The sequence below is a fragment of the Equus quagga genome, chromosome 13, assembly GCF_021613505.1.
Source record: "Equus quagga isolate Etosha38 chromosome 13, UCLA_HA_Equagga_1.0, whole genome shotgun sequence".
Classification (NCBI taxonomy): Eukaryota; Metazoa; Chordata; class Mammalia; order Perissodactyla; family Equidae; genus Equus; species Equus quagga.
The window spans coordinates 48,107,024-48,178,130 of record NC_060279.1 but is presented as its reverse complement, the minus strand read 5'-3'; the positions used below and the strand labels follow the sequence as shown (position 1 = coordinate 48,178,130).

The 71,107-nt window shown below is 48.6% G+C and overlaps 1 protein-coding gene across 5 annotated transcripts; it reads left to right on the top strand.

Annotated features, from left to right (window-relative positions):
* The first annotated feature begins 29,709 nt into the window (after positions 1 to 29,709).
* On the top strand, positions 29,710 to 46,489 carry SALL1 (spalt like transcription factor 1). Of its 5 annotated transcripts, none has more exons than XM_046681716.1 (4): positions 29,710 to 29,729; positions 31,363 to 31,455; positions 40,389 to 43,816; positions 44,940 to 46,489. In XM_046681716.1, the coding sequence occupies exons 2-4, from the start codon at positions 31,380 to 31,382 to the stop codon at positions 45,378 to 45,380; spliced, it is 3,945 nt and encodes a 1,314-aa protein (XP_046537672.1). In that variant the 5' UTR covers positions 29,710 to 29,729; positions 31,363 to 31,379; the 3' UTR covers positions 45,381 to 46,489. The 5 variants fall into 5 exon arrangements, with proteins under 5 accessions (XP_046537672.1, XP_046537673.1, XP_046537674.1 ...); XM_046681717.1 differs by lacking the exon at positions 29,710 to 29,729 and adding an exon at positions 29,768 to 30,083; XM_046681718.1 differs by lacking the exon at positions 29,710 to 29,729 and adding an exon at positions 30,325 to 30,349.
* Positions 46,490 to 71,107: the final 24,618 nt, after the last annotated feature.

Sequence of the window (71,107 nt, the reverse complement as noted above, 5' to 3'; positions counted from 1 at the left end):
TACTGTAAGTGGACATTAGAAAATTTATCTTTGCATCAAACAGTTAATAAAATGTTCTTTATAGATACTACATTTAGGATCTCATATTCTTCTTAGGAATTCAAAGGAGTGATGTGGGCGACTTAAAGAGCTGACTGCCGTGGATAGACACGGATGCCGCTGCTGCGTGAGGCAGTGAGCAGCTCCCACTCCTGTTCCTTCGGTCCCGCCCACGGAGGCAGGCCCGCCCGCAAGCACAGGAGGCCTCGTGCAGGTCACACACGTCCGGTTCTCTCTTCTAGCATGTGCTTCCCCGGTGCATACTTTCGCTGTGTCTATCAGAATGTGCGTCCCTTCTCTCTGGCCTCTTCCCACCCCCTCCTCTGGCGCTCTCTGTCCACAGGACTCCCCACCTCCCACAGACGCCATTCTTGGTAATGATAGTTTATTGATTCTCCTGCTGTTTGCTGCCCCTGGCGCCATGTTCTCCATCTTAGTTGGGGCACCTTCTCGTCCATCACAGCCTGCATTTCTCAGGAGGCAAAGTGCTTGGTGTTCCAATCCAGAGAGAGAGAGCTGCTACCTGGACCAAGGCCAGGGAATCTCTCAGAGGCTCCTCCTCCACCCCCTGCTAGGGCCCTGGGGGCTTAGTCAAGAGGGCAGTTGAAATAGTGATCATAGCACTCAACATGTATTGACGCTTACCACATGCCAGAAAACTTGTAAGAGCTGCTCACAGGCACAGTCTCCACATCCTCCCAAATCCTTCCTACTCATACTACTCATCACTACAAATGAAGCTCAGAGAGGTGCACGGCTCACCCCAAGTCACACAGCTGCTAAGTGTCGCAGGTGGGATCCGCACCCCAAGCTTGCACACACAGATCCCCAGCTGTCCCCTGAAAGGAGTGGGACTAGTGATGTGGGTGAAAAGATGGTGAGAGGTGAAGGAAAAATGCCCCAAGCTGCTGATAAAGAAAAAAAAAGTTCCCTGAGACTAGGGTGACTGGTAGATTCCCCGCCCATTGCCCCCCAGAAAGAGAGGTCCTCCACCAGCTTGAGCTGTGCCCCAGCTGCTGCCGGAGACAACCTGGCTCCCGAGCTGTTTACGTCTCAGCCATAAACAGGAAGGCCATAAAAGGGGCCCCTTTGGGTCAACCACTCAGGGGCTGTCTCTCCTCCTCCTCTTCCTTTTCCTCCTCCTCCGCAGCACTTGTCCCCAGGCAGAGGGAGGGTTTCCTTTAGAATGCAGCTACCTCCAAGTACCTTGGTCCCTTGGCCTTCAAGCGCCTCCCCTGGGCTGGAATTCCAGCTGTGACAGTCACTCCTGAGTTGCAGAATGGGGGTAGACACCCGTGCTTGCCCCAGAGAGACAAGGACATGTGCTACAGTGACAGATACGCAGTGACCTCCGCCAGGCTCCACTGGACCACGGGATTTTTAAAACTAATGAGTAAGTAGAATGAACTATTTTTTGAAAGGAGGAACCTGCAATTCTAAAAGAAAGCAGGAAAGAAAGAGGCTAGGATGTTGAGAGGTGACAAAAAAGTCACAAATGAGACATGAGACCGTGTATCTCAAAGAATGTTTTCTATCCCATATCACAGTCTTTCCCAAGAGATTCTGAAACAAACAAACAAACAAACAAACCTCCACGGCCAAGTAGGGAGCCATGTGGCCCTCCTGGAGATGCACAGTGTTCATGGCCTATTAAAGGATCTGAGAAGTCCCGCAGCAAAGGGCCTTGTTTCATTGTGTAACTCGATTTTCCAAACATCTTTGCCTACAGAAGTCTGTTTGCACAGATGGCCGATTTATTCTCATGGCATTTCATTTCTTCTCTATGCTTTGGGAACCTCTGTGTTAACGCATGAGGTCGGATGTTCTGGATGCTCACTAGTCTCATCTGACCATGACTTTCCTTGTCAGAGCCTTAATGTCAAATTACATATACATAACGTTAACTGCTCATTGTCCCACCCCGCAAGAATGAGCTGAGCCCCACAAACAGCTGCGGAAGAGATGAGGCAGATGGAAATCCCTTGGCTTCATCAGGGATTTATCAGGGAACGTCCTCCTTGGGGTCCAAGCGGATCTCCAGTTTGCAGGGAGCTTTGCTCTATGACAGCCCCTTCTGCAGCCCTTCTCTTTGCTCAGTGGCATTCAGCCAGATCCCACTCAATCCCACACACTCACGGCGGCGGTCAAGCTCCCAGCTTCCATCACACGGAACAAGGAGTGTTTCCTCCAGGATTTGTGTGTGAGGCTGACGGCCCCATATAAAAATCTCAATAGTCCCAGCAAGACATTTTCTGTGTGACTGAGTCCTTGAAAATGTCTGTGACTCTCTCTACCCTCAGGAACACTCTAGCCCCTGTCATCTTACCGCATGAGACCTCTCCTCTCTGGGCTCTGGACATCTGAGTGCCACCTTCATGCCAAGTCTGACCGCCCCCTCAAAGCCTTCTCAGACCGCAGCGTCTGCTCCTGTCCTTCTCTGTCCACCCAGTAACCCTGACCACCTCACTTAGCACGCATCTGTTAATGGCCCAAATTTTCAGTTGTTTTTTAAATGAGAAGTTGCATGTTGTAAGGTCTCAAGCTGGTGTCAAATCTAGCTCACCCATATCTTGGCCTTGAGGTGTTCAAAAAGACAAAAAGCCTTCCATCAGCTGCCTATGTATAGTAATTGAGACTTCACATTGAAACTCTGGATTTATGGCCTCTCTTTCAAAAAATCAGGAGATCTGGCAACAATTGGCCACATTCTTCTTTTACAACCACCAGCTGGAGCTGAGTAGCAGCCTTTAGATGGGCCACATATCTTCAGTTTCTGAAAAACCCCACCATTCTGTATTGTCCCTGGGAAACTAGGACCCAGAGTTGTTTATCCCAGGTCCACCACTAACTAGCTGTGTGATCTTGGGCAAGTTTCTATACGTTTCTGTGCCTCAATTTTTCATCTGGAAAATGGAGACAATAATAGTCCCCTATTTATGTCAGTTAGGTTAAGCTAGGTTTGCTGTGGTTAAACAAAAAAAATCTTGTGAATTAATATAACGAAAGCTGACTTCTCACTCACGCTGTTTACTGCGTGTTGACACAGGACATGGTGAGGGGAAGGGACACTCTCGTCATTGTAATGACCCGGAGTCCCAGGGCAAAGGAGGCTTCTCTTAGCACAGGCGTCCATCCCCAGTCCAGGGACCGTGAACAGCAGGGTAGGGGAGGAAAGCGTGGAATCACACACTGACTCTTAAAACTTCCACTCGGAAGTGACACACACGAAGTCTATTCACATCCGATTGAGCAATGCAGGTCACGTGACGTTGCCTAACTTCCCAGAGATCAGGAACCTGCAACCCTAACATACGCCAAGGGGAAAGAGGGAAACTGAGGCAGACTTACCGTACAGCTTCAGAGCCCTTCTCTTCTTTGGGCGCCTTCCAAGGACCTGGATGTAATTTTATATTTGTAACTTTGTATTCCTTTCCTTCACAAGGGCTCCCCAAATTGTACGAGCTCCAGGCCCTGCAAAACCTGGATCCGCCTCTGGCCAGAACCCTTTGTCAGGAAGCCTGATGGTTTCCCCACGATGGGCTTGCTGACAGGCTTGAGCGAGTGAACCTGTGGCAGTTTCAAGACAGTGCCCAGCACTGCGTCTGCATTCTAACAGTACTGGCTTCTGTTACCATTAGGACAATAGTAAACGCTTACACAGTTCTGACTCACGCCGGATGCAAAACACACACACACCAAATTTGCTTGGGAAGGACTCTGGTTCATCAGGAAATGATCACTAACCAGCATGGAGAATTGCCATGATGATGCACCTAACTAAAGTGTGTGTGTGTGTGTGTGTGTGTGTGTTGTTTGGGGCATCCTTGAGGAGTCCATCCCTTTGCCAGACCTCAGTGTGCACGAGGGTGGTCCCAGATGACTCGTGTGCTCCACGATGCTAAATTAAGGGCCCCTTTAAGGAGCTCAGGCAGTATAGGTAGGAATGCTAGTTGTGGCAAAGAAAATGGATTAATGTCGCAGCAGTCCCCCCCCTGCAAACCACCCCCTGGGAGGTCGGTCTGCAGACACTGTTCCTCCTGACATTACAGGCCTGTGCGACTTTGCCCGTAGTCATCCAAATAAAGCTTCCCAGCAGTCCACGTCCAGCCCCCCACCCTGCCCCACACTCTGTTGCTGCGTCACAGCTACGGTCCTTTCTCTAACGAGCTTCTCTGGTCAGAGACAAGGGATGAAAGAAAAGACCTCTCTGATGGAGCAGTCGAACTCTGCTGGATGTGTCCTTCTCTGAAGTTTTTTCATGCTCCTTTGCAAGCTCCCAATTGCTATGTCTCCAGATGCTCACGTCTTTCCTATTTGAAAGCAAGAGACAGTAAAGGAAACCGTCCCCCCGAGCCACAGAAAGAGCCCCATTCAAGTGGCCCCATCTTCATTTACTGGCTAAGTGTCTTGGGCAAGTCCCTCAACCTCTCTGAGTCTATTTCCTCACCTGTAAAGATGGAGACACCTGTCCTGCCCTTACCTGAGCATCGCTGGCAGGATTCAGTAGATGTATTTTGTTATAAGTGAAACACCTCATAAAAGCAATGGCATAGGGAAGAGGGTACCACAATTAATTCTGCTTTGATTTTTCTAAAGCAGCATGTATTTCTTTTTTATCGCTGTATAACGAGTCACCGCAAGTTTAGCGGCTTAAAACAAACCCATTGACTATTTCACAGTTCCGTAGCTCAGAAATCCAGGCAGGCCCACCTGGGTCCTCTGCACAGAATCTCACAAGGCCAAAATCAAGGCATTGGCCAAGCTGGGTTCTTATCCGGGGCCTCTGGAAAGAATCCACTTCCAGGTTGAGTCCGGTGGTCTGTTGGCACAATCCCATTCCTCGTGGCTGTGGGTCTGACGTCCCCATCTCTTTGCTGGCCGTCAGCTGGGGGCTGCTGTCTGCTTCTCCAGGCTGCTCACATCCTTTGTCCTGTGGTCCCTTCCACCTTCAAAGCCAGTGAGGGAACTTCAAATTCTCCTCACTCTTACAATCAAAGGCTCAACTGATTAGGTCAGGCCCACCCAGAGGATCTCCATATAGTAGTGTCCATTTACTTAGGACTTTAATTATGTCTAAAATCCCTTCACAGCAGTACCTGCACTAGGGTTTGATGGAATAACCAGAGGAAGAGAATCTTGGAAAGGGGAGAACATTTTTAGAATTCTGCCTACCACACGGCGATTCTTAAACTGCATTTCACACAGATAAGATGATGATAGACATTCTGTGAAAAAAGGAATTCATAGCCCAGTAATTGTGGGAAACACTGGGTTAAAAGGAGAGAAAGCAGTTTTGCTTGCTAGTGTTTCCCTTCAAGACATATCAGAGCCATTGAAATGCGATTGTGACTCTTCAAGATACATATTTTTTCCCACATACATTGAGTACCCTTTTCTGCCAGAATACCTGTTATTCCTTATAACCCAGTATGGGATACAGTTAGCAAAATTTTAAAAGGAATTTTAGCTATTTGTGTAGCCAAGGACCCAGGATGATATATAGGGAATTCCCTACATCTTTATACATCAACTTTTAGAGAATTGTGACCTGAGTGCCCAGCTGCCTCATGGTCTCTAGACATCCTCCAAGGTGCAGTTCTGGATGACCAGTTACCAGAAGGAGTTAAATAGTTGCGGTCATTCAAGGGGCCTCATCACCCCTTCCCCTAGGGCGAGGTCCCTGTTATTGTGCCAATGAGGGCAGCCCAAGACAGCTGTAGTTTCCCTAGTCTAATGGTGCTCGCTGCCCTGGAGGTATTCGCCTGCCCCAGAACTCAGTCTGCCTTTGGTTAAGGAAGAAAAGCCAGAGTGAGGGCCACACCTACGAGGGCTGGAGCAAAGGGGCGTCGAGTGTAGCTGAAACCAGGCATCTGTGCATTGCCCTTCCAGGCTGGGCTTCTCTGACCACAGCCTGAGGCAGAGAGCAATGCCCCTTCTTGGAAAGACTATGTCGCTGGCAAGCAGCGCAGTCCCCTGCTGCCTCTTCTCCCCTCCCTGGTACGGGCCTGGCAGCCCTCTCAGCAACTGCCCCAGGGCCATAGCTCAGGCCAGGCCTGTGGCCACTCTATGACTTAACCCTGTGCATTTGGAATAAGAAATTGGTGCAAGTTTTACATTATTTCTCCTGATATCATCTCCAAAATAATTTTTGTTTTCACTCTATTTATCTGTGACTCTATACTTGATTTCAAATTTCAAATTGTGGTTTTTTCCCCCGTAAGAATCCCCTGGCCATCTTTTGGGTAAACACCAAGCATGTTCTGGCCACTGTGATAAATTGCAAGTTCAGATGGAAGGTTGTTCTTGCTGGAGGCGAGTGATTAAACAGCCTAATAGCACAACAAACTTATCAACAGACCTTACCAAAAACAAAAGGAAGTGATTTTATTCTCCCAGCTTGTGATTCAGAGTATTTTACTGCTGGGGTCAGATGTCTGTCAAAGATTTTTGAAACCCAGATTTGCCTTCGAAACCTCAAAAGGCTTCTGAAATGCACGCTGCATCATGCCCTATAAACAGCCAAGGACCTGCCTGCATATGGCTAACTATCCCGTCCACATCACCATGGTGCCTGGCAGGGTTCTAGCATAGATATCAAATATACCCATAGCATCACTTCAGTGAGAGCGCGAGCTGTGCTTTTTTCTCTGGGGTCTTCCAAGCTATTTGCTGCTGACATACACTATTAAAAATAAACCTACCCTGAGGAACTAGTCATTTTACACGGCATTAGGCCTAATGTTATCATTTAAGTAGCTGTGGAGATTTGCCAGCTATAGAGGCCCCGATAACGATGGAAACATGATCACGTGAGATGATCTTCTGCAAGGAAATGACTTTCATCATCTGTAATATGTCGTTTAGATGCTTATTTAAGACTTATCCTATTGAGCAAATATTGATGCCTTCAACGGAATAAAAAACATCAATGCTACGATTAGATAAAGGATCAGATTCCCCTCTGGAGCTTGGGACTGGACAGCGTATAAAACATCCCTGGAATGTGGGTAGTGAGCAGGGGAAGGAGGCTATGGCAGAAGGAAGAAGGAGTTCCTCTTCAATTCCACCACCTTCCTTTTACCAACATGCCAGGTACTGGTATATACAAGCTTAAGGAATCTGCACAACCACCTTATGAAAGAGCTAATAATTTTACCCCCATTTTACAGATGAGGCAAACTGAAGTTCAGCAAGTTTTCTTAAACTGAAGTTCAAACAAGGTCAGGATACAACAGACCTGAGATCTGAATGTGGTTCTGACTCCAAAGTCCACTTGCACTATACAAGGATTGTCCTCACCATTTGTAAAGGGACCGGGACTTTGATAGCTTTCTCTACTCTGCCCATAGGGCAGAGAAATAAGTTTATGATGTAATTCAGCATCTATTCATCCATTGATTCAGGCAATCAATAAATATTTCTTGAGCACGTACAATGCACTAGGCACAGTGTTAGCACAGAAGACACAGAAATGGAAAAGGCCTAACCTAACCCCCACTGCAAAGTCAGATGTCCGCATGCAGACTTAGTAGCAGTGGGATGCCCACAGTGAATGCCTGCACAGCTTGCTATAAGTCAGTGCCATGTGGGAGGCCTGCACAGTTCTGTATTCCTTTGATAGACTGGAAGAGAGCCAGGACCTCTCCAACCCTTCTCAGACCCAGAGCTTCACCAATGGGATTCCCCATCACGTCAGGCTTGGAGCTCCCAAAAGATGCAGACACATCCTTCCACATACAGAGCACACTTCTGCTGTTTACTGCCATACAACACCATGCCGTCCACCCACTGTCTGTGTGATCCTTCTAACAGCCCAGGAAGGGAGGTAATATTAGCCCATTTTTCAGATGAGCAAACAGGCTCAGAGAGGTGATATGATTTATCCAAGGGCATGAAGACGGAGTGATACGGTGGGGTGAGGACCCTGGGCTTGATCCCTGACGCTCTTCACCCCTCCACGAACCCATTACCAAGGATAACATGATCTGCGAGCTTACAGCTTGCCAGGCCCTTTTGAGGGAGGTGCTGTCGTCATGCCCATTTTAGGGTGAGGATCCCGAGGCGCAGAGAGGAAAGTGGCTTGCCCAAGCTCACACCAGGGAAGAGGCAGACACACAACTTCCACCTGAGCCTTCTGACTCCTGACCCCAGACTTCCAGGCCCTCCTAATGGGGGGTTCTCTTTGAAAAAGGCAACTTGGCCTTAGTAATGGTTTGCCAGGTCCTCTCTGGTCATGATGCTACCATTCTGGGGACAGAACCCTTATTAAAGTCAAAACACTGAAGAGGTGCTCTCTTTCTTGTCCCTCTTTCCCTCACTTGCCTCTCAGATGCCGGGATCCCTCAGCCTCATAAGATCTGGGGTTATTGAAAGAGACTTTTCAGAAAATTATGGGGATCTGTTTTTGTAATAGAAAGAAAATTAATTTGCATGAGGGGTCCAGTGTAGGGGAGAGAAGGGGATGAGAAGAGGGCACCAGAGCTGGTTCTGGGGAAGGCGTGGCTGGGATGGTTTCGGTCTCTGGTTCAGCTGTGCAGCTGGTCTGATGGAATTTGGCAAATTCAAGCCCTGTCTCATTCCTAGTCATTTTTACCTGCTGCATTTGCATATACATATGATATCCGTTATCCTAATTATATCTATTTTCCCAGGTACAGACAGACATACCCCAGAGTTGGGGTGCCCATTAGCAGATCACACGGGCCTCTGCAGCTGTGTTTTGATTAGCAGAAAAGGTTCTTTGGCATCAGAGAACTGAAATCACCTTTTAGGGTATGACAAGCGCAGCCAAGCATCTCGCAAGTGAAAATCAGAGGTTTCTCTAAGGAAGGAGTGAGAACGACCACAAAGAATTAAAAGGAGAATAAGCTTTAATGGTTTCAACTGTGAAAGCTCAGTCACGCTTAAGCCCTGCCATCCATCAGACAGCATGACACCAGAGCTGCCTCAGGCCTGGAGTCACCCCCAGACATGCTTCTGGAAGGAGGGGATGGCAGTAGAAGCCCCCAGGGGGTCCCAAACCACCATTTTTCCAGGCTGGGCTCCAGCAGGGAGTACGTGAAGGTGAAGAGGCCAAGGATGGTTGGAGGAGGGAATCCAAGAGTATTATGGGTCCAATGCATTCCCACTGGCCTCAAACAACTTGCAAAGGATATGCAAATCATTATGCAAATCACCAAAGCCCTCTTTGAGACCCTGAGGCTCAGGGACTTCTTTTAGAAGACAAGGAGGCATTTTCTTGTTTGCAGCTCCCACCATGGACTTGCACGCCCACACTCTCACGGACCTCCTTGGGAGGGTTGTACCCCATGTTATGAATGTGGCTTACGGGTCAATACCTTAGATGTTAGGTATGTGAATCCTTTATAATACACGGCATGTTCCTAAGTTCCTTCCTATTTGACACTTGACAACTCTGTAAGGGAGCTGGAGCAGGTTTTCTGACCCCTATTGCACTGAGCCTAAAGGCACTGAGCAACTCCCCTAAAGTCCGACAGCCAGGCTGTGGGTGGACCCTGTCTTGAACCCAGCTGCCCTAACTCTGAATCTGGAGCTATTTCCTCTACATTTCTCTGATTAAAATATTACCCACGCAGACTGGTGGAGGACTGGAGAGGCAAGGGCCATCAGGAGAGGGAATTCCCAATCTTCCCTTCCCTCCTTCCCAAATAGCAGCAGAGCTTCTCACTGGGGAGGGCCAGGCGGGACAGTGGGGGGTGGGGGGAGCAGAGCTTTGTTGATTGAAAACACTCCTCAGGTGACTAGGATGTGTTCCCTGCATGTCTGGTTGAGGTTTACTCATTAATTCATTCTTTCCTCCAACAAATACTTATTGAGGACCTACTATATGTCAGGCATTGTTCTACACAGCTCGCATTCAAATGGAGGCAGACAAGTATCAATTGTGCTAAGGGCTGTGATGAAAAGAAACAGACCTGCTGAGACTGGTTTAGACAGGGCAGTCTCTGAGGAGGGGCATCTGAGCCAAGACCCCTCATGCAGCGTGAGCCGGCCCTGCAGAGAGCTGAGGGGAGAGCCTTCTGGTAGGGGTGCCACTTGGCAGAGGTTTGGGAGCAGAAAGGGCTGAGTTTGAGAACCAGAAAGGAGGTGGGCCTGGCTGGAGTAAGGTCGCCAAGGGCAGATGGTAGGAGGTGAGTCTGGGAAGGGAGGCAGGCGGGAATCAGGGTGGGGCCACAGGGGATTTTTAGGGATGTCTTAGTGGCTTACAAACAACAGTTTTTTTTTTTTTTTTTACATATAGATTAGAATAGCACAGCAGATATTATGCAGTAGTTCTCAAGCTTTAGCATGTGTCAGAAGCACTTGGAAGGCCTGAGAAAGCAACCAGAACTTCTGCTCCAGCACCACGTCTGGGGCCGGCCCCACAAGTGCATCTCTAACAAGATCCCAGGAAAGGTGGCGGCCGGTTCAGGACGACACTTTGAGAACGCATCGCATATGTTAAAGGCCAGTTTTGTTCTTTCGAAACTCCTTTCAGTAATATCTGCATTCGCGTGTACTAGATCCTGAGGTAAAATGTATTTTTTAAGAGTGGGTCATATTCAAAAACAGTGTGACAGGCCCTGAATTAAAGACTTAGGACCTTTCTGGAGAAGAGAAACCATCATCACTCTTCAATGATCTAAGTGACTCTGCTGGAACTCTCGAGACGTCCCTAAAAATAAATAAACCAGCAAATACACGAATGAAAAAGAAAAACAGATTAAAGAAAACCTAGACAGAATAGGAAATAAGATTCTCCTGTTCATAGCCCCACCTTGGCCTTAATTTATCCCACTGCACCTTCTAAAACACTGTGTCACACTTTGGCACAGAGCCCAGGACCACACGTCCCGAGGCTCCCTGCCTCCTGACTTCCTTGCGCAGGAGCAGTCCGGCTGCTGGGACCGTCCTTTCCCGCCCTGGTACCGGCCCCATGGCGCTGGCAGGCCCAGCAGCATTCAGTCCCTAAGACGCAAACCCACTGGCCTGTGGGGCGCCATGGCCTGGATGGTTCTCCACACACGTGCGTTGAATAACTTCCTCTGCAGTTAGCCCTGCTTCTCCTGTGAGCTGCACTGGTTCCAGATCCCCATAGGAAATTGGGGGTAAGTCCCAGCTTCTCCCTCTCCGGCCAGTTCTGACATCAATTATAAAACAGTATCTAATCCTCATTCCAGTCCTGGTGGGGAGGTTGAGGGCTTCTCTCTGGAAGCCCAGTAGAAAGGCCGCAGCCTCTGGAATCTACCCGTAGTCAGGTCAGCCTACTATAACACGGTACCATAGACTGGATGGCTTATAAACCACAGAAACGTCTCCTCACAGTTCTGGAGGCTGGAAGTCTGCGATCAGAGCACCAGTGTGGCTGGGTTCTGGTGAGGGCCTCTTCCATGTTGCAGATTGCTGACTTCTTTTTGTATCCTCACATAGTGGAAACAGGGCCAGAGAGCTCTCAGGGGTCCTTATTATAAGGGCACTAATCCCATTTATGAGGCCTCTGCCCTCATGACCTAATCACCTCCTGAAGGCCAACCTCTAATATCATCGTATTAGGAATTAGGATTCCAACATGAATTTGGAGGGAACATTCAGCCCAGTGCATACACTAACTCAGGAAACTCGCATGATTCATTCCACAAGTCTGTACTGAGCACCTAGTGTGTGCAAGGCGCTATGGCCATCACAGTGGGGAACGTGAGAACACAGGTCACGTACTCCTGCCACTCACAATGGGTTCACTTTCCAGTGACATCCCCAACTTGCTGGGTGACTTGGGCCAACCACTGCCCTTCTCAGAAACTTGGCACTTCCCGTAGGGCATAGTAGGGAACATGAAATGTTAGAGCTGGACGGTACCACGAGGGTAACTGAATCCCATCTCCTCTTTTTATACGTGTGAACTCGAGTCACAGGGAAGAAAAGGGACTTCTCCAGGGTCATCTGGTGTGTTGCTGGCAGAACTGGCTGGGAACCCGGCTGAAACCTCAGAGGAGGGGATCCTGCACACAGCCCCTTGCAAGCGCATCCTTACCTCCTGATCTCCTAGGACCATCAGGAAGATGCCTACGACTGTCTGGTTGGAAGTACATGGAGTGCCTAGAAGATGTGGTGGATACTAGGCAATTGCTGCCTTCTTGGGACAACTCAAGTTTCATGCCTAGATTTAGATGGTGTTCTAGGGAGGGGTCCGGGTTGCAGAGCCCAGGCCAGGGGCAGAAGCACCAAGCAGCCTCCAAAGTCATCCAGGGGAAGCTGACGCCCCCCCTCTCCCCTTCTCGTCTGCTGGGTTTCTTCCCATCTCCTGACCCCTCACAGCACAGTGCAGTGGGAACAACATCTAAGATGCCTTCTCCAGGCCACCAGTTTGAAAGAGCCAACCTCTCCCCTCTCGGAGCAACCAGCTCGTGCCTCTGTCTAGGACTTCTTTCATTCTGCCTCGAACGTGGGAGAGTTTTCTCATTCCAGCATGTATCTGACTCGTCTGTGCAGGACCAGAAGAAGAACGAGGGTCTCGATCATGGCAGAGATTCAGACACAGCCTAGAAAACTCAAGAACCCACACATAGATAACTGCCATGATGAACCAAGGTCCTCGGGAGCCCCTGCAAATGCTCCTGAGTTGTGTGCCTCTCTGGCTCCCTGACCAGTCTGTAGTCTTCTTGAGGGCAGGGACTGTGGTACAGCCACTTATCCAGCTCTGTGAACCGCCACCTCCTGAAAGACCCAGCAGCTTCCAGCGAAGCCTCAGGAGGAAGAGGTGAGATCACAGAAACCTCTGGTCTCCCCGGAAAACTCTAGGCAGAGCCAAGGCCATAGAATCACAAGGGAAATACCTTCCCTCTCTCCTGCCAGCCCCTCCCTCCGATGGCTCTAGATGACTAAGATGGAGTCTACTGGGCGGTCCTCCCAGAACTCCCTTTCTAGCAACTGCCTTGCTTACCATCTCCTACCTTTTACATGGTCATCAAGGGAGTCACTCTGCAAGTCCAATGTGACTCCTGACCACAGGCGACTGGCTTGGGGATTAGCACCTGAGCCACACTGAGCCAATCAGAGGCTTTTCAGGGACCCTTGAAATTAAAACTGACAAAGAGCATCCAGTATCTTGGAGTGAGGCATGGACTGTTCTAGGCAGCCCCATTTTCCTTCCATGAGGGTGTCTCAGAAGTGGAAGAAGCCAGTCTGCAAGGGAATAGGATGGAGCAGATGCTCAGCTGAAGCAGAACAAGAGATGAATTGTTCTGATGCCATTGGAGCTCTGCATTTCACTGACTCCTAAGGTCCTGTTGCATCTTTTCTGAGATTCTCCAGTAGCTATTTAGTCCCTTTCATCCTTAAACTTGTTCAACTTGAGTTTCTGCTGCTTGCAACCTGCAGCATCCTGACTAATGGTACAACACTGCTCTGGGAGTCTTTCCACTTGGAAAATGTCCCAGATGTCACACCTTTGGTGGAGTGTCTTCTCTGCCTTACCCTCACCCCTACCCCAAACCAAGAGTCACCCATGGGTGGTGCCAGTAACCATATTAAAAGGAGACTAAGTCACAAGCTACATTTAAAAACAATATTAAAAAAGACAAGGAGCCTCTAATGGCAATGGCAGGTGATCATCAAAGCTCCAGGGCAGAGTGTCTGTAACAGATGTGTTTGGGCCATAGATTGGTTAGTCCAGGCTTAAAAAACAATGAACAAATAATGTATTTTCATTCTGTTGATGCTTTGGCTACGTCATAAAGGCATTTATTAGCTAGAGAAAGAGCTAAGCTTGATCACAGCTATCAGTATGGTGAATACTTGACTAGCCTGGGACTTCGTTATTAGTAAAAGGTGAGTTAAGCTTCTGCACATTTATAGATACTTAAATGTATTATTATTCCCTGTAGTGGACACTGGTGACCTGCCCAATATCTGTATCTCCCCTCTGATCTTGCAAAGGCCATGCCGTCTGGGCTTGGCCTCCAGCTCCAGCGACAGGTCCGAGGTTCATCACGGCCAGCAAATGTTTTAGTGGCGGTCATGTGACTTGATTGTGGCGAATGAGACTCAAGGAGAGGTTTGCGAAGGCTTCTGAGAAAGTTCTTCCACGCGCCTTAGAGAGAGAGGGAGCAGGAGAGTCTACTCTCCCTTTCCCCAGTGAGACAGGAGCAAGGACGCAAGGAGCCCTGACGCCTGTGATTGCCACCCTGCAGCCACGAGGGGACCCCGCCTTAGGATGAGGCTGGCACAGGTCCCTGATGTCATGGCTGAGGTCCTGCATTCACCAACTCTGGGCACGGGAGCTCAGAACTTTCCTCACTGTTGGATCAGTCTGAGTAGGGCATCATGTTACCATGAGCTCAGCTCATGCTAACCAAGGAGTCCCCAGTGAAAGGAAGAGCGATTTAGCCATTAGAGCTCAGTGTCTGGAGCACAAGAAAGATTCTGAGTGCAGATCCCAGCTCTGCCACTTGATGCTTGATGAGAAACTGGGCAATTTACCCAACCCTCATGAACATCAGTTTATTCATCTGCAAAATGGGAGCATTAATGTTACTGTGGTGCTTATTTGCTGGTTTGGGCTATCTGAAATCCAGTCTCCCATACATTCAAAACTTCTTTGGGGGATCCCCCAATGGTAAGTACCCTTAGTGGAGGACAGACCTATCTGGGATTGTCAATGCTTCACAGACAAGATGTTTTATTCCTGCTCTGGCCCGGCCATGTGGCAGGTCTTGATGTAAACTCAGCAAGTCCAGATTGACTCTGGGGCATGGAGAGGCTTGGAAGCCATATTGACTGGAGCAGCCGAGGTGGCACACGGAGCAGCCCTCCCCTGCTGCCTGGCCCTTGGAGGTTCACGGGGTCCCCGGCCCTTTTCACAACCTTGTGTTCTAGGCTTCTGACAATTACCATGAGGCCAAATATCCTGCTGAGGTGCAACAGTTCTTGGCTGTATTGGAAGACCCCAATATCCTTCCAATAAACTCCCTCCTTCTGGATAGCAAGTCGGCTTTGGTTGCTCGCAGCCAAGAAGGATGCCAGATAAAAGGGCCTCCTTTGTAAGGTTGCTGTGAGCCTTCACTGAAATGGCACTTGTAAAGCAGTGCTCTGAACGCCTGCCTCAGTCCATGTCAGCTATTGAGATTATTACGGACTCAGATGGCCCCCATGAAGGGATGGTCTGAGCTAAACACAAGGTTTTAATTGACCAAAAAGGGTACACAGGATCCCAGTTTCCAAATTGGCAACCTTCCCCTCCATACCCAGCCTCTGGCTGCTTGGGGTCTCCTGCTTGCCAAATTCACCATGAATTGGCAACACTTGGTGGACACAACAGAATGAAGGCACGGACCATCCAAAAGCCACACCAAACAAACAAGAATGTTGAGTGACGATTTTGGCAACAAATTCTCCTTCTTAACCATGGCTTATTAGCCCTAATGTGAAAATCACTTTATAGGCTCAGGACACACGGCCACTGGGCAGCATGAGGAAGACAGAGCGGTGAAGGGACCAGGGCACAAGGGCAGAGACTCAAACCAGCTCTGGAGTTAAACAACTATCCCCGAGACGTGTTCTGTAACGGCTCTGCCTGGCCTCTTTGCCACCAAACATGCTTTGAAGTGGCTGAACCTGATTCTCGCCTGACAGGTATGAGTCAGATGAGGAAAGCATGTGGCTATACTTTGTCATTCGGTACATTCCAGACACCAAGTGACCATTGCCATCAACAGCATCATCATCAACAGCATCTTTTTCTTCTTAACATTTACTAAACTATTATTAAATCCCACGATGGAGTACCCATTTTATGCACATTACTTCATTTAATCCTTAAAACAACCTTAGGGGGCCAGGTACTATCATTGCCGTTAATAAACTCATGCTTAAAGAATTGAGTGACTTGCCCAAGGTCATATAGCTAACAAGTGATGGATCCACAATTCACCGCCAGGTTTGGCCAGACCCTTGAAGACTTTGCCAGCCCTCAGCCAGACTGCCCCAGGGGCACCCCTCTCCTGGCACACACTCACACGTTCTGACTCTAATTTCAGCCTGCCTTATTCTCAACAGACCTTTCTCTGTAGCCTTAACAGCCACAGAACAGAACTTTGGCTAAAGTGCCTTTGTATTTTTATTTGGAAGATGGGTTTTATGCCCTGGTTGGGGCTGACGGTGGATCCCATCTCTTCTACAGTATAAACTCTTACGTACGTGCCATAAAAATGTCCCCTTGGTGCTTATGGCAATATATTGATCTTGGCCATTTAATCTCATGCGCGAAGTCAGAGGGTTGGGTACACTCTTTTCCACATGTTGGGCCTGCAGGCTTTAGGCTTGTAAATCTCGCCCCCCACACCAGTGCTGGGGGGCTAGGAAAAAGAGTTATTTATGAATGGGATTCTCAGGCATTCTGCCCCAGATTAATTGCTTTCAGTCCTATTTAACAGAGGTCCAATGTGTCAGTGATGGAAAAATGAATCACACAGCCACACCAGTTCGATGAGGAAAAAAATCAGAAGACGCACACATCTTTCTGAAAGGTCATTGTGCAAGCAGGGCCGGGCTGTCTCTGAGGGGACATAGAATGGTGATCTGGAGGGGAGCAGCCGTGAAGACTATCACGTACACGGTCACCCCAGGGGCGGCCGCAGCCCCGAATAACACACGACTGGGGCTGTGCTGCAGCCCTGACTTTACTCCTCTTTCTTTGCTCCAGAGAGGCAGGAGCACAGCCGATCAATAAGATGCGTTGACGGTGGTGCCTGCAGCACAGCCATTTCTCAGGCCGGACACTGATGGCACCTATCACCAGCAGTAAAAGGCTGCTCGAGACAGAATCGAGGCTTGTCCCATTGCAGGCCTGTCTACGCCTCTCTGATAAACATCCCCTGCACGAGCTTGCAGCAAAGAAACCATTTCCAGGAGGCAAGGTGCCGCCCGCCCGCCACCTGCCCTCCCACTTCCCGATCCACATTTCCTCGTACTGTTCCACAATTCTCCCAGGCTCGCTGGCGCTGGCCAGGCCTCTCCAAGGATGCCCCCATTTTACTCCCGCATGCCCTGTTGAGAGAGCAGACCTCATGGGAATGCTGCTGGAGGGACTGTGTGGCTCCCGGCTCCTGAGGACGTGGTGCAGAGAAGGGCACGACGTGCTGTTGAGAGGCATTCCAGATTAAGGTACTCCTGGGTGGCCACACTTCGACAGGCCTTCCTCATTTTTTGGAGAGGAAAAGGCATTCTTCTGCCAAACTAGGGGCCTAACATACTTTTTTTCCTCCTTCTTCTGTCTTTGGGGGAAAAAAGAAAATGAGTCTGGATGTTGCAGCCAAGGTGGGTCTGAGCACTCTGCCTCCTCCTCCTGGCCAGGCGCCCCTCACTGATCTCCATCAGGGCAAGGCCGGCAGTGGCCAAAGAGCTCTAGGATGTGCTTTTTGTTCCTTTGAAGGCATGACGTCAGACTGGGGACGTTTCTGGACAGAGGATGACATTTCTAGGATCTAGTTCTGAAATAGAAGACAGAGGCACATACCCACCGGGGCCCTTTTCTCCCTTCCTCCCTGCATATATTATATGGGAAAACAAAATCTCCCCAACCCACACATCCTTACTACAAAGGCAGAGGGCTCGGGGGTGGGGACGGCAGGGACGTTCTCACTGGCCTTTGTTTGAACCCACAGCACTAAGAGGCAATATGCCTTAAAAGTTAAGAAAATAATATCATGAGACTTTTCTACTCCAAAGTCAGTTTAGAGACCTGGAGAATATTCACAGGTGGAACTGAGGAGAGCATTCTCTAGAAGAGGCATCATCTGAGCCAGCGTTTCCCAACCTCAACACTATCGACATTTTGGGCCCTGTAACTATTTGTTTGTTGTGGCCGGCTGTCCTACACATCGGAGGATGCTTAGCAGCATCATGGTCTCCACGCATAAGGTGCCAGTGGCACCCCTCAGTCATGACAACCAAAAATGTCTCCAGACACTGCCAAAGGTCCCAGGGGTGGAAATCGCCCCCAGGAGAAACCGCTGCTTCAAGCCAAGGTGCAGAAGTGGGAATGAGCCTGGCAGGTCCAGGATCTGGAGATGAACATACCAGAACATGCACAAGTAATACCCATGTCATCAAGTTGCCAAGAAGAGATGTGAAAAGATTTCATAAAGCAATCAGCAGCAGCAGCAGCAGCAGCAGCTACCTTTCCTGGAGTGCCTATCCCATGGCAAGCATGTGCTGGGTGCTCAACACGCACCGTGTCTGACAAGTATTAGTGGTTACTAATGTTAGTGCCACGCGCTGGTGATTCAGAGTAATGGGCAGCCAGAGCCATCATTTTCACCAAATATGGCAAACATGAGATGCCACGGCCAGGCCACGCGCTCTGCTGCATGGGGGGAAAAAAGCATGTGCTTTTTGTTCCTTTGCAGGCATGATGTCAGACTGGGGACGTTTCTGGACAGAGGATGAGCTGGAGAACTGAGACATGCTCCTGTTGGAAGATCACTGGCCTAAGTAACCCCCTACCTGGCCCCACTCCCGTCTTGTACAGGAGTTTTTTTGCTGGCCACTTATTTACACCCTCACTACACAGAGTGGTCCATGACCAGCAGCAATAGCATCACCCGGGAACTTGTTAGGAATTCAGAATCTCAGACCCCACCCTGAGCTTCCAATTCAGAATCTTCATTCTACGAGATCCCCAGGTTATTACTGAGTGCACGAAAGTCTGAGACACTGCTCTATCAAACAGCACGAGGCTGCGAGCACCCGTCAGCATTTGAGATGGCACAGATGCACTGAAACAGCCGTCCTTGCACTAGATTCATTCATTTAACAGATAATGTATTGAATGGTTACCATGTGTCCTGTCCTTGTGGAGCTGACAGCCCGGTGGCCCATCACCACCCCCCAGACAGGTGACTACACAGATGAAGTCACTTGGTTTACAAACTAGGAAAATGAAACTCCAGCAGCTTCAGAGACTGGGGAGAAATCCTGCTACTAATAACCATAGCAAGAGTTTTAACTCAGACATCCTTTCCCCAAATCCTGACTCTTTCTACCACACCCACAGTACTTTTCAACTACGATCATCAGGGCAAAAAGAAGAAACAGAAGTTTCTGCCCATTTGAACTACTGAGTCAGCTGAAGGCAGGATTGGGGGCTGGGAGTCACTCAGACTGACCGCTGGCTTCAGGCATGAACTCCTCTAGGACCAGAGACAGTTTAATTCACTGCAGTGGGTCAGCTTTGCTCAAAATTCTCCATCAGGTCCATCAGTTCCAAGTCAAAGGCATTTGAAGACAACCCGTATAAAAAGGTACAGAGCAACCACAGCTCCTGAGATTAACAAACCTGCTCCCTCCAACTCTATCTTCCTATCACCTTAAATCAAATGAAGGTCCAGGGTACATCATCCTGTGGACTCCACAGTTATCCCCCAAGACCCTGCCTCAGCTGGGCTCCCTAAAACGTGGAATCCTTTTTGTTGCCATTTAGTTCCATTTAGTTTAGCTTAGTTTTCCCATAAAGATGTCACGAGACCTGCATAGGCATGCAGCAGCTCCAAAGCTCTGATCCCAGCGAAATGACTCAAGAGCCTCAGTTTTCTCATCTGTAAAATGGGAAAATTAGAAACTGCTTCACAGAGTTCCTGGGGGATTCGTGGAGCTGATGGTGCATCCTGTGCTCAGCCTGAAGACGGAGGCCTGGCAAGTGTGCCACAAAGACCAGCTACCTTCTCCCTCCCTTTGTACTGAGACCCTTCCAGGGGGCTGCTGAGGGTAGATGGCACCTGATGAGTCTCCTTAGGGATTCTCCCACACCTCTGATTGAGCTGCTGGGGCCACAGAGGAGGCAGGGCCTCATTCAAACACAGAGGATGGAGCTCAGCAGACGGGCATTGCCCTAGACACTGACAGCAAGTTCAGGGCCTTCTTCAACACATGTTCTGTGGGCCTTCTGTGATGCTCCAGAAAAGAAGAAGACGGCTGTGCAAGTCTCAGATGGGAGCTGTGAGTGTCTGCAGGGACACCTGACATTCTTCTGGTTCATCCAGCTCAGGGGCCTTAGATCACCTCTAAGACAGAAGTTGAAAACGCCAGACATCCATTTTCCCAGCCTCCCTTGCAGCTATGAAGCCGCCACCAAATGCCCTCACTGAAGATCTGACTCAGGAGCCAGGGCCTGTAAGGAATCCAGTCTGCTGAGGATGTCACAGGAGTGGAGCTACAGTATGCCCAGATGCTGTGACACCCAGCTTCTGTGGGGTCAGCAGTGGGACTGTTTCCAGTGGCAATAATGATGTCTCCTCAGGAGCTATTCTGGAGACCGAATCTAGACAGGCTGAGCCTTTTTCTCTCCACCTCCTAAGGACTCTGTGAGCTCCTCAAGTCCCTTAATAGGTTATTTCTCTGTTGAAATTAAACAGTGTCTCTTGCTGAAGCCAGGAACCCTGATGGCAGCATCTCTGTTTAATTTCTAGTCTTAAACTCAGCTTGTAGAGAGAAGTAAGTGCACACTGATAGAGAAATCCCCAGCACTGCCCACCCCCACTATGTCTGCATGAGTGCTTCTCAAAGTGAGCTCCTTGGAACACACACATCAGTCAACTATGGTGTAACTAGGGTATTGATAAAAGCGTAGACTCCTAGCTCTCACTCCACAGATAATGAGTTAGAATCTTTGGAGCTGTGGTTCGGAAGTATGCATTTCTAGTAAACCCCTCCCCCAACTGTTATGCTCACCAAAGTGTGAGGACCACCGGTCTATGGTGCTCCCTAACCTTTTCCACAGACAGTTGTAACGTCTGTGTGACTCAGTGTGATAAAAGCAGGCAGCTCCCTATGACCACAGGCAACTGGCCCGGGGGGGCTCTGGCTGCCCCAGGTCCCACCCAGCTGCCCTGAGCACTAGTGGGAACCAATACCTCACACACCACTACCCACTGTGACCACACTGGCTGTGAGGTTCTGGACTACTCCAGGGCTACTCAACCTGTGGTCCATGGACCTGTGCCATCCGTGAACAGCTTGTTGTCATTCTGCAACACCGAAACTAGAGAAATTGAGAGTAAACATCTAGAAGCCACTGTGGCAGTTTGCCAGGGTAATTTTATGTTTGCTGAATCTGTAATAAATTTTGGGCTTATACTTTATATGCGACTGTTTTCTATTCCATTTTTTTCTAGTAATATATTCTATTGTATTCTACCAAAGTATTGGTCCATGACAGATTGGGGGAAAGAAAACTGGTCCTTCACCAAAGATGGTCCTTCATGATAAGTGGTCTACAGCATTTCAACATAGTCACCCAGTCAGTAAATCATAAGTCAGTTTGGCGGTTCTGAGCAGTGTTGGTCCAGCCTTAGACCCTGAGGCCCATCTGGATGCACCTGCCACTGGGGGCTGTGACCTTCTCTCTTGCCACCCACAGGGCCTCGATTCCGAGTCTAGGTTAGTACCTGGCATTCAAAGGACTTTTTGTGTCTGGGTAGAAATAGAAAGAGTCACTAGTACTCAGAAACATAAGGAAAAGTTTATATTTTTTTCAGCTTCAACATAAGTGACGACGCCAACCGCAGTCTCATCCCCACCCAAGCCAATACTTGTCCCCAGATCAAATGTGACCAAGCCCCAGAGAAATTTTAGGGTTCAAATAGGACAGTGGCAATTTCAATTTTCTCTTTAAATTCCTTATGTATAACAGCCATTTCCAATATTTTTTAAAATAAACCTAAATTTTCAACTTAGAGATATGATTGAAGTATACTGAACTGCACATACATAAAGTGTACAAGCTCAGTTTTGAAATATGTATATGACTGAAATCACCACTATAATCTAGGTAATACGTCTCTATTAACCCTAAAAGTTCCTTTGTGTCCCTTAACAGTCTCTCTTTCCCTCCTCCTCTGTCCCCGGGCAACCATTAAACCACTGATTTCTTTCTCTAGGTTGGTTTGCATTTTCTAGAATTTTATGTAAATGGAATGATACTGAATGATCTCTTTTGGTTCTGGCTTCTTTCTCTCAGCACAATACTTTTGATATTCATCCACATCATTGTAAGTATCAGCAGTTCATTCCTTTTTTATGGCTGAGTAGTATTCCATTGTGTGGATATTCCAGCATTTGTTTCATCCATTCAACTGGAAAACTCGATTTTAAAAAAAGAAAATTAAATTTCCCTAATCCTCCCGAAAGTAGAATCTCGACGAAGAGAAGAGGAAAAAGGAAGAAGGAAAAGGAACAAAATTCTCCGAGCCCATTCTCACCTCAGGATGGTTGCACCTGCTCTTTCCTTTGCTCAGAATGCTGTGTCCCCAAATCTTGGCATAGCTGATACTTTCTGATCACTCACATCTCAACACAAAGGCCACTTCCAGAAAGGCCTTCCCTGATTCCCCTAATACCCTGCCCAGGCCCCCACCCAGGTCACGCTCCATTACTTCATGCAGTTTCATGTCCTCTAAAGTATTTATCGTTCTCTGAATTTATTGAATTTTTTTTAATGTCTATCCCCTTCATTAGAATGTGGGCTCCAGAAGACCAGTGACCATACTTGTCTTGTTCCCCATTATGTCCTTTGTGTCTAAAATACCAACTGACACACAACTGGTGCTCAATAAATTTTGGTTAAATGAATGAATGAAGGAGTGAATGAGAAGTAAAGGGTCACTATAGATCGAATTGTTCTTTTTAAAGTGGTAAAACCTTTCGTTTTATAGTAAAGACACTCGGGAGGCCACCCACCAACACTGGGGGCCGCTCATAGAACAACTCCAAGGCCAGGAGAACGCACAGAGCCGAGCAGCCAAGACACAGAAACCTATTTAATGCAGTGGTGAGAAACCCAGCGTGGGCCACCCCCACTGCACTGGCTGGCTCCAGCACGCCTACAAATCATCTGAAATGCTAAATCATGTTTAAATCCCTCCGATTGTGACCACCGGGAACTATGAAGGACACTTACACATAATTTACATACTGCCGAGCTCCTAAGAGCCTCTAAATAAAGCCCCTGAGGGCCCGGGGCACTACTTTTGAGGGGAAGGACATCAAGTGACAGATTAAATCGAGTCTGCTCCCTCAACACGAGGTGAAACAGAAACCTCGCCCTCCACTGCTGGCATCTGCGGATGTCTTCAACTCCATTTGCTGTCAGATGCTCCCCGAGGAAGCCGGCCTGACATCACAGCGGTGTACCTGTGCCGTCGTTCCTCCCCTTTTACACTACAACTGCTTACAGGTATTTTTGCTCAGACTTTCATTCTTTTACCAGATTCTAACCATAAGAAGTGTTTTAATCTCAAAGGACTGGGCGCGGGGTGGTTCACACGAGCACTCTGCCTTCTGCCAGTAAACACGCAACTACATTTGGTCACAACGTGGTTATAACACTCATTACGAGCAGGGTGCTGCAGCCATGAGGGTCTGCGTCCAGACCCGCAGGACACACTCCGGGAGGGGAGGACCCTGATGGGAGGGTTTCCATCCCAATCTTTAGGTTTGGTTACAGAATGCTCTATTGTAATGACCATGATTAATTTTTATAATCTGCAAAAAAGTGAAAAGCAAAAAAAGCCAGAAAAGCAAAAAGGCCTAAGTAAACACCGTAAGTGGTTTATACCTTTCTAAGGGCCCAAAAAAAAAAGCACCTGTTTTATTATTTTGTTTTGTTTTCTGCACAACTCAGAGGAGTCTACACAATCAAAAAAACAACTATGTGAGCCAAATAAAACAACCACGTAAATACCAGCTGGCACCTAAGCAGAAGGCCACTTCCAGGTACCCCAGTGCTCACGAACCTCCCAGACGCGTGAAGATGGTTCGTCCCTGGCCCAAAGGACCCGCAGGCACAATTGAGACTTGGCTCACGCACAACCTGCCCTAGTTTCAACTTTCTTTATTAGTTGGGACTTCCTGTTAGAATGTTAGAAATTCTCTGAGATCTAGTACTGCTTTTATCCTTGCTCCCATACTGTTCCCCTCATCCCCAACTCTGATCCAGGCAATAACACACTCCCAGGAAATAATCTGTTGGAATAACTACCTGCAAAGAAGGAGAGAGACAACAGTGTGTATTTCACAGTTGCCTAGCATGGTACTATACAGTGAGTGAAGAAATGGATGGATGGATAGATGGATGGATTAAAAAAGAATGATATTTTAACCATATTATAACATTTGATCCTCACAACAACCCTGTGAGGTAATAACAATAATAGCTAACATTTACATTGTGCTACTTATATGCCAGCCACTATTCTAAATTCTTCCTACATATCGACTCTTTTAACCCTCAAGAGCTCTATGAAATAAGGACTATTGTCATCCCCGCTGAACAGAGGAAGAAACTGTTGGAGGCATATGGTGGTCACACTGCTAGGAGGAGGCAGAGAGGATCCCTGGCTGGATGTTCCTAAGCACTCGCTTCCTCTCCATTAGCTACATTTTATGGGGCAGGAAACAGAGGGTAGTGATCTTAATTTGACCAAGGCTACCCACTGCACGGGTGCAAACCTACAACCGTGTTCCCAGGACACTGTTAAATGACAGAGCCAGGATGCAAACCCAAACAGCCTGCCTCTAATGCCCAACGAGGACATGTGGAATAAAGCTGGTCCATGGCAAATATTTGAGATCAGTAGAAGAGAGATTGTCCAGGGGGGCTGAAATAAGAGGCCAGTTTGCTCAGCAGTATTCTCCCAAACTGGAGGTACCGTGGGGTCCAGGAGAGAAAGGGAAAATAAAAACAAACCCAGAAAACGTGGGCTTCACCCCAGTTCTCCTGCAATCATTTTGTTTTGGTTGGAAGAGACATTCACTGGCAAATTCCGGGTTTTCAGTCCCTGGACAAAGACCACAGCAAGTCCCAAGCCAAGTTCTAAGCAAAAGTCACATATATTACAGCCTGAGCAAGGTTCTGAGAAAGGCTTCTCAGCGGCTGGAGTTTACTACCAAGTGCGGCAGAGTCCGGGGAGGGGTGGAGCAGGCAGGGGCACCCCAGTGGAACAGTGGAGGTCAGGACAGAATGGGAATTACACACCGAAGATGAAGAGAACGTTGGAGCTGGTCCTGACATCACGTCTTGCCGGCTTCAGGATTATGACAAGATATAGGTGCTTCTGCTTTGAGAAGGCACAAGAAAGCAGCGAGACACAGGACTGGAATTGGAAATGTTAGTCTCTTAAATTTAAAACTCCACATTAAATGAATACTAAGTTGAAGAGAGCAGTGTTGTTACTGTGGCTAGAGAGATGAGGATGAAAATTAAGAGAAAGAAATTATAGTGCAACAATTAACAAAACAGCATTGAGCTAGAAAAGGAGATGAGTGGGCTACCCACCTCCTTTTTCACTCATCACACATACGGAGCTGAAAAGGACGCAGGTTTGAACTGCACAGGATTGATGAATTGAAGTTTGGTGTGGGGACAGGGTAAAGCTATACTTCTGACTCAGAATGCAGCCCCCAAAAGAAACAGCCCTCGCCCTTTCTCAGTAGAGAGAGACCCAGGGAAGTACTCCCTATGAAAGTCATAGCTGAGCCAGGCTTGTGGGATTTGTAAATTATCTATACTGTGAGTGACAGACAGGCCTTGCTCACAGGCTGCCAGGCAGGTAAGAGCTGGGACCCAGGATGGCTCTGAAACCAGAGCTGGCCGTTTGAGTTCTACCAAACAGGAACCAAGAGCTGCTTTCCTCCCGCAACACCGACAGACAGAAGCGATCCCCAGGCAAGTTCTCAGTGGACACAAGCTTTTCATAAAACCAAGATGCACATCTCTGAGAATTTTTGCTCTGTTCTTTAAAAGGGGACGTTTTGGTGGGGAAAGTGGAAGAATATATGTTTTTGTTATAAGAGATTTGCTAAATTAGTTTATCTGGGAGTCCCATTGGGAGGTCATATGAGACGATCTTCTATATGAATGAAAATAAGTTTCCTGGCAGAACCCCGGTTACACCCCCAAACGCGCAGAGTCCAGAGCTCCACAGATCTCACATCTATTCCCAACAGATTACATAAAAGAACTAATCACTATGCACTGGATCCAAAGTCCTTCTTCTTGAGCTCGAAGATGGGAATCTGTGAGCCCTGCTGGGCTTTCTGAACGTCCTGCTCCTCGGTTCCAGGAATTAGCCACACTCTAGCGCATGGAGATGATTTTTTTTCCCTCCACGCTCAGAAAACCGCAAAGGGATTTTAACCTAAAGGAAGTAAAGATTTTCTTTTTATAAATTCAATTCGTCTTTTCCCCTTTCTCTACCTAGAGACATATCCTTTGGGAGGAGTCTTATACCCAGAGACCCCTTAGCGAGGCACTGTTGCATGTAGGGCTCAGTGAATTTAAGTACAAGACGCTCAGTGTGGACGGAAAGTAAAAATCGCAGGCACTTGCAGTAGCCAGCGAAGTCATTTCTAAATGCCGGCGTGGGGATGGTCCTGCAAGAGAAAAAAGACGAAGTTTGCCTCGGGCAGGCAGTGTGGGACCCTTGGCTGGGGTGCGTGCGGCTGGGTACCAAGCCCGCCCTCTGCTCGCCACGGCTCTATTTCCCGCCGGAGCCGGCGCCTGAGCGCCTGGTCCCCGCGCTGCACCCGGCGCCGGTCTGGAGATAGCCCTTGGCTGTGGGCGGCGGGAGTCCCCCAGAAAGTGCGCCTTTTCACCGCCGGGACTCGGCTGCTGGGGAGCGAGCGCGCCGAGAGCGCACAGCGTGGACTCCGCTGGGGCCCGGGCGGGGGTACCCACCTGAGCCTGCTCCCCCAGGCCTCGGGTTCGAAGCCTCTCCAGTGGCCGAGAAGAGTTTAGGATTTGAGCGACAGCAGTTCCGTTAAGGAAGGAGTTTCTGAAACTCCCGGGGAAGCGAAGTCCCGGTGCTTAGAAAATACCCGAGCCTACGGTGGGCTTTCCCAACTTGTTCTTTGCCTTCTGTTCTTTTTCCTGCCCCTCTCCTCCCGCCACTCTAGTCCCAATCCTAGTAAACAGCTTAAGGTCTAGGATACTAGCTACGTCAATCCATCTTTCTTCTTCCCTCTCACAAACTTCCAGACAAGAAAATTACAAATAAACCCCAGGAGTGGTTAATGCGGGTGCATTCAGGCTCTCCCATCCCAACAAATACACCGTCGCCACAGCCACCGCCGCCGCCACCACCACCACCACTACCACCCACTCCATCCCTCCCACCTCCGGGTAGGGGAGGGACTGGCAACCTGATCTCCAGGCTCCTGCTCCGAATGTTTCCCCATCAATAACGTTGATACCATCGATGTGCCTCCACCCCCACCCCCGGGGCGCCGCGGCCGCCTTTTCGCCGGTTTTTGCTTGTCATAAGAAAACGAAACCTCCTCTTCTGCCCTCCTCGCCTCCGCCAGGGGCCAGTGGGGCCTGGGGCCGGGGGCTGAGGAAGCAGGGGCGCGGGCAGGGCGCATGGGGGCATCCTTCAGTTCAAGAGTAGAGTGCCCACTAGCGCCGGTGAAAGAGGAGGGTCCCTGGCCCAGGCCAGGCCCCATTCCAGGTTCCATCCCAAACCTGGGATCAGACCGGTCCAGAATAGGATATTTTTGCGGGTAGAAGAACCAGGCCTCAGAAAGGGGAGGCTCAGCACCCTCTCCCCTTCCCAGGATCAGGGATGGAGCCGAGAGCTCGGAAACCCCTCCGCCAGGAAGTCAGTTCTAGCTCGCAGCCTTGGGGCACAGCCCTTCGGCCCGCCAACCCACCAACGACGCTCTAGGTCTTAGGAAAACTGAGAGGACGTATTGGTAGAAACACGGGCATCAAGCCCCCAAAATGTGACTTCGCTCAACTGGCCAAGAGCCTTCCCCGGGTGCGGTTCTTGTTACCCATGAGGTCATGACCCTGGCGCAGCAGCTGCCTCACTTCGGGCCACCCCACTCCCTTGCGTGGATCAGTCCCTAAGAGCCCGGCGCTCTCGCGGAAACTGCGAGTCCGAGCCCTATCACCCGGACGCCTCCAGCAGCTGCTCCGCCCAAGGCTGGGACGGCGCGACCCCCCGGTAGAGCGCGCAGGTCTCTTGGGTGAGCCAGGCGCGGGGATGGGCTCCAGCTGTGGCACCTCGCTCGCACTCGCTGCCGTCTTTCCACCCGCTCAAAAGTAAAAATCAACCCCCACTCTGTCTCCGTTTTTATTAATTTAATTATTTATTTGCCTCGCGGCACACGAAGCCTCACCCGAGCCCTGACATCGCGGCGCCCGCGTCAGCGAACCACGGAACTTGGGCCCGAGACAATGGCCCGTAATTGATGTACTGCCATCAACAATAAAGACCAATTCTCCTCTCCCCGCCATTCTGACCATCCCCCCTCCTCCCATCCCCCCTCCTCCACCTCCCCTCTCCCCTCTCCAGGCCACAGAGGGAAAGAAAACAAACAAGAAATTAGCGAGGGACGCTGCGCACAGAGCCAGACGCCCGCCTCCACGCCGTCGAGGACGAAAAAGAACGAAAAAAGTTATTAAAGTTTGGATCCCCCAATTAATTCGTCTCTGCTCCCCTATTTTAAATTAAACATTGCAAAGCTGCTTTTGCGTGTTGCATTTCCTTTGGTTGGTTGTTTTGGTGCTTTGGGGGGAGGGAAATCTTTTTTTCCCCCTTAATCTTAATCACACATAAAGCAAGGAACGAACTCGTGTGAAGCTATTCCCGCGAGCTTCCCGCAGCGCACGCGGCGCGCACCGGGAAGCAGGGTTTGCGGGATCGCCAGCTCGGCTCGGTTCTCGGCAGCACGCGGTGCCCGGAGGCCCGGACTTTCAAGCAGCCAAGATTGCTGGAGACAGATGCGGGCGGCTCCAAACGCGGGCATAGTCGGAGAAACGAGTGTGCAAGTGCATACGGACGCGTTCGTGTACCTAGGAGAGTGCGAGTTGGGGTGTTTGCGAGGACCACAGTTTGCGAGGTGGGAGGTGGGTGCGGGATTTACACGTGCTCCTGTACACTTTCCCGGGGGTCTGGGGGAAGCGAGCCGCTTGCACCCCGGGAGCACGCAGATCCATCTTTGCCGAGAGATCTCTTTAAATATTCAGTGAGAAATAATGGCATTTGAAGCACCACCTATGGAAACATTATTATCTTCATTCTTCAACATCAGCCCCACTGATAGCTTCGTTTGTCTTTTTATCAAAATCTACTGTAACCAACAGGACCTGAGGAGAGAGGGAAAGACAGGCGAAGAGGGTGTGTGAATGTGTGTATTAGACACCAACCGAGGGCAGAAAAGAGGAAAAGTAAGAGGGATAAGAGAAAAAGTGAAGAAGGGGCGAAAAAGGAAAAAGGAGGAACGGAGAAGTTACACCAAGAAAAAAAGTCGGCAGGAGAAAAACAGAAACATTCACCCGCACACCAAAGACTTAGATTAAAAAAGACCAAAGAAGCTAAGAGAGAAAGAGCTATTTGGGGGAACGCAGTCAGGGTCCAGAGGACCCGAAGCTCTACGCAGAAGACTGTGCCCACTTCGCGCGAACTGACTATGGTGCTATCCAGACTCAAGGGCGCTCCCGAATTGGGGCGTCCTTATGAGCCTTCTCCTTTCCCGATCGCGAGATAGGGCAGGGATTGTGTATCTGCACCCCCTCCTCCCCCATTACTCAGCCGAAGTTGTTTGTCCTTCGGGCGCAGGACTTCGGAAACCTTGGAGCGAGGAGACCCCGAGGCGCGAGGGGGAAGAGCGAGGCTGAGCCCAGGACTGAGCCCCAGGTTCGCGGGCGCCCGAGCCCAGCGGAGGGAGTGCGGGGCCCGGGCTCCCGATTCCGGGCTCCGGGACGCGGGGAGGGAGGCTGCATCCCAGCCTGGGGGAATGGAGCTACTGCGAAAAGTTTGGGTGCCGCGCTCGGCAAGTGCCGCAGAGGTGGAGGCGAGCTTCCGCGGGGCCAAACAGCTGAGGACAGGGACCCCCGTCACTCACTCCCGGCTCAGCGCGGCCACTCCGTGGCCAGGAGCGCGGCCCCCTCCCCCAGGGCGGGGAGCCTAGGCGAGCCGGAGACTGGCTTTGCCCAGGGCCGGTCCCGGCTGGGCCGCGCCTCCGGTGGCCAGGGGGTTGCAGCGTGCAGGGTAAGCGGCGGCTCGGCCCCTCCCCTCCCCCCGGCTGGAGCTGAACTCGGATCCCAGGCCGGTCCCCGCTCTTCGCCCGCCCAGGGCTCAGCGGCGCCACCGCCGCCGCCGCCTCCCCGCGGAGTGACGCGCCCTGCAGCCAACCGGGGCAGCCGGGGGGGAGGTCCGGGAGGGGTCCTGGGCGGAGCCGGGCCGCCCCTTATCCCACGGGCTCGGGGCTGCTTCTCCCGAAAACTTCAGCCCTAATTGTCCTGGGAATGTCCGAGGTAGAGAAAGGGAGCGAAGGAGCAAGCGAGAGGCTGGAGGATCGGGGCCCTTTGAGGAGGATCGGGGTGGCGGGAGAGCTGCCCCTCCCCCCCCCAAAAGCCGCAAACCCATCACGTTCCCAAACCTTTCCTCGGTCCTCTTCTCCGCGCCCCCGCGAGCCCGGGATCCAGGGGATGGAGAACTCGGGGCGAAGGAGCGCCGAGCCAGGCGGCGAGCGGGCAGGAGGCCGGGCCGCGGGCGGGAGGCGGACCGGCGTGGGGCTGGCTCTTCCCCACTCGCTTATTTGTTTTTTATGGGGGTGGGGGTGGGCAGCTTTCTGGTAGCTCTTAAAGAAACGAAGAAACACTCACGAAACGGGACTTCCTTCCCCCAAATCCCGCCACGGGACTCCCTCCCCCCGCGGGCCGGCGCGCCCAGCGCGGGAGTTGGGAAGTTCGCCGCGCGCTCGCAGCCCGGGTCTCCAGCCCCCGCCGCCCGGCCCCACCCCCCACCCGGGGAGGCTTAATTCCGGGGAGGGCATGCTAATTCGGGTCGGCCCAACCCGGGATGGGGGGGCCGAGCGAGGGGGGCGCGCAGGCCCGGGCGCCGGGTGCGCAGAGGCGAGGAGGCCGGCCCCCGGCGGCCGGGCCGCGGAGTCCCGGGCGGTCGCGAAGAGGGTTAACCCAGTGCCGGGCGGCGCGGCGCGCAGAGCCAGCCCCGCGGCCGGCTTATTGGGCCAGCGCTCGGAGAGACAGGGGTCTGCAGCAAATCACGAACTAATTGATTAAGGCGAGCGGGTTTGAATAGCGCTGGCCCGGTGCCAATCGCCTTTCAAAGAGCCCCTCTATGATTAATCGCAATGCATTATTGATAATCATAATTATAGCAGGACACATGCGCGCTGCGCCCGAGGCCGGGGAGCCGGGGAGGGGGCGGGCGGGCCGGCGGGCGGGGGGAGCCGCCGCCGCCGCCGCCGCTCGATTTCCGTAATTTTGAGAAGATTTTTTTTTAGTAATTTTTTATTCTGCCCCAGCTGATGTTTGAGCCAGCATGTCGCGGAGGAAGCAAGCGAAGCCTCAACATTTCCAATCCGACCCCGAAGTGGCCTCGCTCCCCCGGCGAGATGGTGAGTGCTCCGGCCCGCGCCGCGGACACACACACGCACACACGCACTCGCGCTCACACTCACACTCACGCACACCCGGACCCACGCACACGCGGCCGCCCCCGCGGCCGCCCCCGCGCCCACTGCCCCGCCACCGCCGCGTCCCCGCTCGCCTTTCGACTCGGCGTATTTTTTTTTTTCTTTTTAATTTTCCATCTGCCTTTGCTGGCCTTCCCCCTGCCCCAGGGAAAGCAAACACTTCTCCCGGCAGGATCTTTCCGGAGTTGTTGGGTCCTCCTGCGGGGAGGAGAAGGGCAGGCCGGCCTTGCTCCTCCGTCCCGGCCGTTCCGGGGAGCGGAGCCCGGGACCCGCCGAGCCGCGGCCGGGGCCCGGGAGTCGGGCGGGCCGCGGGCGCGGGCAGAGGCCGTCCGCGCGGGGCCCCTCGCGCTCCCCGTGCCGCGCCCGCCGCCCTGGCCCGGCCTCGGCCGCCCCGGCCCTGCCGCCTGCGGGAAGGAAGTTTACTTCGCGCGCGATGCTCAACTCCGAGCTGGGGGAGCCCCCTGCGCCGCGCCCCCCACCCCGGTGCTCACGCTCCCCCGGGCCCGCATCGCCGAGTGGGGCGCCTTTGGGGGTTCAGAGCTGCAGGAAGATGGGGACCCGTGTCGGGGCGCCCGCGCCTAACCCGCTGGGCTCGCGGCCCGCGTGGAGAGCGCTCTTCGCTGCTGGTTGCTCCCGAGGCGAGAGTGCGGGCGGACGGGGCCAAGTGTCGGCGTCCGGCCGCGCAAGTTTCTCCCCGCATCTCTACCCCGACACACGCACCCCGGCCCCCAGAAATCCTTAGCTTCGGTGTGCGCCCTCTGAGGATCGTGGCACCCCGTACTCCCAGGACTCGGAAGGGTCGTTTTCCGGGGCTGGGGGACTGTCTCGCCAGAGGAGAATCCCCCTGAAAGGGAGGCACTCGCTTTCTCCGATGGAGGCGACGACTGCGGGGTCCCGAAGGGAATGAACAAGTTCAGAACAAAGTTTGTGTGAGGGAACTAAGGCCAAGAGTGGGAGACATCCGCCAGGGAATTTGGGGTACCGGAGGAGGACACTTCGAACCCCTCCTTGTCCCTGAAGGAGTTTCACTTTAGGGGCCTCCGAGCTCCCAGGCCCAGGGCCGGCGGCGACGGAGCGGCGCTGGGGCTCGGTCCCCGGCGGGATGCTCGCCCCTCGGCGGCGGGAGGACGAGGGACAGCCCTGGCGGGGTCTCCGGCGGCTCCGGGTGCCTCTCAGGATGCGCGAGTCCCGGGCGGCGTTCTGGGGTCTGGAGGAGGGAGCTGGACCCCGACAGGGCTCAGAAGCGCGCCCTTGGATGGGTACCTCTGTCCACTAAACTCTGCGGCCGCCCGGGCCCCACGGTCCCCGGGTCCTTCCCTAGAGGCCTGCTTCTCAGTAGGGTTGGGGCTCAGGGACCCGCGCAGAACCCGGCAGAGAAGCGAATGGACCCCCTCCCTTCACCCCGGCCGTCGGGAAAGCGGATTCCTGGCGTGGGGTCCCTGTAAGAAATTGGGGAGAACTGAGACCGGTTAAGGAAATTGTTTACAGTACCTGCCCCCACACCCCCATCCCAGTGCTTTCTCAAGCTTCAAGCCTTACCTAGAGTCTCTGGGATTTCTCAGTCCGCTGGGAAGAGCCCCTGAACCCCGCTTTCCACCCCAGGCGAAACCCAGTCCGCGAGGGAAATGGAGGTGAAATTACCCAAGGCCGCTGCCACCACTCCGAGTATGTTTCCGGGTTTTCTCAGCTGGTTCTTCTGCTTCTCGCCCCCACACCCATCTTTCCTGAAGTTTCTGGTGATACCATCCGCACCGTGATACTGTTAAAGTTAACAATTTGCATAGGAAAAACTAAAGGGAGGAGAAGAAAGAGGTTTTTAGTCTTTCTTGTAAATTTGTGCTGATTTTATACATTTTCAAAAAAAAAAAAAAGACGGGCTTCGCGGAAAAATGATCTTTGCGTTTCTCCTGTCGCCTTCTGAATCCAGAATTTTTAATAGTTGAGGCTTCTCATAAAGCGATAGCATAAAAGGAATTCACTACCTCTTACCACTATTATTTATTAGGACTTTTTTTAAAGTTTATTTGAGCTTTGTGGTAAGTTAATTAAGTAACTGAATCAAGTTTCCTTTCTTTCTTTTTTCTTTCTTTTGTTTTCTTCTTTCCTTTCTTTCTTTCTTTTTTCCTTCTTTTTTATCCCCCAAAGCCGGTTCATTGTCCTAAGAAGCAGTAAACGGTTTAGGGGCTCCGAGGAGACACTCCCGCCCAGCCCCCTTTCCCACCTCTCCCCACCCCTTCTTTTTCTTCAGTAGTAATGGTTTTACGTTATGACTGTTTTTACATGGTTGAACAATAAGTTTGGGAGAAGCTGCCTAGAGGGTAGATTTTGTAATAGGGTTACAGGATTTAGTATGTTGTAATAATATTAGTACACAACTAATCCTGCTCAGCGTCTGACTTACAGGAGGGCCTTGCACACTCCAGCTCTTTTTATTTGGGAACAGTTGTGAGATAAATGGAACTGAGAGTTCATGACAAAGCTCAAAGTTAGCTTTAAAAAGTCACCACCTTTGCTGCAGTGAATTCACCCATCTCCGTTCTCCTCCCCACACAGAGCACGCACTTCAAGGAGTTGTGGGGTTTTTGGTTTTTTGGTTTTTTTAAACATATATAAAGGTTGTTAAATTTTTAGAAGACAAACCGTTACTCAAACAGTGTGGTTATTTTTTCTACTATCTTCAATTGGTCTTAAAATATGGCAAATGGAATCTTGAGCATACCGAGTACGTCTAGTTGGTGCTGTTATATGCTAGCCCTTCCAATTTTATGACTTCTGCCCAGAGTGGGACCTAGGAAGGTTTGTAGACCCCGGTTGCAGAGCCCTGCAGGGGCGGCTCTCAGGCTGCGAGCAGCCCGGGCTTCGGTGCTGCGGGTCACGCCTGTGTGTGTTTGAGTGTGTGTGCGCGTACAAAGAAAGCCTCAGCCACGCTCAGCAGCCACACGGTAACTTCATCGGAACAAGCACAAGAAAACAAGATGATTTGGTCAATCTTAGGATGGTCATATTTTAGTTCTACTTTAGTGCAGCTATAATACCAGAAACACCCTAAAATAAACTTGGGAATTTTTTTGTGTCTTGTAAAACCAAGAGTATGGCAAATATAACTTGTCTCTTAAATGATATTCAACAAGTCTTGAATTACTTGTAGTAAGATGACTGCCGTTGGAAAAATTATTTACTGAGATAAATAATTCCAAGGAAAGGGAATATTAGAATGTAATGATTTTGTATGTGGGGTCTTTACTAGATATGTGGATTTCAGTTGTGTATATGCGCATGTGTTGGGTTTTTCTTCCTTGGGTGGTGTTTTTAAGTTTCCTGTAACTACGTGGATGGGCCACTCAGACTCCATTCATTTATTGAGAAAGTATTTTGGTGCTCAGCTTTTTCAAGGAAAAGATAATATTGGAAGAAAGATAAAAACATCCTGAACTGCAGATGAAACATTGACTTTCATATAAAGTATCATAAAAATTCCTCTTATTTATATTAATAATGAAATTCTATTATTTACCAAAGTAATTTACTCATTGTGAGCAGCTTAATGGCAACACATTGATTTCTGGGCCCAAAAGGTTAGAGAGAACTATAATTAATTGCTCTTTTTGAAAAACCGACACCTGCAAGATAAGGCACTTGGAAAGAATTCGCGTTTAATCAGGCCTATTTCAAGTTTGTGGCATAATGGAAGATTCTGGATGAGAAAATGCAAACTGGGATTTGCTTCGGGCTGCCCATACTTCCTAAAATGTTAAAAACAAACACACAAACAAACCAGCAAATTGTAGTTGGGCATGAGAGAGTACGTGTGAAGGTGAATTTGTGACACTGGACGTTTTGGGGTTTACTTTACAGCACGTTTCACCTATGGTTTATAGGCACAAGTGCCAATTTATAGGTTATTTTGGGGGGACTTTATTTCATTTCTTTCTACTTTCGCAGGTAGCAAGTTGTCCTTATCACAGTCCTTTAGAAGGCAGAAACCCACATTTTTAATGTGGAGATCTTACTGAGAACATGGGGAAGAAATAGGTAGGATAATAGTTCCCTAAGTTTTTTGAAATTGTGAAAAGCCAAGCTTTACGTAGTAACCAGAACAAATTCCTTTGCAGTCTTAATTCAGGTTTTCTAAGACATATCCTGGTGCAGCTAGCCATATCTTCCAGAATATTCTGAGATTACCAAAACTAAAGTAATTCAGCAGTTTAGCGAAGGACATGGTCAGTTATCCTAAGAACCAACATTCCTATCCCCAAAAGAAAAAAGTTTTGTGTGCCAGGCTTTAGAAAACCCAGAAGTGTCGAGCTGTTTTAACCTTTGTGAGCCTCCTCGCATGAAAGGTGACAAGGTCCAGATCATAATATGTCCTTCAGTATCTTCCCAGTGACCCCCAAATTGAGGCTTGCTAGTCACTTAGCAGGAAGTTAGTAGTTTATTTTAGTTTCACCTTATCAGCTTGGCTTCTTTTCCTAACCTTATTCCCCTGTCACCCTCAGATGCCAGACCCCCAAAGGGGAAGATTGACAGGTAGTTCCCATAGCTCAGTTTTACCCGCAAACAACAGGGATTTAGTTTCTTGTGCCTTTGCCAATGTTTATGTAGTCAAAGTTTAGATCTCGCCTTAAGGAGTCTCTCTTTTACGCGTCACTGGAATAGGAAAGCCACAAAGAAGTTTTTGAACAAACCCTTGCGACTGGAACCCCATCTAGTGTTCAATCTGATTCATCCAAGGGGAAGACATTTTTCCCCTTTCATTGAATGTGTACGTTAGGTGGGCTTGGATCACCATTTAAAAGGAGGGTCTTGTCTGTGTTACTTTGTCAGAGATTTCACTTGTATTCTTCCCCCGGAGAATACCCTAATCCTGGCCAGAACACGGAGGCAACTTGAAGGGGGCCAGTAAATTTGTTATTTGGTTGCCTGTCACCTAAGGGAAACTTAAGACGTTACAGAAAATAAGCACAGCACATGTTGTGTGTTTGAAATTTCTTTGGAATCTTAAACTGGGCATTCAGATTCAGGCTTTTCCCAGGTCTGTGCAAAGGAAAAGATAAAAGACTAATCAATCCAAAATGTTTGTGATAGCCTTTCTAAATTGGCCTGCGGAAGGGAGCAGCCTGTTACAATTATGGGCTCCAAAATCACAGTCATGGGCAGTTCGATTAAAAATGTGAGTGTGATTTTCAGGTAAGGGGAAGTCAAGTGAGAGATCTTTCCAAAAAGGGAGACTCAATGTGGGAGAATAGAGTTGTTGTTGTTTTGTTTTGTTTTGTTTTTTCCTGGCTGGCTAAACCTTTCTGTGTGGGGCAGCTCTATTTTTGTTTTCTTAGTCGACAGACATACTGGAACTCTTCAATATTTTGCCTTCTATTCTGCAATGTTTGGTTCACATGATGAAAAACTAACAGATTTGAATTGGACATCAAGAACCTAAATAGGTCAACAAGAACTAAAACATCTGAGATTTTAGTATAAATTTGATGGAGCTATAAGATCCCCTCCTCCCCCTCCAAAAAAAACCCTAGAAAATTCCAAATATCTTTTTGTGTGTACATACTTAGAAACCCACTACTTCTTAAATTTTCCTATCTGACCAGGATTACAAAATTACTTTAATTTGTATGCAAAATACATAGAAAAGGAACTGGAATGTTATTTTCATCATAGTACAGAGAACAAGGCGATTGTATTTACTATAATGGGGTCACCAGTTGCAGTCCTGTGTAACAGATTATTGAGAGAGATACAAGATAGCAGACGGTCAGAAAAATGAACACGAACTTGTGAGTTTATGTGTGTGTATATGTATCTTACTACAACTTAAAATATTCCCTTTGGTACTTAAAGATTCTAACTAGTCCTCATGTTTTATCTTTTGTTTAAAGCTGTTTCATTGGAATTCTGTTCAGAATGCAGATAGATTTAAAGTTAAGAACTATTACAGTGTAGCGACACCTGCTTTTGAAAGAAATCATAATAGATACCAGGATTTTTTTTTTTTTTTTTTTTTTTTGGTGTTCATAAACATCAGGAAATTAAATTAGTTAACTCTACGGTGAGATCAAATGTCAGCTTATTAAAATGTTGTGAAAATCTAAGCTAAAATATGAGCAGCTTTTTAACACAGTCTCTTTCTTAGAAGCAAGCAGGCATTTATTTTTAAGTATCTCTATTTTCTGTCCAGTTAGCGTGAGCCTAAATATAAAAATGTTCAGGTTGAAAAACTTGAAAATTCTCAAGTGAGCCTTGAGGCAGCACAAAGGCAGAATCCGAGCACAGGAAAGTAATGACCAGCTCAGTCCTGTAAAGTAACCTTCTTTTTATTTTCTCTATATATTATGAGAATATCAGATGTTTGCAAGTTATAAAGAATTAAAATGCCCTTTAATCGCCAGCACAGATGTGCTAAATATTTGAAGCAACTACATTGTAATGTGTACAATTGATGAAGTCAGTTTTCTGATTTCCCTTGCTAGTTATTTAGTTCTGAATCTGTCATTATTTGTCTAAGCCCAGCTGACCAAGCAAAACTGTGTTTTAAAGTGGCTTTATGTTTTGATAAATGTGAGCTGGTTGAAAAGTATTTTCCACTGAATGCAGAGCTTAATAGAACATGCTGACATAATAGTTTTAATGCATTTTGTTGAAAATGTGTGAACAAACAGAATAGCTTTTGTTCCTTCATAATTGGCTGTAAAAGTAGATGGAAACATAACCATTACATATGGAAATGTGCAAAGAGAAAGAAATAACATTTCTGTTGAATATATTAGGAATTGCATTTCCTAGTTTAAAATAAGCATCTGAAATGGATGCATCATTTAAAATTGGTTGTCAAAATAAGAAGCTTTAAACAGAATTTTTGTCACATTATTTTTGTCCCAAGTTAAGCAGCATAACTTTAGTGAATTTCGTTTAATATTTTGTTTGTCTTATTTTAAGGCAGGGAGAGAGACAGAAACTGCTTAAAACAGCACCTTGAATGTGCATAGGAATCCCGTGCCGGTGGGATGATTAAACATTAAATTAAAACTGAATCATTACTGGTATTTTCTGCTACAACTAAGATTTGTTGGGTATTGTTAATGCGTTTTGCACTATACCCTTGTGGAGACTAGAAGATGAGTATTAGGAAAGCTAGCCTGTTAAGTTTAACTTAGCTACTCACAGAACACTCCCAGTGAGTAAAGTGGGCATCATTCGCCATAGTTGACCAGCGCGCCTCATCACCTTCGGTTTCGCTCAAGGCAAATACAGTTAAGGAATTTTCAGAAGTTAGGATTTAGGGATTAATTATATTTTCTGACATGCAGAAATACTCAGGCTTTTTTTGATGTTCACCACAAAAAGGCAAACGGCAGGCTCTCTCGAATTGACTCTAAGTTGACTGAAAAGGTAGCATTTTGATTTTGCGTTTATTCATATCTGCAATTAGTTTTTTTCTTTTTTTTCCTGCAAGTTTTCTGGGAGATTCAATTTGGAAGTCATGGAAACTAACTATTATCTGATTCAGTTCTGCAGAGAAGCATGCAGGGAGGTAATCCTTGAATTAAACAGTTTTTTTTTTCACAGCCTTCGGAGATGACCACACACCATTTGTACAACAGAAGTTGGTGTTCCCCATGCTGGGCAAACAATGGGACGCCATCCTGTCTTTGAATAGGATGTTAGCTTGGAGTTGGAGATTTTTATGTTTAATTTACAAATGGATCTTAGTGAGAAGAAATCTGAGCAACCAGTGGAAACAAACATGAAATAAAGGGATTTTTATAATGAAAGGTTCAGGACAATCTGTTAAACAATTGATAACAGTTAAGAGCAAACTGTTTCTGAAGGCATTCAGACAAGGAGAATTGCAGAGCATTTCCAAACTCGAAACCAAGAATTATTTCTTCACTTCCCCTTAACTGCGCATCCTTCTTGAAGTTGATGTTTAATCAGAAATGTAAATCTCGTGCCAGTTTTTATAGATATAAGGAGCACTTTTGATGAAATATTTAGAGGCGTAAATGTTGCCATTTGGAGCATGGTGGCATATATTCCTTGATTAGTGGAATGGTAGCCAGGGTTGCATTCTTTAATTTTAAAAATAAACATGCCATGGGGTGATATATAGGTGCCAGGCAGGCCTTGTAACGGATTATGATCACTGTGTTTCTCTTCATTGTGTGTGTGTGTGTGCGTGTGTGTGTTGCTTTCTCTTTTGTATTCAGCTGAGTCTGGAGGAGCAGCCTGCAGGGTTTGCTACTGATGTGACTTACAGTGTGTTTGCCGTGGATCAGACTTAGCTCAGGTTCTGGGTAGGGGCTGGAGGTGATTTTCAAGTTGTCAGTCTTCAGCTTGGTGATATGCATTTTTTTCCCTTCTTGTCAACAACTGATTGGAACCTGAATGACTACAAATTAGTTTAGTGACAGAACAAACTGTCACAGATATCTTTGAATCAGTTGAAAATGAATAAGGTTGACAGAAACTCAAGAGCCTAATAAGTCCTCAGAACAGTTGCTGGGCCCTCTCTGGATGAGTAGACAATAAGGTGGATAAAATATTGGAAATCAATATTTTGCTATGGAATTTCATTATGCACCAATGTCTTCAGTTCATAGTATTTTATATTTTGATGGATTATCTGAAGGCCATGGCTCTCTGAGATACCAGATTGATAGGAATTCCTCCAACATCCTTAAAATTTAATTAGGAACTTTCTTAGGCAATATTGACTGGTGTTCAGGGGCGATAGTTTTGAGTTTTGCAGGTAGACAGCAATTGATCAACCTCTTTCTCTTTTTTGAAGTCATCGGTGACTGTGTGTGTCCTGGCTCCCTTTCTAACCCTGCGCCTTTTGATGTTTGCAGGAGACACGGAGAAGGGTCAACCACCGAATCGCACCACTAAGAGCAAGGACGCCCACGTCTGTGGCCGGTGCTGCGCTGAGTTCTTTGAATTATCCGATCTTCTGCTCCACAAGAAGAACTGTACTAAAAATCAATTAGTTTTAATCGTAAATGAAAGTCCAGCCTCCCCACCTGAAACCTTCTCCCCCAGCCCCCCTCCCGATAATCCCAGCGAACAAATGAATGACGCAGTTAACAAAACAGATCCAGTAGACTGCAGCAACCTTTCAGAACACCAAGGACTGGACAGGGACGAGTCCATGGAGGTGGAGGCCCCGGTGGCTAACAAAGGTGGCAGTGGTCCTCTGAGCAGCAGCCACAGCAGTGCCACCCCAGGCTGCAGCAGCAGCTCCTCCACAGGTACCTCAGCGATCACAACCTCTCTACCTCAACTCGGGGACCTGACAACACTGGGCAACTTCTCCGTGATCAACAGCAACGTCATCATCGAGAACCTCCAGAGCACCAAGGTGGCGGTGGCCCAGTTCTCCCAGGAGGCGAGGTGCAGCGGGGCCTCCGGCGGCAAGCTGGCCGTCCCAGCCCTCATGGAGCAGCTCTTGGCCCTGCAGCAGCAGCAGATCCACCAGCTGCAGCTGATCGAACAGATTCGTCACCAAATATTGCTGTTGGCTTCTCAGAATGCAGACTTGCCAACATCTTCTAGTCCTTCTCAAGGTACTTTACGAACATCTGCCAACCCCTTGTCCACACTAAGTTCCCATTTATCTCAGCAGCTGGCAGCAGCAGCTGGATTAGCACAGAGCCTCGCTAGCCAATCTGCCAGCATCAGCGGTGTGAAACAGCTACCCCCCATCCAGCTACCTCAGAGCAGTTCTGGCAACACCATCATTCCACCCAACAGCGGCTCTTCTCCCAATGTTAACATATTGGCGACAGCAGTTACCACCCCGTCCTCAGAAAAAGTGGCTTCGAGCGCTGGTGCCTCCCATGCCAGCAACCCAGCAGTCTCGGCATCCTCCTCACCAGCTTTTGCAATAAGCAGTTTATTAAGTCCTGCATCTAATCCACTTCTACCTCAGCCAGCCCCTGCTAACTCGGTTTTCCCCAGCCCTTTGCCCAACATCGGAACAACTGCGGAGGATTTGAACTCCTTGTCTGCCTTGGCCCAGCAAAGAAAAAGCAAGCCACCAAATGTCACTGCCTTCGAAGTGAAAAGTACTTCGGACGAGGCGTTCTTCAAACACAAGTGCAGGTTCTGTGCGAAGGTCTTCGGAAGCGACAGTGCCTTGCAGATCCACCTGCGTTCCCACACCGGAGAGAGGCCGTTCAAGTGCAACATCTGTGGGAACAGGTTCTCTACTAAGGGGAACCTCAAAGTCCACTTTCAGCGGCACAAAGAGAAATACCCTCATATCCAGATGAACCCCTATCCCGTGCCTGAGCATTTAGACAATATCCCCACAAGTACCGGCATCCCCTATGGCATGTCCATTCCTCCAGAAAAGCCAGTCACCAGCTGGCTAGACACCAAACCGGTCCTGCCCACTCTGACCACTTCCGTCGGCCTTCCATTGCCCCCAACCCTCCCGAGCCTCACGCCCTTCATCAAGACCGAAGAGCCAGCCCCGATCCCCATCAGCCATTCTGCCGCCAGCCCCCCAGGCTCTGTCAAAAGTGACTCCGGGGCCCCAGAGCCAGCCACAAGGAGCCTGGGTGGGCTCCCGGAGGAAGCGGAAGGGCCCACGGTGCCCCCCTCCAGTGGCAAAAGCGAAGAGAGCAGCGTGGTCACCAGCTCAGCGCCGGCAATGAGCAGCAGTGCTCTGAGCTCCCCGGCAGCAGACTGCGGCCCCAGCACTGCCACCACCTTCACCAACCCTCTGTTACCACTCATGTCCGAGCAGTTCAAGGCCAAGTTTCCTTTTGGAGGACTGTTGGACTCAGCCCAGGCATCAGAGACGTCCAAGCTTCAGCAACTGGTAGAAAACATTGACAAGAAGGCCACTGATCCCAATGAGTGTATCATCTGCCACCGGGTCCTCAGTTGTCAGAGCGCCTTGAAGATGCACTACCGGACACACACTGGGGAGAGGCCCTTTAAGTGTAAGATCTGTGGCCGGGCTTTCACCACGAAAGGGAATCTTAAAACCCATTACAGTGTTCATCGTGCTATGCCCCCGCTCAGAGTCCAGCATTCCTGCCCCATCTGCCAGAAGAAGTTCACTAACGCGGTTGTCCTGCAGCAGCACATTCGAATGCATATGGGGGGCCGGATCCCCAACACCCCAGTCCCTGACAGCTACCCTGAGTCCATGGAGTCTGACACGGGCTCCTTTGATGAGAAAAATTTTGATGACTTAGACAACTTCTCTGATGAAAACATGGAGGACTGTCCCGAGGGCAGCATCCCTGATACGCCCAGGTCCGCGGATGCATCCCAAGACAGCCTATCGTCTTCGCCTTTGCCCCTGGAGATGTCAAGCATCGCTGCTTTGGAAAATCAGATGAAGATGATCAATGCCGGCCTGGCAGAGCAGCTGCAGGCCAGCCTGAAGTCGGTGGAGAATGGGTCGGTCGAGGGGGACGTCCTGACCAATGATTCGTCCTCAGTGGGTGGCGATATGGAGAGCCAAAGTGCTGGCAGCCCAGCCATCTCAGAGTCTACCTCTTCCATGCAGGCTCTGTCCCCATCCAACAGCACCCAGGAGTTCCACAAGTCACCCAGCATCGAGGAGAAGCCACAGAGAGCCGTGCCCAGCGAGTTTGCCAACGGTTTGTCTCCCACCCCAGTGAACGGTGGGGCTTTGGATTTGACATCTAGTCACGCAGAGAAAATCATCAAAGAAGATTCTTTGGGGATCCTCTTCCCTTTCAGAGACCGGGGTAAATTTAAAAATACCGCTTGCGACATTTGTGGCAAAACATTTGCTTGTCAGAGTGCCTTGGACATTCACTACAGAAGTCATACCAAAGAGAGACCATTTATTTGCACAGTTTGCAATCGTGGCTTTTCCACAAAGGGTAATTTGAAGCAGCACATGTTGACACATCAGATGCGAGATCTACCATCACAGCTCTTTGAGCCCAGTTCCAACCTTGGCCCCAATCAGAACTCGGCGGTGTTGCCCGCCAACTCTTTGTCATCTCTCATCAAAACAGAGGTCAACGGCTTTGTGCACGTTACTCCTCAGGACAGTAAGGACACCCCCACCAGTCACCTCCCTTCTGGGCCTCTGTCATCCTCTGCCACTTCCCCAGTTCTGCTCCCAGCTCTGCCCAGGAGAACTCCCAAACAGCACTACTGCAACACGTGTGGCAAAACCTTCTCCTCCTCGAGTGCCCTGCAGATTCACGAGAGAACTCACACTGGAGAGAAACCCTTTGCTTGCACTATTTGTGGAAGAGCTTTCACAACAAAAGGCAATCTTAAGGTACCTTTCTCCATCTGTACTCACCCCCCCTCCCAATCAGCCCTCCTCCTTGCCATTGATTATTTGTAATGCATGCTCCTGCAGTCGTCAGCCCAGATAGTCAGGGAGAGCGTTCTCACAGGGGAGCCTGCTGCGTGGAGCTGACCACGGAGAAATGTGGGTGCCAGTGCGGGTCAGGATCGTGGCAGGGACCAGGGCAGGCTGCAGCTCACTGAATGTCAGGGTGCATTGAATAATTTGGTACCTAAGCGCAGCAGCGGCCTGTTTCTGTTGTCTCGCTAAGTGCACCAAATGAATTGCTTTACCTAGCAAGTAAGACAGCCCCGCGTTGCCATGGGGTATTGATTAAAGACCTCCGTGTGGCCTGTGGCTGCCCATATCACTTAATAATTACAGTTCTCCTTGGCGTATGCATCTATTTTTCATAACTATGCGGTCCAGCATGGTTTGTTTTTCTAAAAACAGTAACGTCACTGCTCTGCTAATGGGTATTATGATAATTGATTATACAGCATTTCCTACTGATATGTGTTGAAAATAAAGCAAATATGCTCAAGTTCTGGAGCAACAGTTGAGCACTCTTACTGTGTACATTTTTCTGTTGACAGAGTATTTCTCTAGAGATCGCTGCCAGTAATGTGAGATGAATAATTACTTTCTGGCTCTTCTCTCCATGCACGGGCCCTCCAATGGGCAATCAGTGAGGGGTACTTTCTTTCCATCTGAAAAGGACATTTATAGGGTAAAGGGTGTCAGATACAATACTTACCATTGCAATGAGAGTGGACATAACAATTCTAACCCTGAAAGGAGCTATCTGCGACTGACTGGCTTGCTTGAGGCCATTATAAGCTAAATACGGGTAATAAAAAAGAGTAAGTAAGGCATCTTTGCCAGGAAGAAGAGAGGCGGCCCCGGGCTGCAGAGCGAACGTGTTATTACTCGTCCACGGGAGCGGATGGGCCCCTTACCTTTTCCACTGTCTGACACGTAATAAGAATAGACATTTTGGCCACTTGTTCTGTCGAGTGTTGGGATATGAGTTGAGACAGATTCAACTATTAAGCTTCTCCCTCTCTCTCCCTTGCCTTTTTTTTTCTCTCCCTCTCTGCCCCCATCTCAGGTACACATGGGCACTCACATGTGGAATAGCACCCCCGCGCGACGGGGTCGGCGGCTCTCTGTGGACGGCCCCATGACATTTCTAGGAGGCAATCCTGTCAAGTTCCCAGAAATGTTCCAGAAGGATTTGGCAGCAAGGTCAGGAAGTGGAGATCCTTCCAGCTTCTGGAATCAGTATGCGGCGGCACTCTCCAACGGGCTGGCGATGAAGGCCAATGAGATCTCCGTCATTCAGAACGGTGGCGTCCCTCCAATTCCTGGAAGCCTGGGCAGTGGGAGCAGCTCACCTATTAGTGGGCTGACGGGAAATCTGGAGAAGCTCCAGAACTCAGAGCCCAGCGCTCCTCTGGCCGGCCTGGAGAAAATGGCAAGCAGCGAGAACGGAACCAACTTCCGTTTCACCCGCTTCGTGGAGGACAGCAAAGAGATCGTCACGAGTTAGAGCAACTCTGGCTGGAGAAATAGCATTCCTGTTCAGAATGAGACCCACGGTTGCCTCCTACTCCTTGCCCTGTGCCCCCGGCCTCTGGTTCCCCCAGATCTATGAACTACCACATTATGAAGACATTCTTTTGTACCTTGTTCAACTTCTAGAGTTCTAAGAAAGCTTATTTATTAGTGATATAACCTTGCTTTGCAAACAGAATGCAAGCATTAACTTTGGTCTTCTGTATTTTGGACTAATACTAATTGACTAGAGTGCTGTAAGCTTGCTGTAACATTTATGGCAATTGCAAGTTGCCCTGCTAGGCGGTCTTAATCTGGCATTAACTTATTTTCTATATCCAGTTTAATATGAATCTGGTGTTGATGCAATGCCTCAGTGATGCATTAGATCTCTAATAAAGTCTGTATATAAATGTACACTTTGATCCTGCTGGAAAATTTTATCAGCAAACACATTGTCTAATCTTTCGAAACAAATTTAAGGAAAGGACTGAAAGTACAGATTGAGCAGTGTGGTTCTTTGAAAGGTTTGGTTTTTTGATTTTTCGTCTAAACTTCAACCTGCTTTTCTTTTTTTGTAGATTTAACCTTTTCCGTTTGGAACTGCTATTTGTATTGTGCTTTTTCCTTGAGTCGTCCTCAATGTTAATAAGTTTCTGTACAGTAATAAGCACGCAGAATTCTTTAGAGAAAATACAAGTGTTGTTTTGGTAGTTGAAACTGAGACGTAACATTTTGCCTTGTAGGTATATTCACAATAGGAAACGTGTGCTGGAATTTCACAATGCTGCTAAGTATAGCATCTTGAACAACCTTCAGTGGAGAAATGTAGATGCTCTTGTATATACAATAAGAAATATCACTTTCATTAAAATGTACATAGGTTCCTTACAAGAGCAAATGCTTCTTCTTGATCAAGAGAGCAGGTATAGTGTTTGTTTATTTTGTATTAGATATGGAAGAAAAAAATTGGACTGTTACATGCACTTTCTTGGAAAGTTGAAAGGAAGGGGGGGTCCAATTTCTTTAACATTTAATACTTACTAACAACAGAGATACTGTAATTTTACTCAAGTAATCAAATACATTTTTTTTTTGCAACAGATAAAGCAAAATACTGTGTCTGTGTTTTGAGAGTGCATTTCTATTCAGCCAGGCCCCAAAACATATTTTAACACATCCCCAGGCACCAGTAAATCCTGTATGTGAGTGTGTCTCTCTCTAAATAAGGAATTGTAGGAGGCCTAACAGCGACAGGTTTGCAGGGGCCTGGGCTGTGTTTTCTTTTTCTTTTCTGTAAATTTGGAGGATCTAGATGTTTTCCCAGTATCTATTACTTCTTTGGCCACCTCTTCCCATCCCCCCCACCCCCGCCAAAAAGGAAATAAAAAGTTATTGGAGGTGTCATGTGGACAGGTAAGTTTCCTTAAGCAGGACATTTGTGCCCCTTTAGCCTTCGCCTTGATTTCAGCTGTGCTGGTTTCACTTCCCTTGCGTTGGCTGCTTTTTTTCAGGCGGCTGAGAGCTGCGTTGCTGGAGAGGTCCCTATGCAGCGGGGGTTATATAACCTGAGTCTGAAACTGGGCCTCAACCCAGAGAGGTCAACATGTTATTTAATTAGTCTTTTAGGCATTAAACACATGCATGTTTGAAAGAAAAGGTTTATTACAAAGGATATGTAGAGTCGACTTGAATATTTCATCATCAAAATTCAATCTGACTCTTCCTCTCTCCCTTTGTTCTAGGGGAAACGTGTTTCCCTCTTGAGCACTGTTTGGGGTGAGCAAACGCACAGGGTGGCAGTTGGCGTCTAGAGGGGTCGGCGAATTTTTTCTTGCAGGGAGGTGCTGAATCACCGGCCGCTGGTGGCCCTGCGCCCAGGTAACGGAGAAGCGTAAGGGCCGCCTTCCAGTAGAAGTTTCCACTGGGCGCGGGCCACTCTGTGGCCACTCCGGGCCGCGCCTGCCGGGCTGGGTGGTCTCGTGGCCTGGAGGCCCAGGCCGGGCGTTGCGGAGGTGGGCGCCCCCGAACGTGGACAAGGCGGGTACGGGGTGTGCGCTGCGTGGTGATGCGCAGAATCCCCACTTAGAGGGCGGTATTTCTCGATGCACCTCTCCAGTCCCAGCCTCGCCGCCCCAAAAGAGACCCCTTTGCTCAAGAGTGGGCACAAGCAGAGAAGGCCAGAATTCTGTCCAGACGCTCTTCTTCTACGTGGGCCAAAGGGGGACGATGTCGTTGCGATGGAGGCGTCCATCCCCTTCCCTGGCTGGGCGCGGCGAGGAGGGGCTGCCCCCGACCTGCGGGGTCTTGGGGTGGGGGAGCTCCTCCGGAAGCGGCCCCTGCGCCTCCGGACGGGGCCTGGGGACGTGCTGGGGGACCGAGGGCTGCCGGCCGCCAGAGGGACAGACTCACACGACGCCCCCTCGGCGCGCACGCCGGCTCCCGCACCCCGGCGCCTCGCCGGCCTCTGCCGAGGGGCCCGGTCGGCTGCACCCCGACGCCGTCTCCCGAGCACACGCCCAGCAGCTCGACTCGGCTTTCCCGCCTCCCTGCCCGCCCGTCGCCGGCCCCGGGCTCCCCCACGCCGACCGGGCGCGGGGGTCGCGGCCCTGGCCACCCCGGGCTGCGCGTGCACTTCCGCGAGGCGGGCGGTCCGGGGCGGGAGCCGGGCGATTTTTTCCTTTCCCTCTCTCCACCAACCTCCTCCCTTCTAGCGTCTTCTGAAAGTGAGTTAAGGGGAGCAAAAGCAGCTTTTCGTTTAGACGGATTTTCCAAGGCAACCGGAGCCCTAAGGGAAAGGTCGGAGCCTCAGGGTCTCCCCCTTGACACCCCCCGCGTTGTCCCTGCCTATCCATCTATCCATCGACTATCTTTCTAATCTATAGAGTATTACCTGCCCATTCCTGTTCCCATTCATTTCCAAAACGAGAAATCGCCCTCAGCTCTGCTGCCCTCGGTGTGATAAATACTCAGCCTTCGGCTCAGCCCCGCAGAAGAGAAATGGTTTTGTATTTATAAAGCAACAGGGTTTATTTTAAGGCAGATGTCGTGGTACACACGACCCCCACCCGGCTCCCCTCCACCTCCCCCCAAGCTTCCTCGCTCTCCTGCCTGCCTTTTCCTCTTCTGAAGCTTGAGGTGCCTCAAAGTAATTTGGAATCACCGAAAACCGAATCTCCTGGGTGGTTGCTGCCTAGAATGATGACAACTAAGTTCACAAAATTTTTGAACTAAAAATATTCATTTTGGTGACATTTTCCCCCAGTTCCTTTTTTGAAAACGTGAATTAGAAAAATACAGCGAATAATGTAACAAACCCCCTTCTGCCCATCGCTCAAAATTTACAAACGTTAGCAACTTGTCGGGGTTTTGGGGGATTTTTTAGACGCCGTGCTTTGCTTGTTCTCTCTTTCTGTCTCACTGTGTCGCTGTCATTCTCTCACCATCTTCTCCGGCCTATATTCCTTTGTGTTTTTTCTTTTCTCTCCCTCCGTCTCCACTGCTCCTCACCCCTCCATACCCACACAGGAGCTTCCTTCTTTCTGGAAAATATATGAAAGAGCAGTTTGGTGATTGACAGGGCCTAGGGAGGAAAATAGGAGAGAGACCAATGACAGACCCAAGCAGCCCAAGACCCCTGAGCCAGCGGTTGTGTGGGAGGGGCGGCAGTCAGGAGGGGAGGGGCCTGCCCATCACCGGAGACACCTGAAGCTGACCTCCAGCTCAGTTTTCACGTCAGTCCTCAAGGGCCAGGTTTCTTCAACTGACTTATGGGGGTAAGGGGGCAGTTTTTTAAATTAGAAAAAAAGTGTTCATACAGAAAATCCTAAATGATTTGCAGTTGACATAAATTTCTAGCGGTAGATTATTTGCTTATTGTTTTTGGCGTGTTGTGAATGTCAAGAATGAGAGAACTTAAGAAAAAAAGCTCCCACTCTGTTAAAACTTAGCAGTCCTGTTAGAAAAATAAAGCATTGAAGTCTTTACTAGGAGTTACACACTTTGCCCCAAATGAAACAAATGTCAAAGGGGGTAACAAAGTGGGAAAAAATGTAAAGTGAATTTCAAAGGGCTCCACAGTAAAGAGCAATCTGAGATTCACAGAAAGTGGAGACGGATAAGACAGGAATTAGGTCATCTGGTCCAGACCCCAGGAAATATGTTTAGATCAAAGCCTGCTCCGTCAGAATAAACAAAAGAGGGCCCATTGGGTCCTACCAATATTTTCATCTCTGTTCTAAGAGCTGCTAATCTAACCGGCTCTATTGGATGAAAGGGGGTAAAAATTACAACTGTAAAAATGGCAAGTAAAAAAATCTCCTCTCAACTATAATAGGAAGATAAAGATTTAGATTTGAGCTAAAAAGTAACAAGATCCAGGCCCAGATCAACACAAACTTCCTGGAAATTTAGCACTCAGTAAATTATCTAGTCCCAGCCCTTGTTCCCTCCTTGCCGCCCCCCACCCATGCAACTGAGCGGACCAGATGATTTACATAAAAAATTGTTAAATTTTAACTGCAGTCTAAGAACGCTGCAAGAGGCAGACTTTTGGGTTCACTTACTTTACATTCCTTAAGGACTCACCGCCCACCAGCCCCACTGTCCCCACCCCCCAGGCAGCTGGGGTAGCTGCTGGCCTTTATTGTTGTGGGTGGTTCCTAAGCCCAGTACGAGTTTGGGCTCTCTTTCCACTGAGGGCAGTGACAGAAGCCGGAGCTCGAGTCGTTTAAGCCTGGCTTGGGGTCCACACCATTCGGCAGCCGTTGATGTTTTAGCAGCTAAGCTGAAGTTTTCTGTGAAGCTTTCTTTCACCGCAGAGTTGATGACCTTAAGCCAACTGCCAGGGAACTTTTGATAGATAGAAACATCCAGAAAAGGGACAGGAAATCCCAGAGAAGGAAAATTCACCCAGGCTAAATCCAGGGTTGTCGTTCCTTGCTGAGCCTGGTTTCCTCTTAACTGTTTAAACATATGATTTGGCTCTTCTTGTGTTTCTACGTTCATCTGAGCTCAAGTTTAACAAAGACTCAGGGACCGCCTGTCAACTTGGCTCTGGCCCTCTCTGAAGCCAGGACGACGGGGGTGGGGTGGGGAATGTGACGGGCCTCTATAAACACCACCAGGAACAGGCCATCTTCTGTGTGGGGCCCTTGGCTCTCACCTCACAGAGCGCAGTTCCAGGATCAGCTTTTTCCTTGCGTTCCACGGCGGGCTTTGAAGACAAGCGGCACTGTGTTGGAGGCTGCACAAGTCGACCCTTCCTCATTAGACGCAGGATGGGACCCGTCCTGCTCAGCGAGCGTAGCTGGATCCTGACACAGCACCGTCTGTTAGGACATGGATTCAGAGAGGCCAGGGGTCATACCATTTTGTTGTGATCACAGCCGCATCCAGTAGGAAGCTCAGGCAGCCACCTGTAAACATGGGTAAAGATGTAAACATAGCAGGCCCACTCCTGATATAAGGGGCAGAAAGGGGAACACCAGTCAGCCTGCAGAGCTGCTTGCATATTCAAAATTTGGGGTGCTCCCACATGACTCATCTCAGAGCAGTCCTGTCAGACAGGCAGGGCCACTGTCATTTCCCAGAGGACAAAACCGAGACCCAGAGAGCAGAGAAGGAACAGTTGGACAGCAGACCCGCAACTGTCGCTTGCTCAATAGCCAAATCTGGGGCGCAATCCTGACTTGCCTGATCCATGGACTGATTTCCCATCTGTATGAGAGGTTCAATTTCCAGCAATATTTCCCAGTAGCTTCCATCAGAGTCTTACTATGCTCACAAGTTTACGTTATCGAAGAACCACCTATGCTATCACTTATTTGATCATTTTGCTTAAGTTACTCTCTCTTTAAAGCTTAAGTGTATTTATTTTAGAAGGAATGGGAAACACTGGATTTGATTCTCTCCAGTAGTCTTTCTAGTCTGTGCAGGAGTGATCTTTGCACTTCAAGCCCGTTTGGTGATGTCCCCAAATCAGAATAACACCATCGCGTCCTGCTGCTTCGCCTCACTGCATCCTTCCTGAGTTTTCTTCTAACCAACTGCCTCTTGCTTTAGACGAGTGTGAGGTCTGTGGGTCTTCAAGAGTTTTATTTCCTGGTTCCCATCCGCATCCTTCTACTTGTCAACACATACCTTGGAACTGGCCCAGAGTTTTCCAAACTGGGTTGGGACCCATTAGTATATTATGATATCAGTTTAGTAGTCATCACCAGCATTATTTTTTTAATGTAGTACAATGGAAGATATCACAGTATATCACACTCTGTAGTAAGGAGTAGTACTGTCTTATGAAGCTCCTCTTTCAGTTGTGGTTGTGTGTACGCACACGTGTGCACTAGGCCACAGTGATAAATGTACTTCTTAGCACGAGTTGCCATCAAACAGTTTGAAAGTCATTGACAAAGGCCCTGAAAATGCTGTTCTCCCCTCAATTTCTCAGCTGAAATCGCAGAGCCAGGCACTGTCGAGAGGGGCTGGCAGCCAGGTTTGGGAGCAGCGGGAAGGGTGATGCGAAGGCAGGGCAGACAACGCAGCTTCCCCCATTCTCTTTACAATCATTCGCCCATTATGCAGGGTCCTCTAGCAGCTGCTTCCACAAGTAAAGAGAGGCTGGCGCTGGGTCTCTCCTGGGCTGCTTCCATAGGGAGGATTCTCATAGCCTTAAGCCATAAAGGGGATTTCATGAGTGCAGAAGAGAAATCAAAAACTGAGTAGGAAAGCTTAATTATTGCCACAAGCTGCACTGTCCCTTTAAGATTCCTCCCTCATTGGTAATTGGGCCCCAGCTCTTGGGTAACTAAGATAACCCCTCCCAAATCCTGCCGTTTCCAAGCATCCTTAGTCACTGGGCTTACTGCGGGGCTTACCATAGCCTCACAGTGTGTAGCACACTGTGTAATCATTCCTAGAAGGGTCCTTTTAGAAACACTCTCAGGGAGACTGTCTGTAAACTTTAACAAAGGTCAGATTCTAACTAACACATGCATGCGCAAGCACATACACACACACACACATTTATCTTCAGGGCTAGGAGTGGCCAGGAAGGAGCTCCTCTGGACGTATAGAAGTTATTGTGAGAGTTGGGGTCTCAGTTGTTTAGTTGCATCCCTCTCAATTGGGGTTCACAGTGACTTGCCCAAGGTTGTCTTGTCAGCTGAAGATGGGAGATGGTATCTTGACCTGGATTCTGGGTCCAATACTTCCCACGCAGATTATAATACAAGAGTTACTGCGTAGCTCGCTTTATTGACCTCAGTTCCTCAGCCCTCTCTTATCCATAGCCCTTGTCATGTACTTGCAGCGCGGCCCCTGGCAGCAGGTAGACTTCCCCTCCTCTTTGGGTTTGGCCAGGTGAGATGCAGTAGAATGAGGCAGATTCCATGGTGTGTCGGTTCCAAGCCCAGGCCTCCAGGTGCCTGCTTGTTTGTACTCACGCCCTTGTATCCTTTTCCCTCTACCCTCACCGTGAGAAGAACATGCCCACTGGTCGCAGGAAAAGAATAAGATCCAAGTGGAGTATAGCCACCCCCAGCCAGGCCCAACAGAGATCAGCCAAGCCCCAGCCAGCCGCAGGTGCCTGAGGGAGCCCCACTGAGTAGGGCTGGCCCACAGATCTAGGGGACTGGATGGGTGTTGTTTTAGGCCATTGAGCCAGCAGGTGGTTCCTTACCGGGCATCACTGGGGCCACGGTTAAGCATTTCAATAAGATATATTTAGCAATTACAAAGTGTCAGACACTGTTCCAGAGGCTTTACTTGAATTCGCTCAATTAATCCCTGTAATAACCACATGAGATGGGTAGTATCATTGCACCTATTTTGTGGATAAGGAAACTAAGGCACATAGAGGTTAAGTGAAATGTCTAAGGGCACAATCCTGTAAGCAGCAAGAATTTAACCCCAGACAACCTGGCTCCAGAGCACACGTGCTCAACTCTTAACCACTGTGGCATCCTTTTGCCCTGTCACAAATCTTCCCGAGAAGATTGGGTACTGCCAGTGTCTCCCAAACTAAACCTCAGGCCCAGAATTCTAAAATAAATAAATTGAATCTCTGCACCTTCCCCTTTTCCTACTCTGTTTATGGGTCTCCAGAGAAGAGGACTCCTCGGGGCTTTGCAGGCAAGTGGTGTGCTCTCTAACGCCTCCTCCTGCCAGGAGGACCCTCCCGACCGAGGTCCTTTGTGCTCCGCCTGCAGCACAGACAGAAATAGCAGGGATCCGCACTCGTGCATCTGCACACTAACTCCAGCACCTTGCTCCATGCTTTATGCATGTGATAACCATTATCTACGCCGTGAAGACCTTGTTAATGCTTAGAGATCAAATTATTTTTGTATCTTTTCCATAGAGGAAATGACCCATCCACCCAGCATTGTGTGGGGCTTTATTTCCCTCCCTCTTTCTCTCCTGTGAGGAAGCCAACCAACTGTTTTTCCCTTCCCTTTTCACAGACTGCAAGTCACGCCGTCTTTCACGGAGCGGGGAAGCGTGGCATCTGAATTATCACAATGAGGAATCGCTTGCAGGCACGACCAGCAGGTATATTTTTGTCTCCCTGTAAAGAGGATCCATGAGATTCCCATTTCCTTAAGCACATAAAACTAGTTTGAAAATTCCTGGAAAATCAAGGAAGTATTTTGGGAAGTAGTTAAAAGTTTAGGAAATCTGAGAGGAGGGTCAGGTTTTCATGGCCTGGAGGTGGCTATGGGGGAGGAGAGCGGGAGGGGAAGATTGGGGCTGTTGGTCTTCCTTCCTTTCTTGGTGTCCAGCCTTGACTGGCCAGTGTGTTAGCTTCCTAGGGCTGCCGTAACAAAAAAATGACAGAAACTTAGTCTCACAGTTTTGGAGGCTAGAAGTAAGTCAAGGCGTTGGCAGAGCTGTGCTCCCTCAGAAGGCTCTAGGGGCAAACCTGTTGCATGCATTTCTCTGAGTTTCTGGTGTTGCTGGCGTTCTTGGCTTGTAGACTCCAGTCTCTGCCTCTGTTGTCATGTGGTGTTTGCCTTGTGTCTTCACATCACCCTGCCTCTATGCATGTCTGTTTCTCTTCTCTTCTTATAAGGACAGTGGTCAGATTGAATTAGGGTCTGCCCCAATGACCTCATCTTAACCTGATCCCTTCTGCAGAGACCCCATTTTCAAATCGGGACACATACACAGATACTGAGGGTTGAAGGGAGGCTGTCAGAGTAGCTCAGGTAAGACACAAAGAGGACCTGCGAGGAAAAGGAATGGTGGAAGGAGCTCTGGGTATTTTGTGTGTGTGTGTGAGGAAGATTTGTCACTGAGCTAACATCTGGGCCAATCTTCCTCTATTTTATGTGAGACATGGCCACAGTGTGGCCTGACGAACGGTGCTAGGTCCACGCCCAGGATCAGAACCTGTGAACCCCAGGCCATCGAGGCAGAGCCCATGAAGTTAACTACCGTGCCACCAGGCCAACCCCAGCTCTGGGTATTTTTGAGCACATTTCACAGCCCAGAAAAGCCTCGGCTCTCAGAGCTAAAAGGATACCCAGAGCCCTCGGGTCACAAATTGGAGACTCCCAGGCTGAGTTTGGCCTGCATATGTGTTTTATTTGGCTCACAAGGCGTATTTAACAAATTTGAAAACGCTGCCAACATTTGAAAGTCAGGAGATCTCATATAAAAGTTCAAATTTCCAGATCTTTTTGGAATGTCAGATGATCTAGTGTTCTCACCTTCCCACATTTCAGTGATTGGCTGGCACAAAGGCGTGACTGTCCCCTTTGGATAGTTCTCTACTTTTGGTGGGTTCCCACCCAAACCACGTCACTCATCTGCCAGCCTGCTGGCCTCCGTGTGTGTTTGGCTTTTCTCCCGAGATGTGGCCCAGTCGGCTCATTTTGCAAGTGAGAAAAGAGGGGCCCAGAGGCAGAAGCACCTTGCTCTAGTGCTGGATGCCAACCACAGACTGAGTCAGAGAAGGAAGGTTGGGTGGAATGACAGAATGCAGATACCTTCAAGGTAAAGAGATGAAGATATCAAGGAAGGTAATCCACAGCCTGAGGACATTTCAGGAGAAGGGCTCCATCAGGAAAAACATCATCAGGTTCAGAAAGGGCCCTGCATTTCCTGCAGATGTCCTTGGTAGAGATGCTAGATAGAGAAAGAGAGAAAGAACATGATGGCTTTCAACTGGGCCTGGGTCGGGGGAAAGGAAGGGCCCCTGGTGCTCCTGCGTGTGGGAGGCTTTCTGCATTACAAAGACTTCCACATTCTGTTTCCTCTAACCCTCCAGGGCAGAGCAGATGTAACACCATTCCCTTTAAGCAGAGGAGGAAACCACCAAGGTCCAGAGAATTTAATGAGACCTTTCCGGGGTTGTATGTAAGTAGCAGAGAACTATTTAAACCCAGCATTTCTCTCTGCTAGCCCAGTGCTCTAACACAACACTCACTATTTTAGGAACAGTAATTGCCCTCTGGCAAAAAAGGCTCCCTCACCTTTGAGTTTGGAAGGTTCAGTTCAGACCCAGCCACAACAAAGACTAAAAAAGGTTAGCTTCTCCCAGATCTAGATTGAGTAATCTAGAGAGAGTACCCTCTAATTAACCACTTACCCAGAGCCGGCCTTTCTTTCCTGCCTCACACCTTCTCTCTGCCCTCACCTTTCCTTCCTTCACCAAATACTTACGGAAAGCTTATTAAAACGCGAGCACCTCCTAAGCGCCAGGCAGTTTGCTGAGCCCCAGGACCGCCCTCTGCTGCTGGCGGAGTGGTGGAGATCACCGCCATGGAAGCCCACAAGTGCAGTGAGGTCTTCTAGAAGGCCACACACAGGACAGGGAAGTGTAGCCACAGCAGCGGCCCAGGCTCCAGGAAGCCTGCTCGGGCCCTGGGAATGTGCTGGCTTGCTAGGTAGAGTTTGTCCATTTGTTCAGTAAGTGAATATCTAAGGAGCACCGGCTCTGTGCCAGGCCCTCTTCTTGGTTCTGGGACACATCTGTGATCAAAGCAGAGTAAACACCTGCCCTCAGGCTGCTTACGCTCTTGGGAAACGGCTGGAGGAATGGCGGCTACTTTTCTAAAAGCTGTCACACTCCCCAAGCAGAATATTAATGGGTTCTGACCACATCACCAACTGCTGTGGAGATATCTACAGTCTGAATCATTAGGGCACAGAGAAACACAACAGCCAGCCAGCGAGACGAGAAGTAGACCAAACCGCCACTGGCCACATACGACGTGAGTGAGAGCATTTCCCGGGACTTCTGCTTCTGGAAGTCTGGAGGACAGGAAAGCTCTCCTGCTTTAGAAGTCCGAGATTCCAGAACCTTCCTCTTCACAAGAGCTTGACCAGGGCACTCACAGACTGTACCCAGAAACTTGAGTGAAACAGCCCCCGTTGCTGTTGCAGGGGGCGCTCTCCTCAGGCGAGGTGTCCATGTCTCCTTCCAATTCACATCACCTCCAGCCAGGCTGGGGCAAAGATCAGATCCTTCCCAGAAGAAACATCTTTATGAGTGACGCGGGCAGAAACACAACAGCAGCAGCTGCTTTTTCTTTTGAAAAAGAAAAAGTAAAAAAGATAGCATTCCTTACCTGTGACTCCTTCTTCGTAGTTTGGGGTAAAGCTGCAAACACCTGTGGGTGGGTGAGCCACGGTCACTGTGGGAGAAAGGGCCCGTTGGTGAACATGGAGAGGCACGCTTTGCTTCTGTTCTAAGCTTTCTTGCATCCTACTTTAATACTCTTTTCTAAAATAGAGTGCTGATAGAAATTGGGCCTTTCCAAATTCTAGTTCTCTTCAACAGAAAGTAGCACTTTTGGAGAAAACAGAGTATTTATTCCTGAGTTAGTGATGGTTGCTGGAAATAATAGCTTTCGGGCTTCAAAGGGCAAAGAGATAAAGTTTGGAGCCTTGGTCAGTTAAAAGAAACACTTTTGATTAAGAGAGCCAGAGTAAACATGGGCTCATATAAATGTGGTCTTCTCCTGACCACTGAAGGACAGGAAGCAAGGCCTGTCTTAGAGTTAGCGAAAACGGTTGCATTAGGAAAAAAAATACTCTCCATGTTAATTAGAAAAGAAAGAGATGGAGACAGAGAGACAGAGACAGAGATTTTACAGAGTAAAAGAAGAGTGGATAGATGCTGACACTAAATGCAAGGAGATGTGTAAAGTATTACAGAGCATCCTGCGTCAGGGGCAGAGGGAGCATGAAGAAGACGAATGACTGTCAAGGGTTAATGATAGAAGTCTCTACTGAAAAGATAGTGTTTAGATTTCAAGTCTTACATATTTTTAAAATATAAACTACTAGCATAACATAGTAAATATTAGTAAAGCTTAGTTGCTTTAATAAAGAACTTTCTTTCCCTTTAAAAAATCTAAATGGAGAAATAACTTTCAGTATGTATTGCTCAGGTGAGTGAACCTCTAGAAAGCCGACAGGCTCAGATTTCGGGGTTTCCACTCAGACACTACAGTTCACGCCAAGGAGGCTTAACAGAAGCATTACCTAGGACAGAATTTTACTCAGCTTTTTTACTGTGGCTCCCTACTGCCAGAGCAAAATCATAGTATACCCAGGTATTTTGTTGCTATCTAATCTGTTTTCGGTAAAAATCAGACAACTTCCATTTTCCTCTCTATGGAAAGTTTATTATGAAATATAACGCACTGGTTGAAGTCAGTACTGGTCAGACTTTCCCCATGTGTTCAGATCACTTGGAATGTCGTTGAAATGCAGTTTTTGATTCAGTAGATCGGGGGAGGGGCCTGAGAATCTGCGTTTCTCAGAAGCTCTCAGGTGATGCTGGTGACGCTGGTTCACGGACCACACTCTGAGCAGCAAGGCTCTAAATTGCTTACTTCCCACCTCTGTTCGAATCATTCCCACAGCTTTTGAGTAAAATGAATACTCTCAAACCATGGTCCTCAAAATTTCCAGTGCGTCAAAATCACCTTCTTGAAAACTTGTTCTAAATTGCAGATTCCAGGGCTCTGGTCCCAAAGATTCTGATTCACTGCTGCTGCCTAGACCCGGGCCTGGCCCGATGGAGGCTGTGTGATCAGGGCCCCACCAACTCTCCAGCCGGCCTCCAGTAGTCTCCCCCTTGCTTGCAAAGCTCCAACCTCGGTGGCCTTTCTTCTCTTCTTTGAGAGCTCCATGCTTGTTCTGTATGTTTGGACATAAAAATTCACACCTGGAAAACTGTCCTTAGAGCTTCCCAATCTCCCCAGGACTCTTTCCTCTTGTTCTTTAGTTCTCAGCTCAAATGTCACCTCGTCTGAGGCCTCCCCTGCCCACGCAGTCTAAAGCAGTACTTTCCCCCATATTCTCACATGGCCGTCGCAGCTCCGATTACTGTCCGGAATGATCTCGTCCATGGATGTTTATTGGTTTACTGACCATTTTCCAGGAGAGCAGGGACTCTACCTGCCTGGTTCCCCACTGAATTTCCAGTACCTAGCACAGTGCCGGGGTATTGAATGAATGAATGAATGAATGAACAAGCATAACCAGGTTGAGAAGCAAGATATAAAACAAAATAAACAACGCCATGAATTCTGGCCTTAGCAATAAGCCTGCAGAGTGCAGGGGGTGTGAGGGTTAATGAGGACGGGATCAGATGGGCAGAAAAGGCATGGCCGCACTTCCTTCAGGGTGAGGAGGAAAATTAAATTAGGAGCAGGGAACAGCAGTGTGTCTGAGGCTTTTGTTCACGTGCTGTGTAATACCAGATTCTTGGTCCTTTTCTGTATCTGCTTTAAAATTATAAAAATACATGTTCACAGTAGACAGTTTGGGAAAACAGAAAAATTGAAATACGAAAATGTATACCGTCTTATCTTACCACCCACCCAAGGGGTTTCATTTTGTGTTTTTCCTTTTAGAACATTTTCAATATTTTCAAATACATGTGTCTAACAGAATACACATATGGCAATATACTTTCATGTTCTGCTGTTTTATTATTTAACCTTACAGGATGAGCATATTCTCATGCCAATAAAGTATCTTTAAAAACATATTTTTAATGGCTATTTAATATTCTATTAAATGGGTAGAAATACATAATCTATTTTCTTTCTTTTACTCTATTATCCAGGAAAGCACTCTAACTTTGTGCTTTCTCTCTTTTAAGTGGAATAGAAATGTCTAATAAATGAATTTTCCCCTTGGTGAGAGTAGTGGTTCTCAGCTGGGGTGATTTTGCTGCAGGAGATGTCTGGCTATATCAGGAGATGTTTTGTTTGTAACAACTTGCGGGGAGGAGGGGTGGTTGCTGTTGACATCTAGTGGGAAGAGGCCTATGGCATGCAGGACAGCCCCACAGCAAAGAGTGGCCGGGCCAGAGTGTCAATAGTGCAGAGATTGAGAAACTCGCGACCCAGGACAGAGTCAGGGTTAATATTAAACATTTGCTTAAAATGCAAATTAGCATTCTACCATTAAAGAACAGGACTTTGCCCTGGAATTCTACTTTAGAATAATTAGAACTCCAGTTACTAGAATCTGGAATAACTGATATTTTGCTTTCAAAATTTTTCTTTTATTAGAAATTTAAGAATAACAATAAAAGAAAGTGGAACTGGAGGTTATATTTTCAAAATTACATTCCAAGTATGAACATAGCGGTTGTGGAGTCTGTCCTCATTTGGGTCCATATTCTCGTGCAGACACTGGGCCCAGAGACGGTGTGAGTGGCCCACGCTGTTAGTCCCAGGCTGTTGGTTGGGCTCAGTAGAAAACACCTTCTAAGCAGAGAAGGCCGATATAGAGTTTCTAAATTCTAAAGGAGGTTTTGATGAGCACTAGTTAAATTTTGATATTTGAAATCCTCTTCTCTGTGCCTTTCCTTGAATGGAGGTTTTACTTCTTTGCAGCTTTGCAATACATGAACTTGCTGGGGAACTCCACACGTTTAGTAACAAAGTCGAGGAAACCACCCCCCTTCCCTTCTGTTGAGAAATGTGCGCATCCCTTTTATCCTAGATTTCGATCTTTGGAACTTTACCGACCTTCGCAGAGACAGTTTGTTATGATATATCCCTGTGGACGGTCCAGATACCGTAGGTTCAGTGCTGAACAAAGGGAAGATTTGTTGCTCCCTTTCTTCTACCCACATTCTTTCTGGGGTTTATTGTGAATGGAAGAGGAGTTTCACTTGGAAATGTTTGGAATTGTGTTTCGGATATTTAAAAGATTAAACAAAAGGCTTTCCCCAGTAGGTGCTGACGGGTAAGAGATATAATATAACAACGAATCAGGAATCACTTTCTGAGCCGTAACAATGGAAATGTGATCTTTAGTTAACATGGACTTGGAATTTAGGGCAAGTGAGTGGGCTAAGTTCAGTGATTCATGCCTTGGGATCGATCTGTGCCTCTGACCTGGATCATTCTGTGTGCCGCACGGGTTGGCGACTTTGCCTTCTGCAGTATTTTATGAGGGTCACCTGCAGAGGCTCAGAGCTGCAGTGAGGGCTAAGCAGAGCCTCGCCTGCCGTCGGAGCATCTTCCAGGAGAAAGACATCTTCCCTTCTCCTCTTCTCCTCTCCCCAGGGTTGGCTGATGACAAGAAGCATCTCTGGGCTCTAATCGCCTCTAATGGCACAGACTGTATCATTTGGCAGGCTTGGGAGAAGGGACAGGGGGAACAGAGAAGACAGAGCTGCTGGACTGCAAGACAATTTAAAATAAGTAGTCATGGGCTGAAAGAGACTATGTTGGCTGTAAAATAAGTACAGGAATAAAAGAGATGGATGGGAAGTCGATTCTCAGGGCTCTCTCTTCTAGGTGATGTGTAGATTTTATTTTTCTGGTCTTGGTCAGCAGCCCTTGGTTTCCAAATACTTATTTTCTTTGTAATTTTCCATTAAAATATTGATTCAACTGCTGGAAATGATACAGTCAATGCTTTCAAGATTTGCAAGGCTGTAGAAAGGCAGGCCCACTTCTCACTGGCAAGAGATACACATTTGCAGACACAGATGCACCCAAACATGCAGGTGGCAGCACAGAACACACACACACACACACTCACTGGAGATTGCTGTAAACTTAGGCTGTGAAGCAAATGCGATTTATTCATGCTCACCTGAATGCAAGATTCAAATTGTTTGGGCTGGAATGGGTGTGCGTGGTGCAGGGGGTGAGAAAGCGAGATCGAAGGGATAAACTTCAAAATATGGAGAAACATACTTCCTGCTGCAGAATCCTTAAAATAGTGACTCCAATTCAAGTAAAACCCCCAAGATCAGATCTTGATTTATTATTTCAGTCACTTTCATCTTTGATAGAACAAATACTTAGGCTGCATCTATCTTCCCGCCAGGTGCCATGGTGATGACATGTGCACATGATATCAGCGTTGCCCTCAAGAATTAAAATCTAAGCTGAGTATAAGACAATTTTACAAATAGTTGTAGCCTAAGTCATCACGCCCTGGATCAAACTGGCTTTTCAGTTCCAAGTAAGGGTATTGGAATTGGCACCTAATTTTTTTCAAATAGTTCCAGTCAGTGCAACTGGCCTCCCAGGGGATGAGAGCCCAGGCTATGAATGACAATTTTTCACTCACCTGTGGACAATGGGATCTTTGAGTTGGATTCTTTGTTAAAACAAAGGGTGCTTCCTTATCAATGGAATTGATAACACTACAATTCTAGCATTTTTAGCCCTAGAATATTTTTGCCTGACACTAAAGGAAGTTGAGTTCTACAAAGGGTAAGTGATGAAACCAAGGTCACACAGCTCGTTATTTGGAAGAGTTGGGAGCAGAACACAGGGGTGCCCACTTTTTCCATTTTCTATGTTCTTCCTGCTACACCATGCTTCATTCGTGCCTAGGAATCAAGTGAAACAAAGATCTTCATTGTATTCAGTTTATGTGCCTAAAAATGTGTCTCAGTCTAGACAAGAGAGATGGAAGATGATTCCATTGAGAGAAACCATGTAAAGTACACAGCAAACTGTTTGCTACACAACAGCACAAGGGATGTAAATGACCATCCTCATCTCCTTCGTCCTCCTTGCTACCATCATCATTTTGTTTGTTGCTTTTTAAGGAAATCCAATTTATGCAAACCTCTGCTTCCAAAACTGGTAAATTCACTTCTCAAAAAGATTCTTCACTTTACAAAGGCATCTTCAATAGTACTCATTTAAATCTTGATCTGCCCTCCAAAAGATGTACCCAAATGGGATACATTATTCTGTAGAGGAAGATACATTTACTCTCAACTTGAGAGTATTTGTAACACATAAGAAACATTAAGCAGATTTTCTCGTTTGTAGATTTTTCTTCTTTGTACCATCTACACGACAGTGATAATAAAGGATGCCCATAAAGTCTGGAAATATAGATATTATTAGTTGTTTTTAAGATTGAAGATGTTCTTGACCACATTATTTACATTTGCCTATGTTTCCAGACTTTACGGACATCCTGCAGATCATAAACGTAGTAAACAAGAATAAATTACTTGCCGTTTTGGTGGAATTCCTAATGTTTTGCGTGCTTGGTTTAAAAATAATAAAAACATATATTTTATGATGGAATCTCTGTGTTTATAAACAAAACCCCAAAAATTTACAGAGAAAGACATCATTTTGACTTTCTTACTCAATATTGGTTCCATAAACCATGACCAAATTATGGTAAATCCTAACTCGAAGGATGATTGAGTTATTTTGTTTGAGCTAGTTTAATATGTTCAGGACAAGGCAATTTATGTTGTCCTAAATTTCACGCTCTGAAGTTTGAAAATCCAATCATCAGGGCTAATTTTTCTTAGGATTTCTGAGTTCTACAATGTGGAAAATTTTGTTCTGCGGGATTTTTCTTTTCATCTCATTCTTCAAGTCCACACTGGAAGTGAAAACAATTGAATTTAAAAAGCTAATTTTTTTTAAACCTAAAAACTACAGACCAGATTACTTTTTCATTTGGTTCTTAAAATGATCAGGGGGTTATCTGTAGGTATTAGGCCAAATGGAAATATGAGACCATTTCTTGGTTTTCTCTGCCCAAATTAAACTGGTTTTCAGGTTCTGCAATGACAAAATCACAGCCCCGGTGACCATCTGCCTGGTCAATAAGTGGTCAGCATGGGCCTGAGTCAGCTAATTGTGCGTAATTGGGATTATGTGGCAGAGATGACACTCCCCGCTCCAAACAAAGAAAATCATGTGCACGCTGTTCCATGTGACCACTGATCTTTCCTGGCTGCGAAAGCTGAGAGTTGGGTTGTCAAAAAATCTGTGTCCACCAATGGCCAAGGTGGTAGGAACGATCAGTTCTGGGATAAGCACGAGACAACAGGCAGTGGGGGAGGGGAATAAAGGAGAAGGGGTCAGAGGAATAAGAACCAGATCAGGGGAAAAAAGTCTAGTGCTGAAAAAATTATTGTCAGCCAGCTTCTGGATTCTGAAATACAGGCACATTCAGGGTTTAATACCTGTTCTTATCCTGCAGAGTCTCAAGTGTTATCCAAGTAGCTTCAGAGGGCGGGTGTGTCGTGCGGTAGCTGGTGGGTGCAGGGGGAGGGGTTTCATGTGTGCAGTAGGGGTAGGGGTGTTAGGCGGGCGTGTGAGGAGGGCATTGGTGTGCATGAGGGGGTTGTGGAGAGCCGACGAGATGCTAATGATTTCCAGATTGGTGATTTATTTGTTCAAGTTCTTCTGATGAGTCAGATACTTCAAGGGCCAGGCAGGAGCTGGGACAGCCAACCCTCAGCAAGCAGGTGACTAGCTGGTGTGCTGGAAGAAGTCAGAAGGAGGGCTTGTCCTCAAGTGGCCCTGGAGCAAAGGCGCAGAGCTGCAGCAGTGGCAGCACACTGGGGACAATGGCTGTAGGGGTTATCCAGTGGAGAGCTGCAATGCGGCCCTGTTCCCTAGCCATGACACCTGGAGAGGGGCCTGGGTATCACACTGCCCCTCCCCCTTCTCCTGCAGAGAATCGAAGCCTCTGTGGTTGACCCAGTGCCAGCTTCACTGTTCATTCTGGCAAGAAAAAAGGCTGGTGCACCTCAGCCTGGGATTTCTCAATCTCGGGACCATTGCGATTTGGGGTTGGACAATTCTTTGTTGTGGGGGCTGTCCTGTGTATTGCAGGATATACAGCAGCATCCCGGGCCTCTACCCACTAGATGCCAGCAGCACCATTTCTTCCCCCTCTCAACCCTGCCTCCCCCAGATTGTGACAACCAAGAAAGTCTCCAGACATTGCCAAATGTCCCCTGGGGGGCGAAATCACCCCAGGCTGAGAGCCACAGTTTGGAGCACTCTACCCTGCTTTGCTGCTGTCTGCTGGGGCAGAGAGTCTTTCCAGAGCCTTCGAGGGCCGGGGAGTCAGGCCTTCACTGACCAAGCTTTCTATGAGCATTTGTTCAGGCGGTGGGTGTGCCTGTGTGCATGCACACACATTTACACGTGGCTGTCCGTGTTTTACTGACCCCCGATAATGCTCCAGGAGTCGACCAGCTCTTCTGATTTTAACAGTCAGTCCAAAATCCAAATGCACCATGCAAAGGCCAGGTTGAGTTAGAGGGTAGACACAGAGGCTGCCCAACTCAAGCCTCACCGAAACCTCTGTAGCTGAGACGTGAGCCTGGGGCTCCCTGGGAGTCCGTACAGCAGACCACTCCCAGACCCCTCCATCCACAGTACACCTACCGTGTGATGGCTCTGTGCTCTGGGGACACAGAAGGAAGAAAGCCAGACAAGATGACAGCCCTCAGGGGGCTTACACTCCAGAAAGTGGAGGCAGCATGGAAACGCATGGATTCAATGATTTTATGGGGCCTGGGCTTTCTCTGGGTCTGACTCTCCCAAAAGCTGTCAAGGTCCACCTTTGGGGCCCCCGTCTGTCATGCTACCTCTAAGGCCGGGAGGGACCTTGGCAATGTGTTCATATGTTTTTATGAAATTTGCAAAAGTAGGATAATTGGGTGTTTTATTTTGTTTTTTGGAGGATTTCCCAAATTGCATAAACTTGAGGCCTCACAAAACCTAGATGTATCTCTGGCTTTTAGCATCCTGTACATTACAGAATCAGGTCCTCTTTCAAAATATATCAGGAAGGAGAAGGAGAAAAATGTGTTCCGTTTCAATTCACTGACAGCACTTGGGAGAAAAAAAATAACATCCATTCCCCAAACAGAAAAGAATGAGAAAACCAACTTCAGATCACCCATTGGGTGGTTCCTTGGGTGCTGGGTTCAGAGGCCAGGGTCCTCAGATCCACGTCCGCCAGGGTGGACGAAGCGGCAGAAGTCAGGAGCTCCTCCCAGAAGGCTGGGGAGGGAAGCTGCAGGCTCTGGTCGGGAGGCCCCAGCAGCTGGCCCAAACCCCTTTGATGGGAGCCGGCCGCGTTGCTCCGGGCGGAGCGGAGGCTCGGAGCTCGGGCCGGCCTCCTGCCCGCGGCGTTCCCCCGGCCATTGTGCGCCGGTATTGATCCGGCCAGGAAGGAATAGCGCTGCTGCAGCTGAAGCTCTGGGGTGGGCAGCATCGATCTGGCCCCCTCCCCAGGTTATTTATAGGATGCACCGGCCTGGCGAGTAACGGGGAGAGCTGGTTTAACGAGGTTCAGGGCGCTCTTCGCTAGCTGGTTAACTTTAAGTATTGGAAATGGAATTGATGCGCACATAATAATATTATGATTCATACAAACCACTTCTCAGGCAACTCAATATATTTCATTACCTCCTTTCTAGCAAATGTATTGATTTCTGTTTTGCGGTTTTATAACACAATTTCAAGGCTGTTGTGGGCTTAATGAGCCGTGTTCTTATGATGTTTAAAAAGATTTGGAGCTATTGTTGAAATAAATATTATGGATCACCCCCTCCCGAGGCCCCCTCCCTCTCTCCGGGCTCCCCCCTCCCTCCTCGCCGACCCCCAACTCTCCGGCCCACCCCCTCTCCGGCCGGGCGGAGCCGCCAGCAGAAAGCAGGGCTGCAGCTCTGCAGCCCTTTGTGGCCCAGATCAAAGGACCCGAGCGCCACAAAGGCGGCCCCACTTGGGCCGCGCGGCCACACACAGCCGCACCTGCAGCGCGGCCAAATGTCATTGTCGCTTCTGCGGGGCGAGCGCGGGGACGCACCTCCGAGGCGGCAGACGACTCTAATAACGCTTGATGGGAACTGATGGGAAGGGAGGCGCGAGCTGCCCAGGGCTTTTTATTAGCTTCCCCGACTCCTCGAGACTGAGCCCGAGCGCCTGCACCTGTGGACCCCATTCCTCTCAGCCTTTATGGAAGTTGACAGATTTTATTAACTTTAAGGAAGAACTTTCCAGCGTGCGGAGGGCCGCAGTTTATTTTGTATTCATGCGAAACGGAAACCGAAAAAGCCATGTTTACATATTTACCGGCCCCAGTGACCTCCCTCTGGGGCTCCATAAGTCACGCTCCAGATTAATTTTGTCATAAAATTGACTGGTGTGCTAAGGGATCTTGGGGGCTGTCGTTGGATGTGTGAGGGTTTTTTTAATAGGATAGAGCTATATTCAATTATCTAATATCTCACAGGAACCCCCAAGACTTTCGAAATCGTGCAGAAATTGGAATTCTTTTTAAAAGCTTTTGCTCCTGGGGAGAGAGCATTTGCAAGCAACCCAAGTAGCCTTTGCTCACAGCAAGGTATCCCAAATCTTTTGGATAAGCTAGAAAGGAAGGCGAGGACAGAAGCATCTTCAAACTTTGCGAGAGTCCTCTCCTGGGAGGGTTGGGGCCCGGGCGCATGCGTGCTGCTGTGCTCAGACATTGGAGGCCAAGCCCCAACACAGTTGAAAGAATAAATTTTGGTTTTAGTGAAATGACATGCTTGGTGGGGAAAATACTGTTACCCCCAACACAGTTTTACATAACTCCTGCTCTCTCACTGTTAGAAAGATCCTAACTGGGGACAAAGCACTGGGGTTCTGCTTTAGACTCCCGTCCATTGCTCTCAGGATGTTTTTTGGTTTTCTGTCTCGTGACAAATGGAAGTCCACGACTATGAAAATTCCTGTTATATTAATGGCCGAGTGTTGAAAATTCAGCCACAGAGTCAGCTGGGTATGTTGCTTATTAGCTTAAAAGCACAAAGCTTTCTGGAGCTTCCTTTTGTGTGCCAAATAAACTTCAAATGAACCGAGGATCGTTTTGCAGGAAACTCTTAAGTTGAGCGATAATAGAAAGTAGTTAGTAGAATATTACTCTTTTCATTTGGGCAAACAGATGGGATGCCTGCTTTTAGGTTTAATCAGGGGCTGACAGGTAGGACGCCAGCATATTTCAGCTGGAGTCTTTCTTTTCAGGAAAGAATGAAACTACTTAATATTCAGTATACCGCCCCCCCCCAGCCCATCTATTCCACCGTGCCTCGTGATCTCTAATGTCTAACTTTTTTCCCATTTCTGATGACATTACAAAGTACAAAGGTCATCTAACTGCAAGTGAATCCATTTATTAACACATTATTTACTCTATTTTTCCCTCGAGAAAAAAAAATTATGAATGTGTGTAGGGGCTTGTTTGTGTATATATATTTAAAAAATAAAACAAAAGATGCTTAAGTCACTGAGAGCACACCCAGATCTCCATTTACACAGACACAGACGTAAATAAATGATTTAACAATTTGGGAGTCATGAGTCTCTGACCTCATGCTTTCTCAACTAACCTTTGTAAAAGATTTTGATATCAATTGTTTCTCTTTTTTCCCCAGAAGCATAATACTTGGTAACCTTAGCATGCACAATCTGTTTCAACAGAGACATACAGACAAGGACAGCCAATGGCGGATTTTCATATCGTCGCAGAGCTCATGTTACCTGACAAGAAACAAAATCTGCCCCCCTTCAAATGCAAGTCCCCTGACACCCCCATCGGAGATCATTTGTTATGCAGAGTTTTGTGAGGCAATCAAAATTAATTCGTGGCGATCTGTCCGCCCAGAACCTCCAGCTTCTAATAATGGTCTTTCTCAACAGGTGTTCATTGTGGCGGTCTGACTTCAAATTGCCAGACTAAAGGTTTTATTCTTCCGTCATTTCTTTTTTAATCTTGAACTTGTAATTTACTAATCTACAGCAGCTGCCAAGAAGGGCCAGCTGCTTACCAAGAGGGGACGCACACCTCCGAGGAGGCCACACAGGACGGTCCACCTCTGGACAACCAGGAGGGAGAAATCAGAATCCACGGCCTGGAGAGAGGGCACAGCCGGGATGGGGCTGGGACACCGTCTCGGCAATACTGTCCTCCGAGGCTGGCCTAAAATTGGTGACATCAGACCCCTTTGGGAAGGCTTCAGAAGTAGCCTGGGTTTTGCAAAAGTGCAGGGGAGAGGGGATTATAACAACAGCAACAATCACCACCAGAAAAATAGCATGCAGAAGGAAAGGATTTTAGGAACAGATTTTTCAATTCGGTCAGCTTAAGTAGCCCATGCTACGGCGCTGTCTTTGTCAACTTTCCAGCCAGCCTCCTTTTAAGGTGACTCTAGAGTGAGATGGGAGGAATTAAGTTTGCTGCAGATTCTTGGACTTTCTGGCTCGTCAGAATTAAGTTGGGTAGTGTGTATGAGAACGTCTGAGACCAGACTCGCCATCTCCAGATTGCTAGGACTGTAGGTGCCAGGCCCTAGAGATTCTGATGTGGTAGGTTGACGTGGGGCCTGGGAATCTGCATGTGAACAAACATCACAAGGTTCTGACGCCGGGGGCCTTGAACGCCTTGCATCACAGTTGGCTGTTCCACTTGCTCAGTAATCCCATCTCTGCAGTGGCTTCTTCCTCTTCCATCTCCTCAGTCACGTGGTTCCCAGCATCCAATCCCGTGGTTCCACCTCTGAGTGGGTACCCCTGGGGGGACCACAGTTCTGGCTAGGGTGTGGTTTTCTTCCTAAGGAGATGACGTCTACATGGCAGAGGGTAGACACGGTCATGGAGAAGTGGCCACCTTTGCCGTGCAGTCATTTTTGGCCTCCTGGTTTCTTTTGTAAATGATGCCAGCAGCTTGTTTATCCCTCTGGGCCTGTATCTCCCAGGACTGAGCCAAGGCAGAGGAGGGTGCTTTGGGCAAAGACTGAACTGAAGGCAAATCCTCGCTGACTGGGGCTGGGGGCCCGGCGAGGGTTAGGAGAATGTTTGGAGGCCTGGGTTGGGTCCCCCAGCCTCTCACAGCCTAGAAGCCCGCTTGCTGCAAGGCATTGGAGTGGAGGGGGAGATGCTCAGTTTCCTGCCTGCCCCCAGACTTTCAGGAAGATTTGGATTTTTTTGGCTATGTGCTGAAAGGAGTAGAGAGAAGCCCCAGCAGCCTCGGAGCCACACTCCGGAAGCCTCCAGAGAGTCTGGGAATGGCACAGTGAGGTGGTGGTGGAGAGGGCACGGTCCGCCGGCCACCTCCCCCAGGCTGCCCGCGGAGGAGCAGCCGCCTTTCAGAGGCGGGACGGCCCTCACCCCGCTGTCCAGGACAGTGGCGCCTTCGCCTTCAGCTCGGCTGTTCCCTTGGGAAGTCCCCTGGATCCATTCAAAACTTAATCATGGCTGTAAAAGCTGTGCAAGGACAAAGCCGTGTTGATGCGTGTGTCGCACAGCGTCTCCTCGGCTACAGTTGGCCCCACGCGGGCAGCGGCCGCCCGGAGCACTGGGGACACTGATTTTGTAATACCCAAGCGACTTCGTGTGCTCGGCTCTCCCAGCCTCTGTGGTTTTGTCGGGGAGTGGAAAGGTTTCTTGGGCCCCACACACCAGAGAGCCCCCTTGGCCGCTGAGGCCTGTGGGGAGAACTTGTGTTTGCCAGCCTGGTTTCTGGACTGTGCAAAGCAGGGCCGTGAATTTCAAGCGAAAGAAAATGCTCGCCAGCCTCTGGAAGCAGATGTGCTTTTTCTCTTGGCCTGAGCAGGAGCCTTCCTGTGGTGGACGTGGCTGAAGGGCAGGACAAAGAGGGTTCTAAGTGGGAGCCGCCATATTAGGCGGGTTAGGCAGGTTGCAGGGTTTCTGGAGAGGTTGGCTGCCCTCAGCCTGGAGAAGAGTCACTGGAGATGGTGTTGTTCTGTAATTGCCACTCACATTATTTGTGTATATGACAACCCCACATATGGAAGGTCTCAGAAAAGATTACCTTCATTTGACAGATGAGGAAGCAGAGGCCCAGAGAGGGGAAGACTCTTGTTCAAAGTCACACAGCAAGTTTAAGACAGGGCGTGTTGCTCAGAGGGGAAGATTCATCTTCTAACCTACCATTCAGAGATTTTAGTGGGTTGAACTACTAAATTCTTGTTAGGGAGATGATCATACTTTTTTCCTTTTTAAATTTTTTGGGTAAATCTTTCCCATATGCGTGTATTTACATTATCATTCATTTGTCTGAAGCATTCGTTCTTTCATTCAGTCAGGCAACAAATGTTACAGAGCATCTCACAGGCGCCAGGCACATGGGAGCCGGGATACAACAGCGAGCAAAACAGATGTGGTCCAGGCCTTCACGGAACTTTTGGTCTAGTGGGGGAGACGGACGTTAAACAAATAATCACACAAAACCAAGTCATGACAGTCATGAAAGTGATCTGAAGGGAGCGTTCAGTGTGGGAGTGAGGCTGGGTCTATATTTTGCTGTGTGACAAATAGTCCCCAAACCTCCGGGGTTAACGGGACGTCTTCGCTTCTTTCTGATGCTGGTCTCCTCCTCGTGTTCACTCAGGATCCCACTGAAAGAAACCTCATCTCAGCCCTGCCTCCACGGGCACAGGAGAAAGAA

What these genes read in the sequence shown, in the direction of transcription:
- SALL1 (XM_046681716.1), top strand. Translation starts at nt 31,380, where the DNA reads ATGTCGCGGAGGAAGCAAGCGAAGCCTCAACATTTCCAATCCGACCCC. An exon ending in CTCGCTCCCCCGGCGAGATG is followed by an intron (nt 31,456 to 40,388) that starts GTGAGTGCTCCG and finishes TGATGTTTGCAG; the next exon opens with GAGACACGGAGAAGGGTCAA. An exon ending in CAACAAAAGGCAATCTTAAG is followed by an intron (nt 43,817 to 44,939) that starts GTACCTTTCTCC and finishes CCCCCATCTCAG; the next exon opens with GTACACATGGGCACTCACAT.